The 72,089-nt window shown below is 44.8% G+C and overlaps 1 long non-coding RNA gene and 1 pseudogene across 1 annotated transcript; both read right to left on the bottom strand.

Moving 5' to 3' along the window:
• Positions 1 to 23,029: 23,029 nt before the first annotated feature.
• Positions 23,030 to 25,298, bottom strand: LOC123494710 (uncharacterized). The gene is made up of 3 exons (XR_006666250.1): positions 24,751 to 25,298; positions 24,462 to 24,664; positions 23,030 to 23,500 (listed from the first exon to the last, which is right to left on the bottom strand). It is a non-coding gene; the product is annotated as an uncharacterized lncRNA (long non-coding RNA).
• Positions 25,299 to 25,522: 224 nt separating this feature from the next.
• On the bottom strand, positions 25,523 to 64,674 carry LOC109779214 (uncharacterized; annotated as a pseudogene).
• Positions 64,675 to 72,089: the final 7,415 nt, after the last annotated feature.

Here is a 72,089-nt window from a genome sequence, read left to right as displayed (position 1 = left end):
AATCACTTAAATTGAATGAATCTATGGTGGAAATGAGGTGAAAAAGAGGAGGCACCCGAGACAAGGAGGAGGTGGAGAGAATGAAGTGGGGAGAAAGTGAGTGTGGGTAGGAGAGGCTGTCCAAAATATCTTGTTGCTGCCCACTTACTAATGGCGCACCAACTCTAAATGCGCCATTAGTAATCCAGGTTACTAATGGCGAACCTTCTGGTGGTGCGCCATTAGTAGTTTTGCAAAAAAAACATACTAATGGCGCACTGTTCCATAGTGCGCCATTACTAGTTTAAACTAGTAATGGCGCACGGTGGAAAAGTGCGCCATTAGTAGTTCTGCAAAAAAGGGAATAAAAAATATAATAGAAAAAACAACATTAGTGGCGCACTTTCCAACATTAGTGGAACTGTGTCTGGATGCGCCATTAGTATGTTTGGACAGGCGCACTAGTTAAAAAAAAATTGATACTAATGGCGCACCCTGGGCCTGGTGCGCCATTAGTAGTTTCAACTCTAATGGCGTATCAGAAGGTGGTGCGCCATTAGTATATACTAATGGCGCACCGCTTGTCTGGTGCGCCATTAGTGTCAATCCCATCTATAGCCCTTTTTCTAGTAGTGCTTGTGTCTAACAAACATGGTGGGCCTTTAGCTGGGCCAGCCTTTTTACCTAAAATGGGCCACTGTTGGGTTGTGCCACGTGTCGACGTATCATACGCGCCTCCTGTCCAATGAGTGGGTGTTCCAATGATTAGCTGACACGTGTTTCCTCTGGCCAATGAGAATTTTACACGTGAAAAATCCCCATTGGTCCGGGCTGTTAACGGGTTATCGGATCCAAAACCGGACCCGATAGCTTAACATCGACCCGTTACGGTGGATGCCACGTGTCGGTCACCCTTGACGAAAGCACTTCCATGACGCGCGATTTATCGTCATGGAAGTGGACACTTCCGCGATGGTAATTTTGGTAATGTCATGGAACACTTCTACGACAGCACATGTATGACTATCTTGATTCTGTCATAAAATCGTCATGGATGTACATGCATGACAGAAAACGTGACCTACTGTGACAAACACGTATCATCACCGAAGTGTATTTTTTTAGTGATACTACTATTTTGTGGGTCCCTTTGATGATGAGTTTGTACCGGTTATCGCCCGTTGGTCGAGCAACCCCAATACTGACTCTAAATTGTTTCTTTATTCAATTCAATCCAGGCTGCAGAAAGGGGAACATGAGTTTGTTGTAGTATAGAATATCTTATTTGGTTCCGAATTTGCAGTTTGCTGAATTCCGATACTTGCCACAATAGAATGAAGTATTGAGAATGAGAAGATTAGTATGGAATCAAAATTACATTTACTTGCAATTATTCCTGAGCAAGAGGGTAAATTGTCTGTAGAGAAAATGCTTCCACATGTGCTGCTGATGCTTTCTACAATAAAAAGCTATCATCCTTATTGTGTTACCAAAATAGGACTAATCATACATGATTTGGTACATCTATATGTGTTTTGTATTCCACCAACTAATACGTAATTATGGTTGACAGAACTTTTTAATTAAGAATAGTTTGTATATTATGGTTGATAATCTTGTAACTTTGCCGTTTGCATTCTTCTTGTTCTTAAGAACAATTATGGTTGCTTAAATAAAAGAATGATATTGCGTAATGACAATACCCGGAGAGCTACTTAACATTGGACAGTATGAGCTACTAGACCATGAGAATGAAACACACCAATGCTGCAGGCGTGAGAATTTAGACACATTTAGGATCCGCACCGGGAAGGAAACATGGAGGTTGGGTCATCGATGTATGGACAAGTACGCCTAAAGGCACTCTTTGGCTTTCAAAACTATTTGGGAACCACCCCTTTTACAACAAACTTTTCATCACTCAGGTTGTCAAGAGTTGGCCTTCTTCCACTAGCATGGATGTTTAGCCCTTGGCTGCTCGGCCGGATGACTTCAATTATGCCTCATTACCTCTGCTGCTCTTGCCGAACACTGGCGTCCTGAGACGAACACGTTTCACCTACCATGCGTGAAGATGACGATCACCTTGCAAGACGTCTCAATGCTCACTGGCTTACCCATACCAGGGGAAGCCCTCATGACTAGCACACAGACCTTGATGATCATTTCAGGAGGGTGATACTCGCTAACATACCAAAACTATGTGGATCCCAATAAAAACATCAATGGACCCATGCTGAAGTGGCTTCGTCAATTTAAGGGATAACGATATTTTCCAAATCCTGTTAGGTTTTTTCCTTGTCAGTTTTATCCATGTGGAATTTATTTTGTGTGAAATGTATGTTATGTTATTTTTGTTGCGGGTGGGCATCATCAACCGTAATGTGAATGAAGCAAGCGATGAACTTGTTAGTCGTTAGTTGGAGGTCTTCGTCCTATTTTTATTTGTCTAGGTGATGTTCCTCAGCTCCCATGGTGACACCATGGACAAGCGCATGATACACGTAGCCAGGATGATCATCGATGCCGAGCCGAAGATGCCTCAACTCAGTTTTGGCTCTGCGGTGCTTTGCTCAACGTACCATGAACTGAGCAAGGCATGCACCATGATAGGTAAATCCTCGTGATTTGTGAGTGCCCTCTTGTCGTATAGGTATGGTCGTACAAATACTTCACCATCGGCAGGCTATCAGTTGAGGGAGGCTCATATGGCGGTCAGTTGTATGGCACAGACGAGGTGGACGATTCCACTGTTGGCTTCATCTAGTGTTTCCTCCAGGTATGTTGTGACTGTCAAGGTATGCACCTATTGGTTTGCTACTTTCATATTTGTTCTCTGCATTTCCTTATGATATCCGGCCCTTCAACCACGCCGGAAGGGGTGTGCAACCCATGTAAATACTACCGAGTGTTGAAGAGTGAATTTGATTGCCTAGCTATTGGTGACGTGAGTTGCACACCTTACACGCAAGTAAGACTTGATGCTCACGCTCCAATGGACCTTCCTAGCCTCTACCTACGAGACAAATAATAGGTTATCAAGCAAATTGCCATTCCCCTTCATCCTCACCCATGTCTTGTTGAACACCATGGAAACTAAGATCACTTGAGTTTGAAGGCCAACAGGTGGAGAATAAAAGGCACTCATGCCATTGAATTTTCTCTGCAGGCTATGGTGAGGCATGTCGTTACAACGCTCATGCTCATCTTCACTCTTGCTCTAGCATGGAACTGCTTGTAGCGGCTGTAGACGATAGTGGCTTGCAACTTGTTGTTTTCTTGTTGATATCCTTAACAGGGTTCAACTCTTTGTTTACGACGCGTTCTAATTAATACCGAATGGAGGAGGACCCGTGCGCTTCATATGACAGGGCTACATAGGATTAGCAAGGCCTCTTGATGATTGTGGTGAGAGCACAAGATCCCCAGAATTTACCAAAGAACTGGACTTGGTATTATAAATTTTGGAAGTCTCTCTACTATAATAAGAAATTTAAATATGTCCCTCGATGATACTAAGAGCATCTTCAATAGATGGTCCAAATGTAAAAATACCTAACTTTTGGACCGTCTGGGGCAAAAAATGCTGCTCCAACAGACGGTTCATATGTAAAAAAAATTGGACCGCGGCCTCCTCGTGATGTAAAATGCAACACCTCGCGGTGCAAATTCACATCACGAGGCGCATCTAGTCCAAATTCGGCGACCGTCCGCCAACGCCCAACCGCCACTTCATTTCATTTCACAGTCGCGCCCGTCCGCCCAGCCGAACACCAGTCGGCCGGAATCTGCCGCCGCCACCGCCCAAATCCCCGCCGCCGTCGCCGCCACCGCCCCAAATCGCCGCGCCGCCCTCCGCCGCCCTCGCCCCCGTCGCCTCCCTCGCCGAAAGCCGTCTCGCAGCCGCCCGGGCGCCGCCGAATCGGGAGGCAGCCGCGGTGGGATTCGGCGCCTCCGGCGGTCTGGCTGCCCACGTAGGCCTCCGCCGGGTCCTTAGGCCTCCGCCGGGTCCTTAGGCCGCCGCCCGCCTCCGCCGCCCGCCGCTGCTCGCTGGCCCGCCCCGTTGCCACCGCCTCCCGGCCCCGCCGCCGCTCCGTACTTACCCTGTCCAGCCGAGCTGTCGTCCCTGCCGGCCCGTGCAGCGTGCCTGTGCCGCTGCTCGTGGTGTTCGCGTCGGCTGTTGCCCGCCTCTGTCGCTGCTGGCTGGCAAAGGAGCACGTACAGGGGAGCTCGGGCTCCGGCCATGGCGACCACGGACGAGCACGGGAGTGGTTGCAAACGACACCGATCGAAGGGGAAAATAGGGGGATTGGGAGAGGAGCTCATCACGGGGAGGATGGCGCGCTCGGGGAGGTCAGGGAGAGCTTGATGGCGACGGATTTGACGAAGGCGGCCGACGTCCCGAGGTTGAAGAAGACGATCAAGGCGATTTTACATCTTCATTTTGGACCATCTGTTGGAGTTGCTCTTCTGGACCATCAATTTGGACCATCTGTTGGAGTTGATCTTTTTTCGGAGCTCCAAAACGCACTTTTTGGCGGTCCAAGTTTTACATCTCCGGTTTTGGACCGCCAAATTTTGGACCATCTATTTGAGATGCTCTAAAGACAAGTTCTCTGTGTTAGACGAGTCAATATCCTAGGATCTACTACTAGAAAATACCGGGAAGAAAAAACATGTTCCAAACAACTATATAAAATAGGGTAAAAACTTGATGTTACCATGCCACAGTATTAAGCATGGATTATCTTTCAAACATTGAAGTTGCTATTCATTTGGAACAATCTCTTAATGTGCCATTCTTTATAAGTGCATATGGACCAATGTTTAGGATATCGGTAACTGGTAGCTGCTCGGCGGGGTGAGGAGTAGGGATTAATCGATGAATCGACCTATTAACACTGGTAGAAAAAAGCCCTTTAGTCCCGGTTCGCAACAGCCTTTAGTCCCGGCTGTGCAACCGGGACTAAATATCCGCGACTAAAGACCCCCCCCCCCTTTAGTCGCGCCTCTTACGGACCGCGACTAAAGGCTTTAGTCCCGGTTCTTGTGGCTGACCGGGACTAAAGGCCCGTCCACGTGGACGCCCGTGGTTCGTCGGGGCGGAGGACCTTTAGTCCCGGTTCTCTTGGCCACCCGGTACTAAAGGGCTCCTCCGCAGGTTTAGGGTTTTAGCCCCCCTAAACCTGGTTTCTTTTTAGTTTGGAGTGTTTTATTTCTTTTATATTATATTTTGTGTTTTATTTTAATTTTGATAAAGTTTCAGTACACATATTCTACGCTACTATATACATGCATATGAAATTTCAAACAAGAAGAATTCAAGAGGAATATATAATATATATTCAATCTTGGGTGACCATATACAACTTCGAACAAGTTTCCATACACAATTAGGATGGATGACCATATACAACTTCGTACAAGTTTCAATCTCGGGTATGCATATAAATTTCTTCGTCCTCGGTATAGTGTTCTCCTTTAGGATTGATGACTTCCCTCATGAAAAATCCTGCTAATTCTTCTTGAATTGGTCGGAAGCGAGCTTCTGGACTAAGCCTCCTCCGCAAGTTATCCGTCGCGTTCCGCACGCTATCCGATGCCTTCCGCTCAGAGGTGTGTCTCCGGATGTTCTCACAAACATAGTATCCACATAGATTGGTCCCCGGTGGCTGCTTATCCACATTAACTAACCTTCTGAAATCTAGCTCATGTTTGAATTCACCGACAATTTCTTCTGAGAACCGTCTCCAAACCCTACAGGGCAAAGAAAATTAAATGAACAAGGGAGTTATTAGTTACTTGATATTAGGAAATGAACGAAAGAGACCGATCGATATAGAGCTCAAATGATTGAAAATAATTACTTTTGCAGCATTTTTCTCATGTCGGCCCAACGCTTTGGATCCGAATCCATAGAGTCCATGATTAGAACTCTGGAGGTGTGAAGTTCAATATTTAGCAGAATCCAGTGGAACCTGCGGACACGTTACATGCACAGTCATGCATAACTCATCGATTAGACATACCATGCATGGAGTAAACAAAAGAGAATGGGCACAAGAGAGAAACACTCACCCAAAATGGTAAGGAAATAGAATATGACTTTTGAGTTGATGCTTTCTAAGAAACTTGTACAAGTCTTTCTCCACGTCTTCGGGGTGATGTTGTAACACATGTCCATTAACGATATGTGGGTCAATGAACCCAACATCATGGATGTTTCTTATTTTGCATTCCGAAATCTTCAATCTGCATAATAGCGTACGCAACAATATAGTTAGGACAATATATATATATAGTGCAGGCAATGAAGAATGAGATGAGGTAGAAATAAATCACTTACAGAACGTAGCAACTCAGCATAGATTTGTCGAGGTCGCGCAGATTGAACAGCTGGAACAATTCACTCATATGAACTTCTACAGAGTACCGTTTGGTGTGATGCTCATCTGTAACATCCGCATAAATATATTCTTTGTCGGCCCATGTTATGAATTGCTTGTACCAACGTAGCAGATTTCGCATTTGTGGTGGTAGACTCTTTTCCCGCGCAGGCTCGACGAGAGGCCCATTCCGCACATATTGTAATGCTATCTCACATACTGGCGCATCCTCAAGGCCTAAGAAGGCACGAAGAGTCAAACCCATCTCGGACGCTTGTTTCATGGCACTCGCTATAGTCAATCCAAGTGCTGCCGCAGCTGCTATGATCTCGGGGTCCTCTTCCGGACCTGCTTTCACTATGAGCGGGGGGATCGATTGTTTCTTCTGCATCCCGAGCTGGTCAACTTGTTTCCTGCTTTTTTTACTTTCTTCTTTCTCCTCCTTCAATATTTCTGCTTGCCTACGAAGTTCATGTCCATAGTCGTCAGGCATATTCAGCTCGGCTTGGGACGGTGTCGTCAAAAAATCCTTAGCCCACTTCTTTTGCTTCTCAGTGAATACTTGCTTGGGCTCAGGCTCTTTTTTCGCCTTCATATCCGCCTTCCATTTCTCATAATCAGCAGACGCGGCCAATTTGGTTTCAGCTTCACTAAGTTCCCCAGGCCTTGGGAGGAGAGGCTTCAGTGATGGCTCCGGTACCCTTGTGGTCTTAGGTACATAAGGGTCCGGGTTAATAGTCCAGGAGCGGGTTTCCTTGCTGTCCGCCTGCTTCTGCTTCTTCGCCGGAGGTGGATTGGGGGGCGTCGTACCCGCCGGAGGAGGATTGGGGGGCGTCGTACCCGCCGGAGGTTGTGGATCGGGGGAAGGCGTCGAATGGCGTGAAGGAGGTGTAGGTGAACCACCACGACCACCACCACCGCCACCACCGCCACCACCACCACCACCATCGGAGGGGGGTGGACTTGCTAGCCTTGGCGCCTCGCCTGGAAACACTATGTACTTCTTTTTCCATAGAATGAACTGGCGCTTGACATCTCCAAGTCTTCTCTCCCCTTCGGGTGTAGGTTTGTCAATCTCCAGGTCCTCAAACCCTTGGACTATGTCTTCCACCGTGACACGAGCATAGCCATATGCAATGGGGTTGTTGTGGTGGAGTGCTCCAGGTGTACAGGGTAAATCACTGCCGCTAGCTACCTTCGTGGAAACGTTCCCCACGGGATAATGCAGATCACATTCTTTCATCTCCTTTACATCATCCACGGGGTAGTGAGGCTCCGGTGCACGAATCTCGATCATCGGTGCACTAGTAGCAGGCGGGGCATCCGTGGAAGCCACGCTGCTTCTCCGCTGCTGGCTTCCGCGATCCGCTTCATGATCTTCATGCGGCCCTACAGCCGATTTTTCTTTCACTAGTTCATGCACGGTCTGCTTCAACTCATGGAGTTCCGATGCAAACTTCGTCATAAGATCTGCATCCCGGTCCGTCTTTCTCTTACGGCTTCTGTAACAGTACGGGTCATTGTCCTGGGAAAACCCTACTTTCCACGGAACTTTGCCTTTGCCTCGTACACGTCCTCCGTGTTCATCATTCCCGAGGGCTGTTGTCAGTGCGTCTTTCTCTCTGTTGAACTTGATCAAGCCCTCTTGAGCTTGGGTCATTGCGTCAATAAGGGCTTAGGTGGGAGCAAACTGTCTCTCCCGGTGAACACACACCCCTGTCTCCGGGTCTAGCGATCCCCCATGCCCGTATCACCAGCTTTTGGCCATTGGGTCCCATCCCTCTGTACCTAGAGGGATTCCTCGCACCCTCAGGTCCTCCTCCATCTTCTGCCACCTAGGCTCCGAAAGGCGGTATCCTCCTGGCCCCATAATATGATGGAACTTTTTCTTACTCGCATTATCCTTATTTTTTTCGATATTTCCTTGAAATGCTCCGATTGCTTTTGCCTCACAAATTTTGGCCAATCATCTTTCAGTTTCTCATGTTGTCCATTGAAATCCGGAGTCTTGCCCTTGTTGACATAGTCACGGGTTAAATTTTTCTTGAAGTTCCGGAATGCTTCGCCCATCTTCTGAAGAGCGAACTCTTTAACTAGCCTCCTCCTCTGACGTCCACCCGGAACCTCGTTACCGAATTCGTGGACTTTGTTGTATTCCGGAGGTAGAATGAAATGTTCCATAAGCTTTCTCCAGCAATCCTTTTTCGTTCTCTTGTCGACAAAACTGAAACCAAGACGTGCCTTCTTTGGCTCCTTCCATTCCTGGACGGTGATCGGGACGTTGTCTCTAACAACGACTCCGCATTGGTTGATAAACTTTGAGGTGTGCTGTAGGGGCTTGCCGGTTTCACTGACAAACTCAATGGCATATGTTTCTCCTGTTTTCATCACCTTGGATTTGCCACGCTTTGTCGTACTCGATCCGGAGGGCTAAAAAAAGAAAGAGAGTCGCGCGCGTTAATACATATGTATTCACATTTCAGTAAGTTTGTATCACGAGAGGCTCAATGTATATATATACCTCGCCGGAGGTGGTTGCTACTTGCAATTCGAGATCGTCGGTTGTTGACGGTTGACCTCCGTCGACAATGTCCGTTCCTTCACCTTCTTGATCATCGACAATCTCTGTTCCACCGTTAAGGTTCAGAAAAGAAGAGACTACATCCTCTTGTTGCTCATATTCTGAGCCCGGCACATAAGGAATCTCGTTGTTGATGATGTCCATTAAATAACGTTCAGCCTCCGGATCCCTAAGCGGCTCGGTTCTATCGTCCGCCATATGTCACTCCTGCATGTAGTAAAAATTCTTTAAGTATAAAGGAATTAAAAAATAAGATTAAGGGGACATAGAGGAGGAGGAATTAAAAAATAAGATTCTTTAAGTAAAAATTCTTTTTTTCTTCTTCTTCCTTTCTTCTTCCTCTTTCTTCTTTCTTTCTTCTTCTTCCTTTCTTCCTCTTTCTTCTTCTTCCTTTCTTCTTCTTCCTTTTTCCTTTCTTCTTCTTTCTTTCTTCTTCTTCCTTTCGTCTTCTTTCTTTCTTCTTCTTTCTTTCTTCTTCTTCCTTTTTCTTTTTTCTTTCTTCTTCTTCCTTTTTCTTTTTTTCTTTCTTTCTTCTTCTTCCTTTCTTCTTCCTTTCTTCTTCTTTTTTTCTTCTTCCATTTTCTTTCTTCTTTCTTTTGGTTTTCATTTGGTTTTCATTTTTTTCTTCTTCTTTCTTTCTTCTTCTTCCTTTCTTCTTCTTCCTTTCTTCTTTCTTTCTTCTTCTTCCTTTTTCTTTTTTCTTTCTTTCTTCTTCTTCCTTTCTTCTTCCTTTCTTCTTCTTTTTTTCTTCTTCCTTTTTCTTTCTTCTTTCTTTTGGTTTTCATTTTTTTCTTCTTCCTTTTTCTTCCTTGTTTTTTCTTCTTCCTTTTTCTTTCTTCTTTCTTTTTTTCTTCTTCCTTTTTCTTCTTTCTTTTTTTCTTCTTCCTTTGTTTTTCTTCTTCCTTTTTCTTTCTTCTTTCTTTCTTCTTTCTTTTTTTCTTCTTCCTTTTTCTTCTTTCTTTCTTCTTTCTTTTTTTCTTCTTCCTTTGTTTTTCTTCTTCCTTTTTTTTCTTCCTCCTTTGTTTTTCTTCTTTCTTTTTTTCTTCTTCCTTTTTCTTCTTTCTTTCTTCTTTCTTTTTTTCTTCTTCCTTTTTTTTTCTTCTTTCTTTTTTCTTCTTCCTTTGTTTTTTTCTTCTGTTTGTTTTTCTTGTGTTTTCTTTTGTTTTCTATTTTCTTTCTTTTTCCTTTTTCTTTTTTCTTGTGTTTTCCTTTTTTTGTTTTTTTTCTTCTGTTTGTTTTTTTGTTTTCTTTTGTTTTTTTCTTCTTCCTTTGTTTTTCTTCTGTTTTTTTGTTTTCTTTTGTTTTTTTCTTCTGTTTGTTTTTCTTGTGTTTTCCTTTTTTTTCTTCTTTCTTTTTTTCTTCTTCCTTTGTTTTTCTTCTGTTGTTTTCTTCCTTTTTCTTTTGTTTTATTTTTTTTCTTCCTTTTTCCTTTTTTCTTCATTTTCTTGTTTTTCTTCTGTTTTTCTTTTGTTTTCTTCTTCCTTCTTTCTTCTTCTTCCTTTTTCGTTTTTCTTTCTTCTTCTTCTTCCTTTTTCTTCTTCCTTCTTCTTCTTCTGCCGGCGCGTGGAGGACGGCAGGCAGGGCCAGCGGGCGGCGGGCGGCGGGCGGCGGCCGGCGGCCGGCGGCCGGCGGGCAAGGGCAGGGCACGGGCGGCGGGCAAGGGCAGGGCACGGGCGGAGGCGGCGCTCAACTGGGACGGAAGCGGCGGCGCGCAGGGCTTCGGCGTCGGCGTCGGCGTCGGGGCAGGGCTTCGGCGTCGGCGTCGGTGTCGGGGCAGGGCTTCGGCGTCGATCGGCGTCGGGGCAGCGCTTCGGCGTCGATCGTCGTCGGGGCAGCGCTTCGGCGTCGAGAGAGAGGAGAATGGGAAATGGCGAAACTGCTAAGTGCACTATTCATAGACGCACCTTTAGTCGCGGTTGGGGAGGAGGACCGCGACTAAAGGTACCCTTTAGTCGCGGCTGGCCACACCAACCGCGACTAAAGGGTACCCTTTAGTCGCGGTCCGCCTCCCCAACCGGGACTAAAGGGTTTTGGCGCCGCTTTCGTTCCCGCGCAGAAAGACCCTTTAGTCGCGGTTGGGGACAACAACCGCGACTAAAGGGTACCCTTTAGTCGCGGTCCGCCTCCCCAACCGAGACTAAAGGTCTGTGCTGGAACTGGCGCGGTGCGGTGGGATGTTTAGTCCCACCTCGCTAGCCGAGAGGCTTCGACAGTGGTTTATAAGCGCGGTGCGCTCACCACTTCGAACTCCTCTCAAATGCAGGCTTACGGGCCAATTCTGTCACTATGTGCCTGTGGGCCTACTGGGCCTTCTGCGGGCCTGAATCCTGGCCCATTAATGGGTTTCTAGTCGTATTCAGGCCGTGGTGGCCCAGTAGGTGGCATATTTTTTATTTTTTGCCTGTTTTTTGTTTTCTTTTTTGCTTTATTTATTTTGTTTCTAATTACTTATTTATTTACTTTATGATAATTATTTTTGCTATTAAAGTTTCTAATTACTTATTTATTTATGTTATTAAAATTTATTTTATTTTGTTTGTACTTATATATTTTATTAAAGTTTATATTATTTTGTTTTTCTTCTGTTTATTTTCTTTTTGTTTTTCTTCTGTTTTTTTCTTCCTTTTTTCTTCTGTTTGTTTCTTCCTTTTTCTTGTTTTTCTTCTTTTTTTTCCTTTTTCCTTTTTTCTTCTGTTTTTTTTCTTCTGTTTGTTTTTTTCTTCTGTTTTTTTCTTATGTTTTTCTTCTGTTTGTTTTTTTCTTCTGTTTTTCGTTTTTTCTTCTGTTTTTTTCTTCTGTTTTTTTCTTCCTTTTTCCTTCTTTCTTCTTCTTCCTTTTTCCTTTTAAAATCAGAAAAATAAAACTAATTCATTTTAAAATCTTAAAAATACAATTATATATCAAAAAAATAAAACTAATTCATTTTAAAATCCCTTGAAGGTTTGACAAAAGGTTTGATACATCATTCAGTTCATCGACCAAATACAAAGTTTGGTACAATAAATTATTACACATCAATTCTTCCCTTGTGTCCCTGCTTGCTTACGATTGTGCCGTATCCATGGAGCATCCTCATCATTTAACTTAATGCTTGGGTCAGTGTTCACTTTGAAGGGCGGAATTTCACCAAACATATTATAATCTTCTGACATGTCTGTCTTGTCCTCCACTCCCACGATGTTTCTTTTCCCTGAAAGAACAATGTGGCGCTTTGGATCATCGCATGATGTACTGATCATTTTCTTATCTTTCCGTTTCCTCGGTTTGCTACTCATGTCCTTCAAATAAAAAACCTGAGCGACATCTTTGGCAAGGACGAATGGTTCGTCAAGGTAACCAAGATTGTTGAAATCCACCATTGTCATTCCGTATTGCTCGTCCACCTTTTGCCCCACCTCCTGTTAGCTTGAACCATTTGCACCGGAACAAAGGGACCTTAAAGGAGGGTCCATAGTCAAGTTCCCATATCTCCTCTATGTAACCATAATATGTGACCTTTTGCCCATTCTCGGTTGCTGCATCAAAGCGGACACCACTGTTTTGGTTGGTGCTCTTTTTATCTTGGGCGATGGTGTAAAATGTATTCCCATTTATCTCGTACCCTTGGAAAGTCGTTATAGTCGAAGATGGTTTCTTGGCCAACATGTACAGCTGATCTCCAACATCATTGTCATTCATTAAATGTTTTCGCAACCAACTGCCGAAAGTCTCCATTTGGGCCTTTCTAATCCAGGATTCAGGCTTCCCCGGGTTGTCCGAGCGTAAAATATTCTTGTGTTGCTCGAAGTACGGAGCCACCAAGCTGGAATTTTGCAGAACTGTGTGGTGTGCTTCAGTCATAGAATGACCGTCCATACATATCGTGGATTCCCTTCCGATCTTGCCTTTTCCACTTAGTCTCCCCTCGTGCCGCGATTGAGGAATACCAATCGGCTTAAGGTCAGGAACATAGTCAATACAGAACTCAATTACCTCCTCATTTCCATAGCCCTTGATGATGCTTCCTTCTGGCCTAGCACAGTTACGAACATATTTCTTTAATACTACCATGAACCTCTCAAAGGGGAACATATTGTGTAGAAATACAGGACCGAGAATGGAAATCTCTTCGACTAGGTGGACCAGGAGGTGCGTCATAATATCGAAGGATGGTGGGAACACCAACTCGAAACTGGCAAGGCATTGGACCACATCGTTCTGTAACCGTGGTAGATCTTCTGGATTGATTACCTTCTGAGAGATTGCATTGAGGAATGCACATAGCTTCACAATGGCTACTCGAACATTTTCCGGTAGGAGCCCCCTCAAAGCAATCGGAAGAAATTGCGTCATAATCACGTGGCAGTCGTGAGACTTCAGGTTTTGGAACTTTTTCTCCGCCATGTTTATTATTCCCTTTATATTCGACGAGAAGCCAGACGGCACCTTGATACTGCTCAGGCATTCAAAAAAAATGACCTTCTCTTCTTTGGTAAGAGCGTAGCTGGCACGACCTTGAAACCATTCCGGATGCCGGTCATCTGGGTCTTTCAAAAGTTGCTGGTCCTGCCGTGCTTCCTTTGTATCATTTGTCTTCCCATACACGCCCAAGAAGCTTAGCAGGTTCACGCAAATATTCTTCGTAACATGCATCACGTCGATTGCAGAGCGGACATCTAGGACTTTCCAATATTCTAGCTCCCAAAATATAGATTTCTTCTTCCACATGGGTGCGTGCCCGTCAACTCCCCGCGGAACTGATTGTCCGCCAGGACCCTTTCCAAAGATGACTTTCAAATCCTTGACCATATCAAATATCTCAGCACCAGTACGTTCCGCAGGCTTCGGCCGGTGATCTGCCTTGCCGTTGAAATGCTTGCCTTTCTTTCTTACGTTATGATTTCGGGGAAGAAATCGACGATGACCCAGGTACACGTTCTTCTTACAATTAACCAAACGTACACTTTCAGTCTGATGTAAGCAGTGCGTGCATGCATTGTATCCCTTATTTGGCTGTCCCGAAAGGTTACTGAGAGCAGGCCAATCGTTGATGGTTACAAAAAGCAACGCTCGTAGGTCAAATTCCTCTCCTTTGTGCTCATCCCAGACACGTACACCAGGTCTGGCCCACAACTGTAAAAGTTCTTCAACTAATGGCCTTAGGTACACATCGATGTCGTTGCCGGGTTGCTTAGGGCCTTGGATGAGAATTGGCATCATAATGAACTTCCGCTTCATGCACAACCAAGGAGGAAGGTTGTAGATGCATAGAGTCACGGACCAGGTGCTATGGCTGGAGCTCTGCTCGCCAAAAGGATTCATGCCATCAGTACTTAGACCAAATCTTATGTTCCTTGCGTCAGCTGCAAAATCTTTGAACACTCTGTCGATCTTTCTCCATTGTGTTCCATCAGCGGGGTGTCTCAACTCCCCGTCGGACTTACGGTCCTCTTTGTGCCATCGCAACGACTTGGCATGCTTTTTGTTCATGAACAGACGTTTCAACCGTGGTATTATAGGAGCATACCACATCACCTTGGCGGGAACCCTCTTCCTGGGTTTCTCGCCCTCAACATCGTCACCAGGGTCATCGCCTCTGATCTTATAACGCAATGCAGTGCATACAGGGCATTCATTCAAATTCTCGTATTCACCGCGGTAGAGGATGCAGTCGTTAATGCATGCATGTATCTTCAGAACCTCTAAACCTAAAGGGCAGACAACCTTCTTTGCTTCGTACGTACTGGCGGGCAACTCGTTATTCTTCGGAAACATATTCTTCAACATTTTCAGCAAATTTTCAAATGATGAGTCACCTACACCTTCCTGTGCCTTCCATTTTAGCAAATCCAGTGTGCAGCCCAGCTTTTTCAGACTATTATCGCATCCTGGATACAACGACTTTTTGTGATCCTCTAACATGCGATCCAAATTCTCCCTCTCCTTGTCAGTTTCGCAGCGTCTCCGTGCATCAGCAATGGTCCGACCAAGATCATCAGCAGGCTCATCATGTGCCTCTTCTTCACCTTCACCTAACCCTTCCCCACCTTCAGCATCATCCTCCATGAAAGTATCACCGAAATGATCATGATAGTTGTCATCGATATCATCCCCTTCTTCATCTTCTTCCATTCTAACCCCTCTTTCTCCATGCTTGGTCCAACAATTATAGCTTGGCATGAAACCGTGCCGAAGCAGGTGCATGTGAACGTCTCTTGAGGAGGAGTAACCCTTCTGATTCTTACAGACAGCACATGGACAAATAATAAAACCTTGCTGCTTGTTCGCATTTGCCACTACGAGGAAATCTTTCAAACCCGTAGTGAACTCGCCGGAGACTCGGGGACCGTACATCCATTGCCGATTCATCTGCATTATTATTATATAAAGTATATAATTAACCATCATGCATTTGTTAAACTAACTAGCTAGAAATAATACAAATTAAACAATGAACTACACACATGCATATTTTATCAATGACACATGAAAGGTTCAAGTTGCTAACCGCGATCGCGGAGGAAAAATAAATGAGAAAGCTCAAGTGTGGCTCGGACACTTCATATCATGTTTGTTTCAAGCTCTTGGGCATTTCATCAAACACCTTGTGTGCATGGGAGGAACCAAAAGCAAACCCACCACCCCCTTCTGAAAATTGTGAAGTGAGCTGAGTGAAGTGAAGTGAGCTGAGTCCTATATATAGGGATGGGCCTTTAGTCCCGGTTGGCCTGGCCAACCGCAACTAAAGGCCTTCGGGGACCTTTAGTCGCGGTTGGCCAGGCCAACCGGGACTAAAGCCCCTCCCTTCCGCCAGCTGGATGGGCCTTTAGTCCCGGTTGGCCTGGCCAACCGCGACTAAAGGCCTTCGGGTACCTTTAGTCCCGGTTGGCCAGGCCAACCGGGACTAAAGCCCCTCCCGTCCGCCAGCTGTCGACCGAGCGCGCTGGGCCCAGATAGTTGGTCGCGGGTCTCCTCCCGAACCGCGACTAAAGACCCCTTTGGTCGCGGTTCGATTGTTTTGGGGACTAATGGGGGCGTATGGAAGCCTCTTTTTCTACCAGTGTAACTGAATCTATTGGTAACCCATTTATCAATAGGTTAACTAGGGCCATATTAATATATCTTAGGATACATATCAACATGTAATGTACTAAATTCCTAAATATGTTATTGTACACGTGAATGTAACCAGGAAAAGTGTGGCTGTTAGTTGACGCCATGGACAGGGGATGGTGCCTTGCTGGAGTGCTCAAGGAGGGGCGGCGAGCTCGGGGGATCGACTGGATCCTGGACGAGTTGGCGGAGGGGGCGAGTAGCTCATTTGCCACGCTTCTATATTGGTCGACTGGATCGATCCAGTGGCGAAGCCACATGTATCTGACTACACAAAATAAATAGGAATTCATATATCTGACTACACAATTTCAAATTGACTACACAACATTGAACTTCTGGCACCGCCACTGGATTGATCCTAGAGGAGTGGGGAGGGGCGGCGAGCTCAAGCAGGAGGAAGACGCTAGGTAACTGGATCCTGGAGGAGTGGAGGCGCCTATGCCGGACGATGTCGGCTACAGCTCGAGGCTGCAGTGGCTGCTCGAAGAGGCGGGTGGCTGCTCCTCGCCTCCTCCAACGAGGGTAACTAGGGGAGGGTAAGAAGGGAGTGAACGGCCCTAACCTAAAATGCCCAATTTTGGGGTAAAGGAGGGAACAAGCCAAAATTTCTCCCTCTATTTAGTTAATCGGCTTGACAACCGATTAATTAACTGGACTAGACAATGCAATGGACATGGTTATCACATCTATGACCTACGGATTCAGGATTAACTGGCCGATTAACTTAAATATTGGCCAACATTTAGAATAGTGATATGGACTACAAGAGAAGAAAATCATCCGTGATGATGTTAATACATCATTGGCTGGAACGAGAAACTCAAGCATAAAATTTCCATGCTTTATCCACCGGGTAAAGGTAAATATATTCTTCTTATCGAGTTGATTGGTTACACCATGTTGTATAATCTATCATTCCCTTTTCTTGTACATAATTTTTTAATTTTGATATATGTAGTCGTAGAAGTTTGGATGAAGATGACGACTTGCATTTGTAAGGTGGCCCGGAGAAGTTTGGAGTGTCCACTGAAGGATAAGTGACTCTAAGGATACCTGATAGTGGAATGATGATGTCGAGAAGGCGATTAAGGAGAAGAAACATTGTTTCAAACAACATAGAGAAGTACAAGCTGGCGAAGAAGGCCGCAAAGCATGCTGTCAGTGAAGCAAGGGGTCGGGCGTATGAGGACCTCTACCAACGGTTAGGCACGAAGTTAGGAGAAAGGGACATCTATAAGATAGCCAAGATCTGGGAGAGGAGACGAGGGATGTTGGCCAAGTCAAATGCATCAAGGATGGAGCAGAATAACTGCTGGTGAAGGAAGATGACATTAAGCATACATGGCGAGAGTACTTCAACAAGTTGTTCAATGGGAGAATGAGAATTCTACCATTGAACTAGACGACTCCTTTGATGATACCAGCAGGCGTTTTGTGCGGCGAATCCAGGAGTCTGAGGTCAAGGAGGCTTTAAAAATGATGAAAGGAGGCAAGGCGATGGGCCTTGATTGTATATCCATTAAGGTGTGGAAAGGCCTTAGAGACATTGCGATAGTATGGCTAACCAAGCTTTTCAACCACATTTTTTGGGCATACAAGATGCTAGAAGAATGGAGACAAAGTATATTAGTGCCAATGTTCAAGAACAAGGGGGATGTTCAGAGTTGTACTAATTACCGTGGAATTAAGTTGATGAGCTAATGAAGCTATGGTTTCAAGTCACTGAGCCACCCCTTCAGGAGAATGACAAGCGTGACCAAAAACTAGTTTGGTTTCACGCCTAGGAGGTCAACCATGGAAGCCATTTTCTTGGTACAACAACTTATGGAGAGATACATGGAGCAAAAGAAGGACCTGCATATGATGTTCATTGACTTGGAGAAGGTCCATCATAAGATATTGCGGAATGTCATGTGGTGGGCCTTGAAGAAACACAAATTCCTAGCAAAGTACATTACCCTCATCAAGGATATTTATGATAATGTTGTGACAAGTGTTTGAACAAGTGATGTTGACATTGATGACTTCCCGATTAAGATAGGACTACATCAAGAGTCAACCTTGAGCCCTTATCATTTTTGCTTTGGTGATGGATATACAAGGGATATATCCCATGCTGCAGATGATGTGGTGCTAGTTGACGATAGTCAGACGAGGGTTTATAGGACGTTCGAGTTATGGAGACAAACCTTGGAACCGAAAGATTTCAGTCTTAGTAGAACTAAAACCGAGTACATGAGGTGCGGTTTCGATACTACTAGGCACGAAGAGGAGGAGGTTAGCCTTGATGGGCAGGTGGTGCCTCATAAGGACACTTTCGATATTTGGGGTCAATGCTGCAAAAGGATGGGGGTATTGATGAAGATGTGAACCATCGAATCAAAGCCGGATGAATGAAGTGGCGCCAAGCTTCTGGCATTCTCTATGACAAGAGAGTGCCACAAAATCTAAAAGGCAAGTTCTATAGGATGACAGTTCAACATTGCGATGTTGTACGGTGTTGAGTGTTGGCCGACTAAAAAGAGACATGTTCAAAAGTTAGGTGTGGCAAAGATGCACATGTTGAGATGGATGTGCGGCCACACGAGGAAGGATCGAGTTTGGAATGATGATATATGAAATAGAGTTGGGGTAGCACCAATTGAAGAGAAGCTTGTCCAACATCATCTGAGATGGTTTGGGCATATTCAACGCAGGCCTACAGAAGCTCCAGTGCATAGAGAATGGCTAAAGCATGTGGATAACGTTAAGAGAGGTCGGGGTAGACAGAATTTGACATGGGAGGATTCCGTAAGGAGAAATCTAAAGGATTGGAGTATCACCAAAGAACTAGCCATGGATAGGGGTGCGTGCAATCTTGCTATCCATCTGCCACAAATATGAGTTGGTCGCGAGATCTTATGGCTTTCACCTCTAGCCTACCCCAACTTGTTCGTGCCTCTCTCTTAGACGATAACATGCATGTGAGAGTAACAATAGACAGTTTGGGTGGTAACATATCATGAAGAGTAACATAAGTACTTTGGACAGTAACGCACTATGGGGAGTGACAGACATATGTTGGATTGTAACAGTAACGCACTATGGGGAGTGACACACATATGTTGGGTTGTAACAGGCCTTGAGGAGTAACATAAATTATATTGTGTGGTAACATATCATGAGGAGTAACGGGATGTCTTTAGACAGTAACATACTATGGGTAGTAACATTCATACACTGTGTGGTAACAGACCATGAGGAGCAACATAATTAGTTTGGACGGTAACATATCATGGGGAGTAACAAATTTACTATGAGTGGTAACAGGCCTGTAGGAGTAACAGCATACGGTTTGGGTGGTAACAGAAGTACTTTGGACAGTAACGTACAATGGGGAGTGACAGATATATGTTGGGTTGTTACATGACACGATGCTACCCAAGGTTTGATTTTTTAGGTGTTGCAAGGTATTGGTGCTGTTCCACTTCCATATCATTTCTCCACAAGAGAGGATGAGCTCTTTGTGTAAAGCCACGTGAAGATTTCATTAGTGCACCTTGTATATAATCTACAATTATAGTTTATATTTTCTATTACATGTTTATTTTTGCTGCTATTGAAGAGGCATCATGCTAATGTACAATTTACCGGCTTTAGCACCCTACTGAGTGGCTATTTACCATAACCTGCTAGCCAATGTGTATGTGTGAGCCTTGTTATTACCGAGTACATATGAGATTACTATTTAGTATGGACTAACACATGGTTTTGTTCATGTAAATTTACTAAGTTTCATGCGGCCAAATATTTACAAAAATTCCTATAATTTTATTTTACAAATGGACAGGCGCGGCATCACGCGCCATCAATGATCTAGTATATTACACAACAGGAAGGGCCACCAATTTAGATAGGCAAGAAAACAATTGCATTTGTATGAGAGTATGATCATGATATATGTTTGATAATGATTTGTTCTAACTTCTGAATATATTTGAATGATTATACGATACAAGAACTAATAAAGGGCAAATTATGGAATGCTCTCCCCGAAATTGAAAAGGGGTGGGGATACTTACCAACAATTTACTATAGCAACTGTCCTCCCACCTAATGAACTGAAAAGGACAAATATAAAGTGGCAATAGCAACATAATTATAGAATGATGACAGATGATTTGTACTTACTTTAATATTTTCTAGTTGCTTCTGTTTCCTTTGACCACCCTTGGTCGTACACTTCAGCTGAAAGGGACATAAACATAAAATAAGTTGCATCAACAGAAGTACATAGTTTCTTACAAAAGTATATACTCTATATAGTTTCTTACATGTTCCTTTTCATACCTTACTCTTTCTCTTATGCTCAGGAGGTTCAAACAAAAAGCTTGCTGACCATGGCATCAATATATACATTAATTCTACAAGATTTTCCATGTCCAAATCATTACCCTCAATGCAGTCCATAAGAAACAATCTGTAAACCAATGATTCTATAGTTAGTACTTACCGATGTCAAAGAAAAACTATTAGTTGCAGCAGCTCCTACTGAGCTTCTAGTACTTACCAATGGCACAACCACACAACCTGTCATATTAGCCTGTTTCTTATCCCGTTTCTTCTGAAACTCATAACAAGCTTTCTTAAAGCGATCGATGACTAGATATGCCCCGTCAATGTCTTGCAATTGTTCGAACTCATTCACTGCTTCAAGTGTAGCTGGGGTTATATAAAAAAGAGAGTCCTGGCAGTAGAAATTTGTCAAGCACCCCACCAAGGATAAACTTGACGAGCATATCCTTGTTAGTAAGTTTGGAGACTTCCCTGTCTTGACATTTATCGACCAACAAACGAATGGTTTTTCTCGCTGAACACCTTTCTTTTTTTGTCGAATTTCACCTGATTGGCCTCGGCGTTTGCCTCACTGTTGTCCTCGGATGTCGCCTCATCAGTATTGCCCTCGGCATCCGCCTGATTGGCCTTGGCGTTTGCCTCATCGTTGCCCTTGGCGCCGCCTCATCATTATTGTTTCCAGCCTTTCTTTTTGCATCTTTTTTGAAGTTTCTAGCTACGTAGTTCAGCGCTGTGTACATCTTGTCATATTCTTCCATTGCTGATGCTGAACTTGGGAGCTCCTTCTTAGAGCCCACTGGCAGCTGAAGAACATGCTGCACCACCTCTTTGGTTATCCACAATAGGATAGTTCAGCATCAGCAACTGGTGCAGCATGTTCTTCAGCTGGCAGTTGGCTCTAAGAAGGAGCTCCCAAGTTCAGCATCAGCAATGGAAGAATATGACAAGATGTAGACAACGCTGAACTACGTAGCTAGAAAGTTCAAAAAAGGTGCAAAAAGAAAGGCTGGAAACAATAATGATGAGGCAGGTGCCAAGGGCAATAATGATGAGGCGGACGCCGAGGGCAACGAAGAGGCAAACGCCGAGGCCAATCAAGCAAACGCCAAGGGCAATACTGATGAGGCGACGTCCGAGGACAACAATGAGGCAAACGCCGAGGACAATCAGGTGAAAGTCGACGAAAAAAAGGTGTTCGCCGAGAAAAACATTCGTTTGTTGGTCAATAAATGTCAAGACAGGGAAGTCTCCAAACTTACAGACAAGGATATGCTCATCAAGGTTATCCTTGGGGTGGTGCTAGACGAATTTCTACTGCAAGGACTCTCTTTTTATATAACCCCAGCTACACTTGAAGTATTGAATGAGTTCAAACAATTGCAATACATTGACTGGGCATATGTAGTCTTCAATCGCTTTAAGAAAGTTTGCTATGAGTTTCAGAAGAAACAGGATAAGAAACAGGCTAATATGACTGGTTGTGTGGTTGTGCCATTGGTAAGTACTAGAAGCTCAGTAGGAGCTGCTGTAACTAATCGTTTTTCTTTGACATTGGTAAGTACTAACTGTAAAATCATTGGTTTACAGATTGTTCTTATGGACTGCATTAAGGTTAAAGATTTGGACATGGGAAAATCTTGTAGAATTAATTTGGATACCGATGCCATGGTCAGCAAGTTTTTGTTTGAACCTCCTTATCGCAAGAGAATGAGTAAGGTATGAAAAGGAACCTGTAAGAAAATATGTACTTCTGTACGAAACTATGTACTTTTGTTGATGCAACTTATTTTTTGTTTATGTACCAAAGTAAATTGTTGGTAAGCATCCCTGCCCCTTTTCAAGTTCAGGTAAAGCATTCCACAATTTGCCCTTTATCAGTTCTTATGTCATATAATCATTCAAATTAATGTAGATCACATAGCCGCACTCCTTTGGGTCCTCGTATTAGTCATAGTCAACGCCCTCGCCTTCATAAAACTCTCAGGTACCACGAAAGTATTGGCATGAGTATATTACATACTCATCATGCCTCCTAGAGAGGAGACTTATCAGTTACATGTAGCTTCAAAGAAAGTTTACATGGTTCATTTCCAAAACATCATTTTTTTGCAATATCACAATAGTTTTGATAAAAAGCCTTTTTGGATGAGAAAATGGTTTTATCTCCGACATATATTTCATCCTAGGGAGGGTCCTCGACCAACTCACGCTCTTTGTTTGATGCAACAACATACTGAGATTCTTTTTGGCAGAATGGATTCATGTGTCGTCCCTAATTGCAAATGGCCATTCATGAAAATTTTACACTCTACAAAGGTTATACACTTAACCACATAATACAATTTCTTGTTATTGCCACTAGTCGTTGCTACCATAGCACACAAAATTTGGTGTGTCGGTGGAGAGGCCACGGCAAGGGCTTTTAGCTAGATCCCCAAAGATGTGAGATACCGGGGCAAACACCTAAGTGTATGTCACCATATCAGACAAACGGACACCCCATAAGCAATATGGTGACATCAGCAACTGAGGCTAACGTACTTGACTAAGCCAGAACTCATATAGCGTGTGATTTTACTGTTTTCACGATCTTAAAATCCAAGACTTATCAGACATCATGTGGTACCTGGGGGGGGGGGGACATATTTCTCTCTTCAGCTTTTGAAGGGTAGCCAATTGCTACTTGAATCCTTGATTCATCTGCCACATGGATAAGTGTTTGGTTGGTAAGTTTCGCCCAGAGTAGATGAACCAACAACTGGCCCAATGTCCTAGCTCGACGAGCTCAATTGTAAGTTTCAAAGTGTCATTGATCCTGGAAACTCATCTGAAGTGGCAACTACATATAGATTATTGAGCATGGCTAAGCATTTCTACTTTATGCATGATTAGTACATAATTACACTCCGACGTCAAGTGAAACAAGCGACAAGCAAATCACTTTAAAGTGTCAATTGACACTACCTACAAGATTAAATATCATGCATGCTTATAAACCATAAAATACTATGCAATATTTAAAGCAAGTTATATATAAGCATGATCAAAGAGAGAGGCATGCCTACGTTGACGAGTCCTTCATCTCCCTATTCCAGGTGGTGCTCCTTCCCAGTCATGTCATCTCCTACTCATTGTAATAACAAATAAAATAATATAAATAAACTAGCAAATATAATTCCAAATAACATCAGTATACAAATTGAGTGTCATGAGGTAGCATGATGAAGAGGTAAGTAGAGAGGTTTTTCAGCGAATGGTAGGGTCTAGGTTCATCGCGGCCAAGCAACAATTCACCAACAAGTCAACCATTCTACTATGAATTATGCTACTGACCAGTGTACTATTACCCATTATATACTATTGACACTACTATTACCCATTATATACTATTGACACTACTATTGCCCATTATATACATAGGCTAGAAACATATCAAGATTGAACATAAGTACATAACACTAAACATAGCATGGCAATACATTAAATAATATAAGACCATGGACATTTCAAGCAACAAGGTGCCATGCTTAAAAGTACTAATTAACAAAAAAATACTTAGATGAATCTCAATAACAGTTAAACACCAACTATGAATTTAGCATAGCATAAAATAATTCTATCGGTTTTTTCAGATGGAAATTAAACACCAAATTTAGTATAGTTATATATAATGAGACTACGTACAGCACCAAAATGATCAACTCAAAACAATATACGCAAAAATAGTTTTAATAAATAAAATAGATCATAAAATAATTTTAGAAAATTAATAAATTCTCCAACAGTAGAAATAACAATCGAGTGATTTCCAAACCTTTTTTTTTTGCCGGTGGATTCCCGAACATTCTATTGCCATATCAAAAATAAACTAACACCAAACCAACTTTATGGAACTCAAACTACATGGAATTAATCAGATCTGCCCATTTTGACTGGATTTAACATATACTAGAACCCAAAATGTACTCAAAGGATTTGAAAACTATCACCACCATCACGTCCTGACATCGCTTCCCTCAAGAGAAAAAAACACCTCCTGCCATCGCTCAGGTTCATACTACGGGTTTAGGTTTTGGTTTGATTACCCAGCCATGTCGCCGATGGTGATGTCGAGGTCCGCGTCGGTGTGCTGCGTCGTGGCCGCTGAACTCCGTTGCTGTCCAAGTGGTTGGCATGCCTCCTGGCAACGAAGCGAATCCTGTCACGCGGATGGAATGGCCGGACCGGTCCTCAGGCGACTCGACGGTGGTGTCAGTCCCGAGCGGAAGCGGCGGCCTGGCCACGCGAACTTCCAGGAACAGATGTCAGGGAGGTGAGCAATGTCGAGAGGCGAGAGGGTGCCTGATGTGCGCCAAGACGGGTAGGAGTGCTTACCTCCGGCGGCGGCGGGCGTAAGACGGCGCGGTTTTGGCTCTGGCGTGGGAAGGTTGCGAAGCGAAGGAAATAAATTGGGGAAACGAGACATTGGTGTTTTATATGGGGAGGTCCGGGCGTACGCGTGACCCGGGTGACGTTTGGAGTGATGGCCGGGCTGGCGACGAATCCAATGCGTTATTCGGTTCGGTCCGTCAGTTTCTGGAGGTGGATTTAAACGGATGAGTAGCAGAATCGGTTCGTGGACCGATGGAGCGGCGGGGATCACGCGTGCTGCCGTTTCTGCTGCTTCGTCTTGTGCATGCGTGTGCGCGCACGCTGAAGGAGGAAGACAACGAAGCGTTGGGGATGGACCTCCGGCCCGGTAGCTTTGTTGGTTGAACTTTGAAACAAAAAGAAAAGAATAAAAAAGAAAGGAAGAGAGAGAGAGAGAGTCTGAAAAAAAGGAAGAGAGAGACAGGATTCAGTGCACAGATGATCGAAATTGCTCTCCATGCGGCATTTGGTATATGATTCCCGTCCGACATTAGAGATACAGAAAGATGGACGTCAGGGAGGCGGCGGCCAAGGAGATACGCGAAGATGATCTTCCCAGAAACCTGCGGGGAGAACAGACCACTTTTACGGGATTATCTAAAGTTAAGGCCAGTTTACGAAACTATTGGTCTCAACTTCAAAGACGGTTAATTTGAAGATAGGGGAGCTGTTGGAGTTACTCTCACTGATTCCGCAGTCTAAAATGGACACCAGTTGTTGAAGATGAAAATACAGATACACCCATTTTCTAATTCTTCCTGCGCTTTTCCCTGGGAGAAATCACATTAGTTGACGCCCCCACGTCTTGGTGACCAACCATTGAAACTAAGATGAATTGAGTTTGAGGGCCAGTAGGTGGAGAAGAAAAGGCACTCATGTCACTGGATTTTCTCTGCAGGCTATGGCAAGGCATGTCGTTACAGCACCCATGCTCATCTTTGCTCCTACTCTTGCATGGTGAACTGCTTGTAGCAGCCGGCGACGATGGCGCCCTGCACTTCATTGGGCCGTTGTTGATATCTCCAATAGGGCTCAGCTCTTTGCTCCGCGACTCATCCTGGTTGATACTAAATGGAAGAGGACCCTTGCGCTTCTTAGGGGAGGGTTTTCCAGGAGTAGCAAGCCCTTTTGATGATTGAGGTGAGAGCACAACATCCCCAGCACTTGCCGAAGAACTGGGCTTGGCATTGTAGATTTTGGACGACTCTCTCCTATAATACATAGAATTTAAAATATGTCACTCTTAATATGTAAGATAGCACGATGGCGATAATGCATTATTGGCTGGAACGAAAAATTCAAGCATGAAGGTGCCATGGTTATCCACCAGCTAAAGAAAAAGATATTCTTCTCATCTAGCTGATTGGTTAAACCATCTTGTATAATCTTCTCTTTTCTTTTCTTGAAATCTACGAATAAGCTCATTATGATGTGAATAAGTACTAAGTTAGATTAATCTGGATAATACCAATGATATTGAACAATGCCCAGTGAATAGAAATTTACACCATGAGCATTTCAGTTGTGGCCGTGGATACAAAAGTTCCTAGCAAACTAGGGTCTTCATGTTCTGTTAAGGTTGATTGAACTAGAAAAAGCTACATATCTCCTTAAACTTGTGTACAGCATATGTAATGAAAGAACACTACTTAAAAAGAACAGCTAGAACTGCCGATTTACACATTATAAAGATAAAAACTCAAGTAAGGTTCATGAACAAATAGCTTCAGGGGAAACAAACATAGCACAACAACGAATTGCTCTAGCTAGTACGATCATGTGCAGCTGCAGCGATAAACATTTGCATTCCGTCTGGAAATAGATTTGACTTTTACACCTCTAGATTAAGACATGCTGAATTTCTGATAGATAGTTTGGAAAGTTTTCATGTTTATGTATAAACAACGCATTTATATTTTTTTTCCACATGATTACCTCGTAAACTGATGCTTAAAAGAGCACTGCAGTGCTTTAATGATTGCTTAATGCTGGTTACTATTTTAATTACGGAAGTACTTTACGGATGACTTTCGGCTGAACGACACTCACACGATAGTCTAACCGTCTGCTGCTGTGTAAACTTGCCCTGGATGGTTGGATATAGTATGTCCTCTGAATTTCGTCTGGCAACTGTCGTCCACGTAGCAGTGCTCTTTAATTAACCCAGAACAAAGTAGTGTTGAATGTTGGAACTAACGGTTATACAAACCTGTGTCAGATTTAGGAAACCACGAGCAACAGAAATTTTGGACTCTTGGGCGGCGTATATAGCAATATAGCATGCTTAGTTATTACTAGCATTGCCCGCGCGGCGGCACGCCGCGCCCCATTGATACGTTCCGTTCATAAAAAGTGTTTTTATTGTTTACAGTAAGACTCAATTTAAAGCAAGAGTATTATATATGTGAGATTGTGGCCACAAAAAGACAAGTTAGAAAGAAGACATTTATTATCACAATACATGGTGCATGCATGTGTGATGCCGCGTAGGTGTTGGCATTACTAAGAATTGTAGTTAATGGTTTTGCATTAGCCTGCACTCAACCAATGATAAAAAGGACTGAAATTGTAAAGAGTTACTTACTGAAAGCCACCATAATAATCAATACCAGATTTTGCTGAATCAAAATAGAAGTGTTACATCAGTGAATTTATCAGTGCTAAGAAAGCCATCTATAATGTAATCATAATGAAGAAAAGAAATATATAACAGCATGGCAGCGACTTGAATCAGGAGAGAAGTTTGAATATATTTTATGGCATGACTTCCGATGTAATGAAACAAATCTAACTATATTACAAATATAGTTAACAACTGACTACTTGAAGAACGTGAGAAGATATATATATATATATATATCCTAAAACTAATAGTATTACTTTACTGGATCAGTTTATGATCTTCTGTACTCACATTCTTCTCATATATTAGCAACAGCTATATTAAAACTCAGATTATCGCTACTTAGAGCTTCTCTGTTAGCTATGGTCATATTAGGTTTAATCTTGAGAGAAATGGTAAAGTTTGCAGAGTGACCAAGGATATAGACTATTAACTACCACTGAATGTTTGTGATGCTGATTGCATGAAAATTTTGCTTGCCACGGTTGAGGGTACAACATTCAGTTACACTAGTAGAAAAGAGGGCTTTGGTTCAGGCCGGGTCAGCCCATTAGTCCCGGTTCAGTCCAGAACCGGGACCCATGGGGGCACTGGTCCCGGTTCGTGAGGCCAGGGGCCTGCCGGGCCTCGTGGGGGCATTGGTCCCGGTTCGTCTGGCTCCTTTGGTCCCGGTTGATGGGACGAACCGGGACCAATGGGCCTTGCTCCTGGCCCACCACCATTGGTCCCGGAAGGTGGCTTGAACCGGGACCACAGGCTGCCCTTTAGTCCTGGTTCATGCCACGAACCGGGACCAATGAGGTGCCTATATATACCCCTCGCCCGCGAGCAGAGCACTCCAGTGCTCTGTTTTTCTCTGGCCGGCGAGGGGAGGGCTTTGTGGTGCTGTACCTCACCTCCTATGCACATGAAGTGTTCGATGAAATGCCCGAGCCACACTAGTTAAGATTTCTCGTCTCGAAGCTCGACCTCAAAGCTCCATTTTCCTCGAGATTTGTCTAGGTTTAGCGGCCCGTCACGTCCCATTCCCGTCTTCACCGCCGTCGATCGCCCGCGCCGATCTCGTCACCGGCACCACCGTGGTGAGCCTCTTGTTCTTATCTTCTTTCTGAAAGAAAAAAATTCTTACTTTAGATAGATACTTGTCTAATTTTTTTTTTTACTATTTTATTGCTTGTTATTATATAGTGCGATGGTTTTGGTATCCGCCCCCGTCGGCCCTCGTCCTGTCTATGATTCAGATGTGGTATATAATATCTTTATAACTATTGGTTCATTTATTGTTTATGAAAATTATGCCGACCAACGTGACATAGATTTTATTTATCTAGGAGGTATGTGAACCAGAAATTCCAACCGGCCCTATTGTCGAGAGGTTAAATTTAGTTGAAGAAGAAAATAATTTCTTGAAGGAAAAAATAAAAAAAATTGAGGAGGAGAAGATGATATTGGAGTTGCATGTTGCGAATGTCATCGATGATCACAAGATCAAGATGGATGCAATGCGCTTGAAGATTAGAAAGATTAGAAAATATGTCATTCATACCGAGGCTTGGTATCATTATGCCGTTGGATCAATGGTTACCTTGGTTGCGATTATGATCGCATTTGTTTTCGCATTGAAATGTTTTACATAGTTTCAATGTATGGTTTAATTAATTAGATGCTCTGGAGAGCTATATGTTGTTAGATGAGAACTATGTATGTACTTTGGTTTTAATGTCATGATGTCTATTAATTTGGTCACTTAATTATCTATTCATGATGTTCTGTAATGGTTTTTGACACACTTAATTATATATAATGCACGCAGATGAACCGGCAATGGATGTACGGTGACAGACACACCTCCGAGTACATTAAGGGCGTGCATGATTTTCTCGAAGTGGCTGAGGCAAACAGGAAGAATGGTTTTATGTGTTGTCCATGCCCTAAATGTGGGAATACGAAGTCTTACTCTGACCGGAAAATCCTTCACACCCACCTGCTTTACAAGGGTTTCATGCCACACTATAATGTTTGGACGAGGCACGGAGAAATAGGGGTTATGATGGAAGACGGCAAAGAAGAAGAGGACGATGACAACTATGTGCCCCCTGAATACGGTGATGCTGCAACGGGGGAAGCTGCTGAAGATCAAGAGGAACCAGTGCCCGATGATGATGATCTCCGCCGGGTCATTGTCGATGCAAGGACGCAATGCGAAAGTCAAAAGGAGAAGCTGAAGTTCGATCGCATGTTAGAGGATCACAAAAAAGGGTTGTACCCCAGTTGCGACGATGGCAACACAAAGCTCGGTACCGTACTAGAATTGCTGCAGTGGAAGGCAGAGAATGCTGTGCCTGACAAAGGATTTGAGAAGCTATTGAAAATATTGAAGAAGAAGCTTCCAAAGGATAACGAATTGCCCGACAGTACATACGCAGCAAAGAAGGTCGTATGCCCTCTAGGATTGGAGGTGCAGAAGATATATGCATGCCCTAATGACGACATCCTCTATCGCGGTGCGTACAAGGATCTGAACGCATGCCCGGTATGCGGTGCATTGCGGTATAAGATCAGACGAGATGACCCTGGTGATGTTGACGGCGAGCCCCCCTAGGAAGAGGGTTCCTGCGAAGGTGATGTGGTATGCTCCTATAATACCACGGTTGAAACGTCTGTTCAGAAACGAAGAGCATGCAAAGTTGATGCGATGGCACAGTGAGGACCGTAAGAAAGACGGGAAGTTGAGAGCACCCGCTGACGGATCGCAGTGGAGAAAAATCGAGAGAAAGTACTGGGCTGAGTTTGCAGGTGACCCAAGGAACGTATGGTTTGGTTTAAGCGCGGATGGCATTAATCCTTTCGGGGAGCAGAGCAGCAATCACAACACCTGGCCCGTGACTCTATGTATGTATAACCTTCCTCCTTGGATGTGCATGAAGCGGAAGTTCATTATGATGCCAGTTCTCATCCAAGGCCCTAAGCAACCCGGCAACGACATTGATGTGTACCTAAGGCCATTAGTTGAAGAACTTTTACAGCTGTGGAATGGAAACGGTGTATGTACGTGCGATGAGCACAAACAGGAGGAATTTAACCTGCACGTGTTGCTATTTGTAACCATCAACGATTGGCCCGCTCTCAGTAACCTTTCAGGACAGACAAACAAGGGATACCACGCATGCACGCACTGTTTAGATGACACTGAAAGTATATAGCTGGAAAAATGCAGGAAGAATGTGTACCTGGGCCATCGTCGATTTCTTCCGACCAACCATCAATGTCGAAAGAAAGGCAAGCATTTCAAAGGCGAGGCAGATCACCGGAAGAAGCCCGCCATGCGTACCGGTGATCACGTACTTGCTATGGTCAATGATTTACACGTAATCTTTGGAAAGGGTCCCGGCGGACTAGCTGTTCCGAATGACGCTGAGGGACACGCACCCATGTGGAAGAAGAAATCTATATTTTGGGACCTACCCTACTGGAAAGACCTAGAGGTCCGCTCTTCAATCGACGTGATGCACGTGACGAAGAACCTTTGCGTGAACCTGCTAGGCTTCTTGGGCGTGTATGGGAAGACAAAAGATACACCTGAGGCACGGGAGGACCTGCAACGTTTGCATGAAAAAGACGGCATGCCTCCGAAGCAGTATGAAGGTCCTGCCAGCTACGCTCTTACGAAAGAAGAGAAAGAAATCTTCTTTGAATGCCTGCTCAGTATGAAGGTCCCGACTGGCTTCGCGTCGAATATAAAGGGAATAATAAATATGCCAAGAAAAAGTTCCAGAACCTAAAGTCTCATGACTACCACGTGATTATGACGCAACTGCTTCCGGTTGCATTCAGGGGGCTTCTACCAGAAAAGGTCCGATTAGCCATTGTGAAGCTATGTGCATTCCTCAATGCAATCTCTCAGAAGGTGATCGATCCAAAAATCATATCAAGGCTAAGGAGTGATGTGGCGCAATGTCTTTCAGTTTCGAGCTGGTGTTCCCACCATCCTTCTTCAATATCATGACACACGTCCTAGTTCATCTAGTCAACGAGATTGTCATTCTGGGGCCCGTATTTCTACACAATATGTTCCCCTTTAAGAGGTTCATGGGATTCCTAAAAAATATGTCCGTAACCGCGCTAGGCCAGAAGGAAGCATCTCCATGGGCCATCAAACAGAGGATGTCATTGGGTTTTGTGTTGACTTCATTCCTGGCCTTAAGAAGATAGGTCTCCCTAAATCGCGGTATGAGGGGAGACTGACTGGAAAAGGCACGCTAGGAGCGGACTCAATAATATGCAGGGACGGGCATTCTTGGTCTCAAGCACACTACACAGTTCTACAGAACTCTACCTTGGTGACCCCGTATGTCGATGAACACAAGAACAGTCTGCGCCCCAAACACCCGGAGCAATGCGACGACTGGATTACATGTGAACACATGAGGACTTTCAGCAGTTGGTTGGAAACACGTCTCAGAGGTGACAACACTGTTTGTGATGAGCTGTACCCGTTGTCCAGGGGACCATCTTTGACTGTATTGACTTACAAAGGATACGAGATAAATGGGAATATATTTTACACGATCGACCAAGATCAAAAGAGCACCAACCAAAACAGCGGTGTCCGCTTTGATGCAGCAACCGAGAGGGGAAAGGACACATATTATGGTTAGATAGTGGACATATGGGAACTTGACTACGGACATGATTTTAAGGTCCCTTTGTTTAAGTGCAAATGGGTCAATCTGTCAGGAGGCGGGGTACAGGTAGACCCACAGTACGGAATGACAACAGTGGATCTGAAAAATCTTGGGTACACTGACGAACCGTCATCCAAGCCAATGATGTGGCCCAAGTTATCTATGTGTAGGACATGTCTACCAAACCGAGAAAAAGAAAAGATAAGGAAGCGAATACATCATACGATGAGCCAAAGCGCCACATAGTTCTTTCAGGAAAAAGGGACATCGTGGGAGTGGAGGGCAAGACAGACATGTCTGAAGATTATGAAAAGTTTCATGAAATTACTCCTTTCAAAGTCAAGGCTGACCCAAGCATCCTGATAAATGATGAAGATTATCCATGGTTACGGCGCAATAAGCAAATGACACAAGCGAAGAAAAAGTGAAGACTTTCTCCCGCAACTATTATGATGATACCATGCCAACTTTGTAACAGACGAGTATGATACCATTGTCCGATTTGTACACGAAGTGCATCCAGTTTTTGCCATAACCCTCTCAACTTTCTTGCACATGCTATGTGGATGAAATGATGATACCATGCCAACTTTCAACCTTTTCAGAGTTCATTTGAAATGCTTTTCAATTTCAGGGTCTTATAGCTCAAAATAATCAATTAATGCATGAAAAATAACAAATGAAGTCAGATAGGGTTGAAAATTGATGATGTGGCTTTGAATGGTGCATTTTGAACACACAAAAAGTCAGGAGTTCAAATAAGTCTTAAAAAATAAAATCCCTTTGTAACAGACGAGTTTCCGTATGAAATCCTGATACTTCAAAAGAGATTGTCCGTTTTGTACACGAAGTGCATCCAGTTTTTCCGTAACCCTCTCAACTTTGTTGCACATGCTATGTGGATGAAATGATGATACCATGCCAATTTTCAACCTTTTCAGAGTTCATTTGAAATGCTTTTCAACTTTAGGGTCTTATAGCTCAAAATAATCAGTAAATGCATGAAAAATGGTGCATGAAAAATAACAAATAAAATAAATAAGTAATTAGAAACAAAATAATATAAAATTTAATAAAATATATAAGTAGAAACAAAATAAAATAAACTTTAATAACATAAATAAAATTAAGTATTCTCTGTTCAAAACATTATAAGCAACCTCTAGTATTATTGAAACTAAAATTGATGCAAATAAAATTATCGAAGTATTTTCTGTTCAAAATCATTGAAAGCAAAAAGAATTTTCATAAAGAACTTTTTTGTTAGAAACTTTAATAGCAAAAAGAATTATCATAAAGTAAAATAAATAAGTAATTAAAAACAAAATAAAATAAAATAAATAAGTTTTTTGTTGTAAGTAGAAACAAAAAAAATAAAGCAAAAAAGAAAACAAAAAAGCAGGCAAAAAATAAAAAAATATGCCAACTACTGGGCCACCACGGCCTGAATCGACTAGAAACCCATCGATGGGCCAGGATTCAGGCCCGCAGAAGGCCCAGTAGGCCCATCAGGCATAGCAGTGACAATTAGGCCCGTAAGCCTGCAATGGAGAGGAGCTCGAGGGGGAGCGGCAGTGGGGCTTATAAACCACTGCACGCCCCTCTCAACTAGCGAGGTGGGACTAAACTTTCGACGCGGACGCAGCAACACAAGGCCTACTAAAGGGGTGCATTGGTACCGGTTCGTGGCACCAACCGGTACCAATGCCCCCCCTTTAGTCCCGGTTGGTGCCACCAACCGGGACCAAAGGCCGCCGCTTCCCGCCTTTGGGCTGCTGAAAAGAGGCCTTTCGTCCCGGTTGGTGGCACCAACCGGGACTAAAGGTGGCATTGGTACCGGTTTGTGCCACCAACCGGGACTAAAGGTGGCATTGGTACCGGTTTGTGCCACCAACCGGTACCAATGGGTTTGCTATATAAGCCAGCACTTGTGAAAATTTCGTCAGTTTTTCGATCCCTCCGACGATGCCGCCAGGCTGCCCGAGCTCGGCCGCGCCCTCGCCGTCGCCGCGCCCTCGCCCGACGTCGTCGCTGCGCGCCGTCCCTGCCCCGCCCCCGACCCGCCCCGCCGTCGCAGTCGCCCGCGCCCGTCGTCGCCGTCGCCCGCGCCCTCGCCCGACGTCGTCGTCGCATGCCGCCCCTGCCCCGACGCCGTCTCCGCGCCACTCCCCGCGGCCCTGCTTGCCCCGACGCCGCCCGCCGCGCGCTCCTCCCTCTGTGAGCACCGCGCCTCTGCCGGCCCCGCCGCCGTGCTATTTTTTACATGTTTTTAGATTTTCATATATGTATGTATGTATTTTTTAGATATATGTATTTTTTTATGTATGTTCATATATGTATGTATGTATTTTTTACATGTTTTTTGTATGTATGTATGTATTTTTTCAATTCTAATGATGTTTTAAAAATACATATATGCAAAAGTTAGATTTTTAGAAAAGTTTTATCTATATATGTTCTCTGATTTAGTACATTTTAGGTTAGTTTCATTTTTAGAAAAGTTTTATATATTTAGGAAGAAGGAATAGAAGGAAGAAGAAGGAAGAAGAAAAAGTTTTATATATGCAAAAGTTACATTTTTAGAAAAGTTTTATATATCTAGCTACGAAAGGAAGAAGAAGAAAAAGAATGAGAGGAAAAAGGAAAATAAGAAGAAGAAGAAAGGAGAAGAAGAGGAGAGGAAGAAGATGAGAAATAAATAAGAAGAAGAAAAAAGAAGAAAAAAAGAGGAGAAGAAGAAAGGAATAGAGGAGAAGAAGAGAAAATAGAACTTCTTCTCCTCTTTTTTTCTTCTTTTTTTTCTTCAATCTTCTCCTCTATTAATATCTTCTTCTCCTCTTTTTAATTCTTCTTCGTCTTCTTATTTTTTATCGGATATGTCATTGTCGATATACCCCGTGTCCCGATAACTTCAACACGAGGGGGGGGGTTCGACCTACCCCCTCCCCGATAACATTATTTTTCCATGTATGTATGTCGTCGCTGTCGATATAACCCCCTCCCGGATAACTTCGACCGTGATAACTTATACCACGGGAGCACCCCCCGGCCCTCTCGCTCGACCAGAACTCTCGACGGCACCCAAACCCTAGAAAAAAACGATGTCGGTCTCCTACCCCCTCCCGCCGCGCCCCTACCCTTGAAGCATTGCCGAGGCCACCCCAAACCCAGAATAAGCTAGGTCTACGTTTGCACTAATATATCCACATGCTGTCATGTTTGTGTAATAATTTCCATGTTGTAATATTTGCAGAAACAATGGAGCACGGACGAGACGAGGAAGCAGAAGAGGTGTTGGGGGACATAATCTTAGCCGGAGGTGATGTCTTGTCGTATCTTAACGACAATGATGGTTTGGAAGAACAGGGTGAAGAAGCAGGCTACGGTGATCGAAGAGTGGAGGAGGAAAGACATGATTATGATGGCTCCGGTGACCCAATGCTGGTGCAAGAAGGAGCCCGTGGTGACGGCTCCGGTGACCGAACAGAGTCCGTCCAGGTAAATATATTAGTTAAGCCTATGCTGACTAGCTAATGGATGCATTCATTGTTTTGGTATGTACACATATTAATTAACTCTCGTCTTTCTTCTTTTTTCTAGCCCTCCGGATCGAGCACAACTTCGGTAAAGAGACGAGGCCCAAAGAGAAAGTTGCGCTTAGATGAAAGGTTTGAGATCACAACAATCGCGCGTGACGGCCAACCGATTGAACCCATCCGAACAAACGAAGCATTTGCTGCTCAGTGTGGGGTTCTTGTTAGGGACAAGATCCGATCAGCATCCACCAATGGTATAAGCCTAAGAAGGAAGACCCTGAGGTGTCTTATGTCAATGATATGCAGAAAGATGATCTTTGGACTGAGCTGAAGGCAAATTTCACCCTACCGCGAGAGGAGGATCCAGAGAAGCCAGCTAAAGAGCAATTAATCAAGTATCATGCTTTTAAGAAGATGGCAGACCTATTCAGGAGGTGGAAGAATGAGCTGAAAACATTTTTTGATAAAGAAGAGACACCAAAATTCATCGGCAAATATGAGAAGATCAGAGATCACTGGCCCGCATTTGTGGCCACAAGACATCGGAAAAGAGTAAGAAGTTGTCAGCGACAAACAAGAAAAATGCTGTGAAGAAGAAGCTTCACCATCGCACGGGTTCAGGTGGCTACCTCAAAGCCCAGCCTATGTGGGCCAAGGCTGAGAATGATCTGCTTGATAAAGGGATCGAACCAGAGACAATGAACTGGCCAGACCGTTGCCGGACTTGGTTCTTCGGGGCTGGCGGAACCTTGGACCCTGTATCAGGGAAGTGCATTTGGACGGACGAGCAAATGAGAATACCAGTCAAGAGTCTTCAGCACTATATCGATGCAGCGCAGCAAGGGACATTCGTTCTAGACAGAGAGAACGACGAGCTCACAATGGCCCTCGGGAATCCTGAGCACCTGGACGGACACGAGGCACGCCAGGCTCCGTTCCGTGGAAGGCTGGTTTTCCGGACGCAGGCGGTTACAAATGCCAGGAGAGGAGGAAAAAAGTGGAGCAGACCCAAATTCAGAAGCTGCACGAAAGGGTTCAAGCGCTAGAGGAACGAGACGTAGCTCGCAGCAATCAACCTGCTGAAACTACCCCCGAAGCTACGCCGCCATCTCAGCGGAGAAGCAGCGTGGCTTCCACCGAGCTGCTTCAGCCGGAGCATGTCTTGATGGCTCCTGCTAGCTACCCCGTGGATGCTATCACGGAGTCTCAACATTGCCACCTTATGACGCAATGGGAGAACTTCAAAGTCAAAGTGGCTGTCGGCTCTGTTCGACCTCCTGAACCCGGCGCAACTTTTCACTGTCGTCCGATTCCAGAAGGATATGCTAGGGTGACGGTGGACGAAATAACGGAGGGATTTGAGGACCTCCATCATGACCACCCTACCGGTGAAGGGGAGACTCGGCTGGGTTCTGCCCTGAAGACTCCATGCCTATGGCGGAAGGAGCTCATCAACCTTCCGAACTGGACGCCTCCGGCGAGTAAGGGCACTCCGCCTCCTCCTCCGGCGAGTGATCAGGGCACTTAGCCTCCTTCTCCGGCGCGTGGAGGCACTCCGCCTCCTCCTTCGGCGAGTGATCAGGGCACTCAGCCTCCTTCTCCGGCGCGTGGCGGCACTCCGCCTCCTTCTCCGCCTGCGAAGGCGCGCCCGAGAAGCCAGCCTCCTCCTTCTCCGCCTCGTCAGCAAGGGCGGAAGAGACCCGTCGCCGCTCCGGCTGCTCCGGCGCATCGTAGTCCTTCTCCTCCGCCTCGTAAGCAAGGAAAGAAGACAGCCGCAGCCGCTCCGTCAGCTCTGCCGGCGTCTAGCAGTACAGCCAGAGGCGGCAGGCAATACAGATTCGGTCCTTCTCTGAAGACTCCAGAGAAGTTACCATACGAGAGGACCGAGGAGGAAACCACGAAGATCATGCGAGCCGAAGTGACGAACTTCTTTGAAGGGGTGAAAGCAAAGAAACATCCACCTCCGGAGGAGAAGGTAGATCCGGTGAAAGCGAAGCGCACTCTGGCTACCCTGACAAAACCATCAAAGTCTTCGCCGAAAGGCAACTATGAGCGCATTATTGCAAAGACATTTGTCGAAGCGGAGCGGTCGGGAAGTACTGTCAGTGATCAAAGGTTAAAAGAACGACGAGCTGGGAAAAAAATTGCCCAGCTCGGCGAACAAGCGAACCAATCGTGCCCCCCGCTCAAGGTGTCTAGCGACATCGTCGCTAATGATCCGAGGATGGTGCCCGGTTATAGCAATCTTGGAGATTACCTGCCCGACGATGTACATTATGATTTCTTGGAGGTGGACGAACACAAATACCATTACGGGAAGCCTCTCATCAAAGATGAAAGATCTCTAACAACGATGATGCGAAGATTACAGATTGGTACATGAAAACCCGCAGAGAGTCTGGGGGAAGGGATACTTTGACGCTGAGAGTTAAAGAGGAGCATGACCTCGTTGGAACTGAACTGTGGAATGTTTCATTTGAGGAGTTCTTCCAGTTTTCCTCGATAAATCAACGGTCACTTGCTACTGTCTGTAAGTAGTACTACTTCTGTCATTAAGTCTCTCTATATAGGTCAGCTCTTCCATTGCATGTATTTATAATTATCCTCACTATATTATGCAGATTGAAGATCGCAGAATTGAAGAAAAGACAAATCGGTGATATTGGATTCATTAACACAAATCTCATATATGCAACTGAGGTTAAATATCATGCCGAAAATACCGAGGCCAACTTGCTACGATCGTTGGTAATAAATGAAAACAAAGATATAATACTCTTTCCTTACAACTTCAAGTGAGTGTTACTGTCTTGTGCATATTCGGTTTCCCTTATTAGTCTAGGTTGTAGTAATGTAATTGATGACTTATGAATGCGTGCGCAGCTTCCACTATATTCTCCTAGATATTAAGCTTGAGCAGGGAGTAGTAACCGTCTTAGACTCAAGACGAAAAGATCCCCAGGACTATGCGGACATGACTCAAATGCTCGAGAAGTAAGTTAAATCGATCATTATCCACCATATCAGCAACTTTGTTCATTTCCTGATATCAAGTAATTGTTTTCTTTGTCTAGCAGGGTTTGGAGAAAATTCACCAAAAAAGCTCCGGGACTGCCGAAGAAGCTGCAATTTAGACACCCGAAAGTAAGTACTATAGTAGCATGTTCCGCGCATCTCCTACTGATTCAAGCGCTAGTTTCATCAATACCATTTAGCATGCTTGCTTATCAGTTTGATTGACCTCTATTTCTTGTAAAGTGGTTGTGGCAGGAACAAGGGAATGATTTCTATGGATACTACGTTTGCGAGTCCATCCGCCACACGACCTGTGAGCGGGGCTACTCTGATGTGACGCCCAGATAATCAAGCTACAGTAAACCTCTGCTAATGGTGCCACGTCACCTCGGTTACTGATGATAACTGGAGTTAGTTCAAAAACGATTCAAATTAAAATCTAAAATATAGGCAAACAGTAAAATTTTCAAATAAAAAAAAACCCTAAAATGTTCGGGTTGTGTCAAATAAATCGTAAGTAATTATGGTGGAGAAACCAAGCTTTGATAAAATATTTAAAGGCTCTAAAACAATTAAAACAATAGTGAAAATAATTAAACAAATGCCTATTGAATTTATAAAATGCCAAAACTATTTTATTATGGGTTAAGGATTAATCTCACAGTAGTTTGTTGATAAATACAAATTTAGGCACTAGTGGTAATTTTTGTAAAACTAAAAAAATAAATAAAAGAAACTACAAAAAGAAAAAGAAAATAAGAAAAGGTAAAGACAGAAAAAAAGGGGCAAAGCCCCCCCCCCTCTCCTTGGGCCGAGTGGCCCAACTGGCCACCCAGGCCACCAGGAGGCCCACCCCGCACTCCCCATATCCCCACCCCCCGAAACCCTAGCCCAATCACCCACTCTCTCCCAGATCCCCTTCTCCTCCCCGTCTGGATCGGGCGCACGCCCCGCCCCCGACGCGGTCGCCCCCTCCCTCGCCCGGAACCTCCGCCGGCGCACACCGTCGCCACCCCGATGCCACGCCCCATGCTCGCCGTCGCCCACTCCCCCCTCGATCTGGATCGAGATCGGGGGCTCGACCCGCCTCGTCGCCGCGCCGACGCCGTCCGGAGCCCGCGCCGCCGCCTGGACCTCGCCGGACGCCATCGCCGGCCTGCCTCCTCTCCATCACGCCGTCTCCGTCTCCTCCTCGCGCCCCACTGCCACGTTCCCTACACCCGCGGTGAGGCTCGGCCTCCACCTCCCCTCTCTCCCGCGCCTCACGCCCGCTCCGGCCATCGCCTTGCCTCCACCGTGCATGCTATTGCGGATCGACCTCCGCCGAGTTCGGACCCCGCCGCTGGCCACCTTTCCCCGCGTCTCCCCACTCGCATGCCTCACCGTGGTCGCCCCTGCCCACCCGCGACCTATGCCTCGCCCCCGTGCGCATCGCCGCCCCGGGCGCGTCCTACTCCGCGCCACCGCACCGCCCGCAACCCCCCTGCGCCCGCGCGGCCCGTGCGCACGCCGCCGCGCCTCCCTTCGCTCCGGCTGGCCTTGCCGCGCCGCCTCGCTCCGGCCACGGTCGCCGCGCTGGGCCTCGCGCCGGTTCCCTTCACCACTGGCCGCAGCGCCCTATCGGGTGGGCTGGTGCCCACGCCCGCTAGCGATCAAACCCGCCAAGGCCCCTAGGGCCAATGACATGTGGGGCCCAGCTCACAGAACGTTTATAAAAAAAGAATTAAAATAATAATAATATAAATATAATAAATAAATTAATAAATATTAATAAATATATAAATAAAACACATAATAAGAATAAATTTAATTAATTAATTAATTAATTAAATAGTAATTAATTAGTTAAACCCTAATTAAGCTAAGAAGTGTATGACATGCGGGACCCACCCGTAGTTGACCCAGTCAAATGCACAGTTGACTGCTGATGTCAGCATGATGTCACGCTGATGTCATATTTTACTATTCTAGATAATGTTGAATAAAATAATTAAATAAATCCTAAAATGATTTAAATCTTTAAAAATTAATATAAAATAATCCGTAGCTCGAATGGAAAAACTTTGTATATGAAAGTTGCTCAGAACGACGCGACGAATCCGAATACGCAGTCCGTTCGTCCGCCACGCGTCCCTAGCATAGTGAACCCGCAACATTTCACCTCTGGTTCATCTGTCCGAAAACGTGAAACACCGGGGATACTTTCCCGGATGTTTCCCCCTTTCACCGGTATCACCTCATACCGCGTTAGAACACGTCTAACTCTGCCTGTTGTCCTGTTATGCACTTGCTTGCTATGTATTTACTGTTTCTCCCCCCCCTCTTCTCTTCGGTAGACCCCGTGACAATGCTGATGCCCCTGTGGTCGACTACGTCACCGACGACCCCTCCTTGTCTGAGCAACCAGGCAAGCCCTCCCCCTTGATCACCAGATATCGCCTATTCTTCTCTATACTGCTTGCATTAGAGTAGTGTAGCATGTTACTGCTTTTCGTTAATCCTATCCTGATGCATAGCCTGTCATTGTTGCTACAGTTGTTACCCTTACCTGCTATCCTACTGCTTAGTATAGGATGCTAGTGTTCCATCAGTGGCCCTACACTCTTGTCCGTCTGCCATGCTATACTACTGGGCCGTGATCACTTCGGGAGGTGATCACGGGTATATACTATATACATTCTATACATGACACATGTGGTGACTAAAGTCGGGTCGGCTCGGTGAGTACCCGCAAGTGATTCTGATGAGGGGGCTGAAAGGACAGGTGGCTCCATCCCGGTAGAGGTGGGCCTGGGTTCCTGACGGCCCCCGACTGTTACTTTGTGGCGGAGCGACAGGGCAGGTTGAGACCACCTAGGAGAGAGGTGGGCCTGGCCCTGGTCGGCGTTTGCGGATACTTAACACGCTTAACGAGATCTTGGTATTTGATCTGAGTCTGGCCATTTGGTTTATACGCACTAACCAGCTACGCCGGAACAGTTATGGGCACTCGACGTCGTGGTATCAGCCGAAGCTCTTCTTGACGTCAGCAACGGAGCGGCGCGCCCCGGATTGGACTGGAACTCCTACTAGGCTAGGTCTGCTTCCGGCCGCCCTCACAACGTGCAGGTGTGCATAGGGCGATGGGCCCAGACCCCTGCGCGCATAGGGTTAGACCGGCGTGCTGACCTCTCTGTTGTGCTTAGGTGGGGCTACGACGTGTTGATCTTCCGAGGCCGGGCATGACCCAGAAAAGTGTGTCCGGCCAAATGGGATCGAGCGTGTTGGGTTATGTGGTGCACCCCTGCAGGGAAGTTTATCTATTCGAATAGCCGTGTCCCTCGGTATAAGGACGACCCGGAGTTGTACCTTGACCTTATGACAACTAGAACCGGATACTGAATAAAACACACCCTTCCAAGTGCCAGATACAACCCGGTGATCGCTCTCTAACAGGGCGACGAGGAGGGGATCGCCGGGTAGGATTATGCTATACGATGATACTTGGAGGACTTCAATCTACTCTCTTCTACATGCTGCAAGATGGAGGCTGCCAGAAGCGTAGTCTTCGACGGGATTAGCTATCCCCCTCTTATTCTGGCATTCTGCAGTTCAGTCCACTGATATGGCCCTTTACACATATACCCATGCATATGTAGTGTAGCTCCTTGCTTGCGAGTACTTTGGATGAGTACTCACGGTTGCTTTTCTCCCTCTTTTCCCCCTTCTATACCTGATTGTCGCAACCAGATGCTGGAGTCCAGGAGCTAGAGATCCCGAGGATGATTCTACATGGAGTTCGGCTTCGAGGAGTAGTTAGGAGGTCCCAGGCAGGAGGCCTTGCCTCTTCGATCGCTGCTACTTTTGTGCTAGCCTTCGTAAGGCAAACTTGTTTAACTTATGTCTGTACTCAGATATTGTTGCTTCCGCTGACTCGTCTGTGATCGAGCACTTGTATTCGAGCCCTCGAGGCCCCTGGCTTGTATTATGATGCTTGTATGACTTATTTATGTTTTAGAGTTGTGTTGTGATATCTTCCCGTGAGTCCCTGATCTTGATCGTACACATTTGCGTGCATGATTAGTGTACGGTCAAATCGGGGCGTCACAAGTTGGTATCAGAGCCGACTGTCTGTAGTAATCCCCCTTTCCAACTCCTTGGCTAAAGTCGAGTCTAGTCATTGGAAAAGTTTTTACTAACATGACTGCGTGCCTTACGGGCCCACGTCGCCATTGGGTGGTATTAGGATCTTTTACTCCTTGTCTATACTTTGGGACTCTGATCTCTCTTCTATTCGGGTAAATGAATTTTGCTAAATCTAACATTAGGATCTCGTTATCACTTTCACCCGGAGAGCCCCTTATTATTGATGATCGTCTGCTGCACGTGAAGACCCTGAAGACACTCTCCGCTGTTAACCCGAGAACTTGTGTTCATCGCTTTTGCAATTCCCTTCCATCGATAAACTCCTATGTATAACCACGTATACTCGCCATTCATACAATGTTTCCCAGTTGATCTTGTTACTACAAGATACCCCGTAATGCTCTCTGTTGTTCCAAGAATCCTTTGAGCTTACTGCTATACAGTTCTTTGTCACCTGAATACCCCTACGGATAATTCTCGCACTTACCGAGTATCCGCTCATCCCCAGTTGATTCAAGTATTCCACAATAGTCTTCAAAATACTATTCGATCTTCCGAAAATCCTCAGGAGCCTATTGCTCTTGAAATTCTTGTTTGCTTGCATTATGGTTAATCCCATAAGTCTCGTAATCTTATTGGCATCTCTTGTCATTATCTTTTTGAGTCCGTTGATTCAATTTCTTGCGAATGCTCGCAATCCTCAATCATATCCTAGAATTCATTCTTCCGGCTCAGACGTCATTTTAAACGTGAGCTAGATCCCGACCTATCAAATTGCCATCGATTGTACCCCTAAGCCTACTCAACTTATCCATCCTTGATCAGAGCGTTGCTTCTGACCCCCTGATTTGGAAATCATAATTCTTTTGCATTTGAAACTTGAGTTAGTCAGTTGTTTCTTTAATCAGATCTCCTTGCATTCTTCTTCCTCTGGTTGAGTACCGATGCTCACATCAGATCCCTTGTGGACCATCGGTTCCTTTGTTGGCTTTTATCCGACAGTGTCCTTCATATTGAATAACCTTGTGAGCCTTTCCATGGGTATATAATGCCTTTGGTAAATTGTATCATCTGATTTTGAACAATGCTCTTCTTTCGAGCTTGTAATATTTACTCCGAAGTTTGTGGTATGTGTTCCTAAGATGCCTGGATGGGTTGAACCTATGCCTTTCATAATACGTGTGAACTCGAAAGTTTTCATGAGTCATACTCTTCTGGTATTTTGCCAGATAAAAATTTTCCACACTGCAACTTCATCAAACGCGAGAAGTGAATGAAAGGTTATGCATTGAAGAAGTGGGAGTCGACCTTGAACTTTGTGTTCATGCCCATGTACACGATGTATACCTTATCATGGAAGCTTCTCTTAAAATAATTGTCCCCTTGTAATAAGTTCATCTGGTATCCGTGGACGTGGTTCCGACCATGTTCTCCTTTAAATACCATTTCTCGTACAAGTTTAAGCACTTGTCTTCTGTAAGAGAAATACCCCAGTCCAACCTCTACTTTGGTTTGTCGTCGAGTATTACCCCCTGGTATCTCGAGATTATCACGGAACTGCATAACTTCTTATGAGTTCTCCATCAAGTATTACATTCTCATGGATTCCAATTTTTCACGGGCTCCGAGTTATTAAACACTCAAGGACATCGATAACTGAATCGAGTCCGCATCACGATTAAACAACTCTTAATAATCTCCTTTGTTTACGAGTTCGTACTCGATCACGTCATCCCTAGCCTGCTCGGCTATGTTATTATCGTGCCGATTTTAACTGTGCTACCTGGTCTTTATTCCCGGAGCACCACTTTCGACGCTGAGCTAAGCTTACGTCGATTTTCCTCGTCATATCATTTCGCCTTGAACAGCAAGCTTGATTTCGAGTTTGTGTCGTACCCCTGGTTCCAATAACTTTTCGCTTCATCATTCCTTTGACTTGATGTCATCGCCGATCGATTACCTCTTCATAAATTCTCGCTACAAATGTGTCGTGAACATCATCAACATTCTGAGCTCTTCCAAGATATCTATCGAATTCTAGATGAGAAATACCATCCTTGCCCTCGATGATTTGTTTTATCATCGACCATTTTATTGCCTTCCATTCAACACAAACTTGTTCGTGTTTTGTGTTGTACCTTGATTTCCTTGCTATCTAGCTTATGATATGTTCTACCTTGGAGTATTACCATCTTTTATGTCAAGTATGTCGTAAGAATTTCACCACCTCGTATGAAATCTTGGTACAGTGATACTTCTCCCCATCACCATTCTTTCTTGGTCCCCGTGTTGTTTCTAAAAGGAATACCGACCAATGGTCTGTGATGTGTAAATTCTAAACTTCTAGCAACCTTATTGCTTTGAAGTTATTGGTCTATAGTTTCATTCTACGTCTATGGCTTAATGAATCATCATTCGGACATTGATTGTGCTACCTAGCCCATATTTCGGGTGCACATTACAACCAATGTTTAACTGTGTATGTTTTCCTCGAGCATACATCATTAAGTCATTCGATCTAGCTAATGTTATCACCTTGTTCACATAGTGGTGGAAATCCATCTTTTGGAAATCTCAATGGATTGTCGCTGAGTCAATCAGTCACCTCCTCACCTCTCCTTGATGTAATGATGAACCCTTGTCCGGAACTCGCTTCCATAGTTCATCTCCCGAGAATCTCCGATGTCGTTTCGACAATTTGTGTTGCAGCTTTCTTCTCAGGCGTCCTGAGTCTGAGTTATCCTGACACCAATCAGATCTGAATCTCGGTCAGATATGATGGTTGGAACATATTTCCAAGAGTTATAACACTGGCCTATTTATGACCCGGTAAGGTGATGATACCCAGCACACCTGGTGGGAGGAACTATTGTTATAAGTTTTCCCTTTTAGCAAGGTTAGCTATTCTTCCATGAGGAAATTATAAGACTTATTCTATAAGTTGTTCCTGATGGATCCTTTTTGTTTCCAAAGTCTGATCTTCACCTGTTGACCATGTCAATGCTATCTCGAAGCATGTCTATGGTACTCCGATTTTCAACAGGAACATTTGAAGCCCACTGCTAAATGTTTCCTGCTCAATTATCCAAACACCGTTGTATGGGTAATGTCATGAAATTTCTATCCCCTACCTAAAGAGTTTTCTACATTATATCCTGTCATGAGTATCATGCTCAGCTTGTCCTTGGGAAGGATATACCCTTGAAATATGTGTTTAAACACATTTTCCTTTCCATTCTTCTGTTTAATCTGATAATCATATTTTCCTTTCCATTGTTTGGTTTAACCTTTCTGGTGATCTATATGATCTAAGCAGGAATATTCTCTTGCTTATGTAAACACCTCGGTGTACAACTCTGTCAGTAAGACCCTGTTATTATTGTTGGTGACATTTCGTAACCACCGATGGATGAGAACTTTGCCTAATGGTACGCCTCGTTTCAACGAGCATGAAAATGGTTCTCTTCGTCCCTCGCCCTTGGTACCGACGATGTGGCTGACATATAACTGACAGGCTACCCTCTGACATGCCTTGCTATCATGATCGTGCAAGATGTCACCGCCCTTCCTACTTTTAACCCACATGGTGGGCCCATAACCCACAGTTCCACAGGATCGAAACCTGACTCTCCTGTGCACCCCCAGTTCCCAAAATTATTCATCGCACGTGGCCTCGTATGTAATTCACGGACCACCGTCCTACTGATCTATACTGGCATTAGACATAATACTTATTCCGATTGCTTTGAACCCCTTTCACACTTTGTTTCAGGCTTCGAACGATTGCCTACCCGTTTGAAACTTCTCATGGTACTTTCCTACTTGCTCTTGGCTTTTCTTAAGGTGTAGTTCGAGAGATACTTTCCGCCACCTTCCCCGATGATATTGACCAGATAGTAAACCCTGCAGAAGTCCGTTCTTCCAGAATACCCCCCTTACTCTGTCGTAAGTACGATGGAGTTCCCGAAGAAAGGACGACAACTTTATCATGATGACCTGAAACAGCAGAATGAAGACATCAATGTAATGGATCAACCTCTTCGAGGAGAACAACCAAGACCAAGAACACTCCGTAGAATTTCGTAACCCGAACCTTCCCCCTTTACTTCCCTCTTAAATCTCGGGACGAGATTTCTTGTAGTGGAGGAGAATTGTGACGCCCGGATAATCAAGCTACAGTAAACCTCTGCTAATGGTGCCACGTCACCTCGGTTACTGATGATAACTGGAGTTAGTTCAAAAACGATTCAAATTAAAATCTAAAATATAGGCAAACAGTAAAATTTTCAAATAAAAAAAAAACCTAAAATGTTCGGGTTGTGTCAAATAAATCGTAAGTAATTATGGTGGAGAAACCAAGCTTTGATAAAATATTTAAAGGCTCTAAAACAATTAAAACAATAGTGAAAACAATTAAACAAATGCCTATTGAATTTATAAAATGCCAAAACTATTTTATTATGGGTTAAGGATTAATCTCACAGTAGTTTGTTGATAAATACAAATTTAGGCACTAGTGGTAATTTTTGTAAAACTAAAAAAATAAATAAAAGAAACTACAAAAAGAAAAATAAAATAAGAAAAGGTAAAGACAGAAAAAAGGGGCAAAGCCCCCCTCTCCTTGGGCCGAGTGGCCCAACTGGCCACCCAGGCCACCAGGAGGCCCACCCCGCACTCCCCATATCCCCACCCCCCGAAACCCTAGCCCAATCACCCACTCTCTCCCAGATCCCCTTCTCCTCCCCGTCTGGATCGGGCGCACACCCCGCCCTCGACGCGGTCGCCCCCTCCCTCGCACGGAGCCTCCGCCGGCGCACACCGTCGCCACCCCGATGCCACGCCCCATGCTCGCCGTCGCCCACTCCCCCCTCGATCTGGATCGAGATCGAGGGCTCGACCCGCCTCGTCGCCGCGCCGACGCCGTCCGGAGCCCGCGCCGCCGCTTGGACCTCGCCGGACGCCATCGCCGGCCTGCCTCCTCTCCATCACGCCGTCTCCGTCTCCTCCCCGCGCCCCACTGCCATGTTCCCTACACCCGCGGTGAGGCTCGGCCTCCACCTCCCCTCTCTCCCGCGCCTCACGCCCGCTCCGGCCATCGCCTTGCCTCCACCGTGCGTGCTATTGCGGATCGACCTCCGCCGAGTTCGGACCCCGCCGCTGGCCACCTTTCCCCGCGTCTCCCCGCTCGCATGCCTCACCGTGGTCGCCCTGCCCACCCGCGACCTGTGCCTCGCCCCCGTGCGCATCGCCGCCCCAGGCGCATCCTACTCCGCGCCACCGCACCGCCCGCAACCCCCCTGCGCCCGCGCGGCCCGCGCGCACGCCGCCGCGCCTCCCTTCGCTCCGGCTGGCCTTGCCGCGCCGCCTCGCTCCGGCCACGGTCACCGCGCTGGGCCTCGTGCCGGCCCCCTTCACCACTGGCCGCAGCGCCCTATCGGGTGGGCTGGTGCCCACGCCCGCTAGCGATCAAACCCGCCAAGGCCCCTAGGGCCAATGACATGTGGGGCCCAGCCCACAGAACGTTTATATAAAAAAGAATTAAAAAAATTATAATAATATAATAATAATAAAAATAATAAATTAATTAATAAAAATTAATAAATATATAAATAAAACAAATAATAAGAATAAATTTAATTAATTTAATTAATTAAGTTAATTAATCCTAATTAAATTAATCTAATTAATTAGTTAATTTAATTAAACAGTAATTAATTAGTTAAACCCTAATTAAGCTAAGAAGTGTATGACATGCGGGACCCACCCGTAGTTGACCCAGTCAAATGCACAGTTGACTGCTGACGTCAGCATGATGTCACGCTGATGTCATATTTTACTATTCTGGATAATGTTGAATAAATTAATTAAATAAATCCTAAAATGATTTAAATCTATAAAAATTAATATAAAATAATCCATAGCTCGAATGGAAAAACTTTCTATATGAAAGTTGCTCAGAACGACGAGACGAATCCGAATACGCAGTCCGTTCATCCGCCACGCGTCCCTAGCATAGTGAACCTGCAACATTTCACCTCCGGTTCATCTGTCCGAAAACGTGAAACACCGGGGATACTTTCCCGGATGTTTCCCCCCTTTCACCGGTATCACCTCATACCGCGTTAGAACACGTCTAGCTCTACCTGTTGTCCTGTTATGCACTTGCTTGCTATGTATTTACTGTTTCTTCCCCCCCCTCTTCTCTTCGGTAGACCCCGTGACGATGCTGATGCCCCTGTGGTCGACTACGTCACCGACGACCCCTCCTTCTTGTCTGAGCAACCAGGCAAGCCCCCCCCCCCCGTTGATCACCAGATATCGCCTATTCTTCTCTATACTGCTTGCATTAGAGTAGTGTAGCATGTTACTGCTTTCCGTTAATCCTATCCTGATGCATAGCCTGTCATTGTTGCTACAGTTGTTACCCTTACCTGCTATCCTACTGCTTAGTATAGTATGCTAGTGTTTCATCAGTGGCCCTACACTCTTGTCCGTCTACCGTGCTATACTACTGGGCCGTGATCACTTCGGGAGGTGATCACGGGTATATACTATATACATTATATACATGACACATGTGGTGACTAAAGTCGGGTCGGCTCGGTGAGTACCCGCAAGTGATTCTGATGAGGGGGCTGAAAGGACAGGTGGCTCCATCCCGGTAGAGGTGGGCCTGGGTTCCTGACGGTCCCCGACTGTTACTTTGTGGCGGAGCGACAGGGCAGGTTGAGACCACCTAGGAGAGAGGTGGGCCTGGCCCTGGTCGGCGTTCGCGGATATTTAACACGCTTAACGAGATCTTGGTATTTGATCTGAGTCTGGCCATTTGGTCTATACGCACTAACCAGCTACGCGGGAACAGTTATGGGCACTCGACGTCGTGGTATCAGCCGAAGCTCTTCTTGACGTCAGCGACGGAGGGGCGCACGCCGGATTGGACTGGAACGCCTGCTAGGCTAGGTCTGCTTCCGGCCGCCCTCGCAACGTGCAGGTGTGCATAGGGCGATGGGCCCAGACCCCTGCGCGCATAGGGTTAGACCGGCGTGCTGACCTGTCTGTTGTGCTTAGGTGGGGCTGCGACGTGTTGATCTTCCGAGGCCGGGCATGACCCAGAAAAGTGTGTCCGGCCAAATGGGATCGAGCGTGTTGGGTTATGTGGTGCACCCCTGCAGGGAAGTTTATCTATTCGAATAGCCGTGTCCCTCGGTAAAAGGACGACCCGGAGTTGTACCTTGACCTTATGACAACTAGAACCGGATACTGAATAAAACACACCCTTCCAAGTTCCAGATACAATCCGGTGATCGCTCTCTAATAGGGCGACGAGGAGGGGATCGCCGGGTAGGATTATGCTATACGATGCTACTTGGAGGACTCCAATCTACTCTCTTCTACATGCTGCAAGACGGAGGCTGCCAGAAGCGTAGTCTTCGACGGGATTAGCTATCCCCCTCTTATTCTGGCATTCTGCAGTTCAGTCCACCGATATGGCCCTTTACACATATACCCATGCATATGTAGTGTAGCTCCTTGCTTGCGAGTACTTTGGATGAGTGCTCACGGTTGCTTTTCTCCCTCTTTTCCCCCTTCTATACCTGATTGTCGCAACCAGATGCTGGAGTCCAGGAGCTAGAGATCCCGAGGATGATTCTACATGGAGTTCGGCTTCGAGGAGTAGTTAGGAGGTCCCAGGCAGGAGGCCTTGCCTCTTCGATCGTTGCTACTTTTGTGCTAGCCTTCGTAAGGCAAACTTGTTTAACTTATGTCTGTACTCAGATATTGTTGCTTCCGCTGACTCGTCTGTGATCGAGCACTTGTATTCGAGCCCTCGAGGCCCCTGGCTTGTATTATGATGCTTGTATGACTTATTTATGTTTTAGAGTTGTGTTGTGATATCTTCCCGTGAGTCCCTGATCTTGATTACACATTTCCGTGCATGATTAGTGTACGGTCAAATCAGGGCGTCACATCTGACGAACAATATGAAGTGCGTAAGCAATAATATTCACAATTTTATTTGATTACCATCATTTGTGTTGAGTTTCATTTATTCATATATATATATATATATGTATGTATTGACCCCCTTCTTCAAATTAGATCTTTCGGATGCGGGATGAACTCCTAGCACCAGATCGTATGCGAGCAATTCAAGAGGAATTGGCGGCATTCTTCCTTGACTACGTGATCGCTGAAAACGGAGAATACTATGTGGACCCTGTGTTCATATATAATTAGGAGATTATATTGTAAGAGATAATTATTGTATATATATATGTAGCCGGTAGTGTCGGATAGATATACGAGAACTTGTTGTTCGAGCAATCTCTCAGAGAAGGGGAGGTGGTCGATATCACTTCTCTCTGTATGCATATGTTCATGACGATCTTCTGTTTCCTTCATTTGCTTACCAGCTAGCGTGTCTAGTCCTCTTTATACGTATATAGTACGTAGCGTCGACCAAGCACGGAGATAAGAGAGGACACTTCTCTCTATTAATTAGCTAGCTAACACAATATATGAAACACCTAAATTAACCCCCCAAAACCCCCTACCCCCCTTAAAAAAAACAAAAACCCCAGCCCCTGAAATGCTGACGCGTGGATGCCTATGGGTCCCGGTTAGTGCCACCAACCAGGACCAAGGGCCCTCCTGCCTGGGCTCGCCGCACCGGCCACGTGGAGGCTTATTTGTCCCGGTTCATGTATGAACCGGGACTAAAGGGTTAGGGCATTAGTAACGACCCTTTAATCCCGGTTCAAAAACCGGGACAAAAGGCCCTTACCAACCGGGACAGATGACCCTTTTTCTACTAGTGTTAGGAATCCTTCTAAAGAAATCATCATCTATAAATGAAAATAATTGCGGGTTAAAAAACCTTTTGGAAATTGCACCATATATATATCAAGTAAACAAAAAGAACTGTTGCTGAACTAATCAAGTTTGGGGTAGGGGAAAACATTACCAATGCAATTCCTTGCTTAATTAGTTCGTCCTCCTAAAGAGCATTTGCAAACAGGGAGCAAAATTCAATATTGCGCACCACGGCCATATAGTACGTAGAAAACAAAATCAAGGAACGACTCTGAAGTATATGAATAGGGATTGATTCTCCTTTCACTTTGAAGTGCATATTTCTGCTTCACAAAGTCATTATGATTCTTTCGCACATCTAGAGTAACCTAATTAACTTGCTTTGATTCACCGCTCCTACACTCAATAGATGAAGGGCTAGCTAAAGTCTAGTCTAAATATAGTCGCCACCAATTTTAGCTAGTGAATCGCAAATAATAGAGCCGGTCATCTTCTATGTGTTTATGTGTTTAGTTGAGGAACCAAATGGAACGGAATAGAATGGTTTCATTCCACGGGAACGGGTCCGTTCCATTCCTGTGTTTGGTACCAACAAAAATGCGAAACGGGTTGGTTCCGTTCTTGTGTTTGGTTGGATATATGGAATGAAAAATGGAACCCCATAAAATATGAAATTTTGGCAGAATTTCATTTGTATTTCGAAGACAAACAACATCACAATATATCCATACATGTATACATGCCAAGTTCACTGCCATACACGCCCCTGCCAGTCCCCCGCCCCGCTACCAGTCCCCACCCTCTGCTAGGTCGCCGCCAAGATCCTGATGCGCGCCATGACGGAGGAGAGACGACGGGGACGAGAGGGATTGCGGCGCCGGAGAGGGTAGAGGGGGCAGATCGAGATGTGGGGGCTACGTGGGAGGGTTGGCGGCGCTGAGAGAGGGAGTCGCGAGAGGATAGGGCTGGGTGCGTGCGAGGGGCTCGTTCCTTGTCGTCCGCCCGAGTCGGAGGTATCCCTCGGTTCCGCATATAGTGCGAATATTCCGTTTTCTGGGATTGGTGGGTTCCATTCCGTCCGACTAACTAAACATGGAAATGGGCTATAGGAACCGGACGGACCCATGACGTTCCACTTGATGACAGCAACCGAACACACCCTAACAGGAAGCACGCACAGTGTACAACCTGGAGTGCACCTAACGATTACACGGCCACGTGCATGACCCATGCACGCAAGCTCGCGCGTATAACCTGGAGTGCACCTAACAATTGCACAGGCACGTGCATGGCCATGCCGGCAAGCACGCGTGTACAACCTGAAGTACCCCCAAGAATTACACAGCCACTGCATGGCCATGCAAGCAACCACACGCGCACGGCTGGCAACACCCGCACAAATCCAAGCAGTGCACAGGCAACAAAAATTGCTAAACCAACCAACACAACCATCACACACGTTCAAAAAATTTGAAACGAAACCCTCGATACACAACGCATTTGTACCCTGCCATTTACCAAAAAAATACACGTGCCATGTCCAAACTTACCCATAGGTCATTTTCATCCAAGTGGGTGAACCTTAGAGCAAAAACGTTGCCGGATATAGTGGTTTGGTTATGCATGGCATGAGGTAATCTCTGGGTCAATGCAAAGAAAACCATAGCGTGCTTACAAAAGAGCAGGCTACAAAACTAACAACCGGAGCACTAGTCTTGACTAAAAACATGCGTCCTGATGCTACAAGCACGTGAAACAGCTGGCAACTAAAGCATGATGGATTAAGTGCCTGTTCGGCAACTCTCTAGCTCAGCAGCTCCGCTCCTAAAGCGGACGGAACGGAGCGGCCTGCAGTGTATTTTTTGGGAGTTGCGAAAATGATGCTCCGTCGGCTCCCGTATTTTACGGAGTTGGACGATTCTCGAACAGGGCCTAAAGCTACTAACAAACTGCTATTACAACTGGGCCAAATTTCAAGCTTCCCAGCCGCATTCTCTGTTTGGCACCATTATGCAAGTACCAAGTAGTAAGTACTAACTACGAATAATAGAACTTTTCTTAAAGATCCCCAATGCCAAAGAGGGTCGGTAGGCCACGGATGATCACATTGCACAACCCTTGCGCCGACGAAATCGATGAAACTCTGAACCTCCTAAAACAAACTAGTATTAAGCTCAGTTCCTCTGTAACGTGAATCCACGTGCACATTTGAGTATTTTACCTATACCCCACTTTTGAGTATATGTGTTATGTGCATATTGTGTATTGGGCCTGTCTTCTAGTTTCTTGTATAGTTAAGGTCCGTGGCCCATCTTTATACATCATATATACGTGACTATGCACGAGAGCAATACATCATATATACGTTCCTCGACGCCTCTCCCAGGGCGCTCGCGCGTCTCCCTTGGCCCGCCCCTGGCTTTGAGGCGCGCCCCCCGCATGCGGCGCCTCCTACAGGCGCGGCGCTGGCGCCCCCAGCGCCCCCAACGTTGGCGCCCGCGGCCCCCGCGGCGCCCCCGATGCCCGCGGTGCCTGTGGCGCCCCCCCCCCCCCCCCCCCCCCGCGCGACCCCGACGTTGGCGCCCGCGGCCCCCGCAACCCCCTCGGCGCCCGCGGCCTCCGCGGCCGCCTCTGCACCTGTGGCCGGTCCGGTCACCCGCGCCCGTACGTGCATTTTTAGCCCGAGCTCGCGCTACGCCTCGGCTGACTACGTCCATGCGGCGTCCACCTCTAAGCCATCGCCGTTGCCGTCCTCCATTCGAGCCGCTCTTTGTGACCCGCTCTGGATGGCTGCGATGCAAGAGGAGTTTGATGCTCTGTTGCGCAACTGGACGTGGCAGCTTGTTCCCCGTCCCCGACACGCCCACGTGATTACCGGGAAGTGGGTCTTTAAACACAAGCTCCGTCCTAATGGTACCCTTGATCTCTACAAAGCGCGCTGGGTCGTTTGTGGCTTCCGACAGCGTGCTGGCATCGACTTCACCGACACCTTCGCTCCGGTCGTCAAGCCCGGCACGATACGCACGGTTCTCCACCTTGCGGTCTCCCGTGCTTGGCCGGTGCACCAGATGGACGTCTCCAACGCCTTCCTCCATGGTCACCTCGAGGAGCAGGTCTTCTGCCAGCAGCCCACCGGGTTTGTTGACCCGGCGCTTCCCGACCACGCGTGACTGCCTTCGCGGTCCTTGTACGGACTCAAGCAGGCTCCGCGCACTTGGTACCAGCGCATCGCGGCGTTTCTCCACCAGCTTGGGTTCCGCTCTACCCGCTCGGACGCCTCGCTCTTCGTCTATTATCAGGGCTCTGACACGGCCTACTTGCTGCTTTATGTCGACGACATCATCCTGACGGCATGTACGACTGGTCTCCTCAGTCAGCTCACGGCTCGTCTTCGCGCTGAGTTCGCCATCAAGGACTTGGGTCCTTTGCACTACTTCCTCGGTGTCGAGGTGGTGCGCCGTCCGGATGGCTTCTTCCTTCATTAGCGGAAGTACGCTCATGAGCTCCTCGAGCGCGCCGGCATGCTTAACTGCAAGCCCGCCGCTACGCCTGTTGATACGAAGGCCAAGGTTTCTGCCATGATTGGTTCTCCTGCTTCGGATGCTGCCTTCTATCGGTCTATCGTTGGTGCTCTCCAGTACCTCACTCTGACTCGACCGGAGATCCAGTATGCCGTGCAGCAGGTGTGTCTTCATATGCATGCTCCTTGTGACGTTCATTGGGCTGCCGTCAAGTGGATTCTCCGCTATATCTGTGGCACTATGGATCTTGGCATCACGCTTCACGCCTCCGCCGACACCGCCCTCACTGCCTACTCCGATGCAGACTGGACGGGCTGCCCTGACACTCGTCGCTCCACTTCGGGCTATTGCGTCTACCTTGGACCCTCACTCATCTCGTGGTCGTCCAAGCGGCAGCCTACGGTCTCTCGTTCCAGTGCTGAGGCTTAGTATCGTGCGGTGGCCAACGCCGTCGCCGAGTGTTCGTGGCTTTGCCAGCTTCTTCAGGAGCTCTCTTGCCCTGTTGACCATGCCACGGTCGTCTACTGCGACAACGTCTCGGCGGTCTACCTCTCCGCTAACCCGATGCATCATCAACTGACCAAGCCTATTGAGTTGGATATTCATTTTGTTCAGGACCAGGTGGCCCTTGGCCGTATTCGATTACACGTCCCTACTTCCCAACAATTTGCAGATATCATGACCAAGGGCTTCCCTACGGCGTCATTTGAGGAGTTCCGGTCCAGTCTTTGCGTCAGCCACGGTGCCGCTTCGACCGCTAGGGGGGTGTTGAGTATATGTGTTATGTGCATATTGTGTATTAGGCCCGCCTCCTAGTTCCTTGTATAGTTGAGGTCGGTGGCCCACCTTTGTACATCATATATATGTGCCTATGCACGAGAGCAATACATCGTGCAATCATACACCCACCCCCACGGCCTCAGAAGGGTCTGATCACCCAAGGAATCAGTACTTCGTAACAGAACCACCACCCCGACACAACTACTTTTTCCAAAAAAGAAACCACTTGCATTACTGAATCATCCGAAATTCCACCTGAATGACCGAACTCTGCACTGCTCCATAGCATCAAACGAATCGTAAAAACCCCAACGCAATAATTTCCAAAGGATCCACGCATGAACTAATCCCCAAAATAAGCCTGTAGAACCAAGATACAACGCAACTTCCTGATGGAGGCGGATGAAGGCGCGACCTTTGCGGGTGGATTGGGGGGCTGACCTGCGGGGTGATGTCTACTACGCAACCTTCTTCTTGTAGACGTTGTTGGGCCTCCAAGTGCAGAGGTTTGTAGGACAGTAGCAAATTTCCCTCAAGTGGATGACCTAAGGTTTATCAATCCGTGGGAGGCGTAGGATGAAGATGGTCTCTCTCAAACAACCCTGCAACCAAATAGCAAAGAGCCTCTTGTGTCCCCAACACACCCAATACAATGGTAAATTGTATAGGTGCACTATTTCGGCGAAGAGATGGTGATACAAGTGCAATATGGATGGTAGATATAGGTTTTTGTAATCTGAAAATATAAAAACAGCAAGGTAACTAATGATAAAAGTGAGCGTAAACGGTATTGCAATGCTAGGAAACAAGGCCTAGGGTTCATACTTTCACTAGTGCAAGTTCTCTCAACAATAATAACATAATTGGATCATATAACTATCCCTCAACATGCAACAAAGAGTCACTCCAAAGTAACTAATAGCAGAGAACAAACGAAGAGATTATTGTAGGGTACGAAACCACCACAAAGTTATTCTTTCTGATCGATCTATTCAAGAGTCTGTAGTAAAATAGCACGAAGCTATTCTTTCCGTTCGATCTATCCTAGAGTTCGTACTTGAATAACACCTTAAGACACAAATCAACCAAAACCCTAATGTCACCTAGATACTCCAATGTCACCTCAAGTATCAGTGGGTATGATTATACGATATGCATCACACAATCTCAGATTCATCTATTCAAACAAACACAAAGTACTTCAAAGAGTTCCCCAAAGTTTCTACCGGAGAGTCAAGATGAAAACGTGTGCCAACCCCTATGCATAAGTTCACGTGGTCACGGAACCCGCAAGTTGATCACCAAAACATACATCAAGTAGATCACGTGAATATCCCATTGTCACCACAGTTAAGCACATGCAAGACATACATCAAGTGTTCTCAAATCCTTAAAGACTCAATCCGGTAAGATAACTTCAAAGGGAAAACTCAATCCATTACAAGAGAGAAGAGGGGGATAAACATCATAAGATCCAACTATAATAGCAAAGCTCGCGATACATCAAGATCGTACCACCTCAAGAACACGAGAGAGAGAGATCAAACACATAGCTACTGGTACATACCCTCAGCCCCGAGGGTGAACTACTCCCTCCTCGTCATGGAGAGCGCCGGGATGATGAAGATAGCCACCGGTGAGGGATTCCCCCCTCCGGCAGGGTGCCGGAACGGGTCTAGATTGGTTTTCGGTGGCTACAGAGGCTTGCGGCGGCGGAACTCCCCGTCTAGGTTTCTTTCTGGAAGTTTGGGGTTATATAAGAGGTGTTGGAGTCGGGAACAAGTCAGGGGGGTCTCCGGGCTATCCACGAGGTAGGGAGGCGCGCCAAGGGGGGTGGGCGTGCCCCCACCCTCGTGGGCAGCCCGGGACTCTTCTGGCCCATCTCTTTTGCTCCATGGCCTTCTTCTGGTCCAAAAATAAGTTTTGTGAAGTTTCAGGTCAATTGGACTCCGTTTGGTTTTCCTTTTCCGCGATACTCAAAAACAAGGAAAAAAACAGAAACTGGCACTGGGCTCTAGGTTAATAGGTTAGTCCCAAAAATCATATAAAATAGCATATAAATGCATATAAAACATCCTAGAAGGATAATATAATAGCATGGAACAATAAAAAATTATAGATACGTTGGAGACGTATCAAGCATCCCCGAGCTTAATTCTTGCTCGTCCTCGAGTAGGTAAATGATAAAAACAGAATTTTTGATGTGGAATGCTACCTAACATATTTATCAATGTAATCTTCTTTATTGTGACATGAATGTTCAGATCCGAAAGATTCAAGACAAAAGTTTAATATTGACATAACAATAGTAATACTTCAAGCATACTAACCAAGCAATTATGTCTTATCAAAATAACATAGCCAAAGAAAGCTAATCCCTACAAAATCATATAGTTTGTCCATGTTTCATTTTCGTCACACAAAAATGCTCTCATCATGCACAACCCCGATGACAAGCCAAGCAATTGTTTCATACTTTAGTAATCTCAAACTTTTTTCAACTTTCACGCAATACATGAGCGTGAGCCGTGGACATAGTACTATGGGTGGAATGGAGTATAATGATGGGGGTTATGTGGAGAAGACAAAAAAAGGAGAAAGTCTCACATTGACGTGGCTAATCAACGGGCTATGGAGATGCCCATCAATTGATGTCAATGCAAGGAGTAGGGATTGCCATGCAACGGATGCACTAGAGCTATAAATGTATGAAAGCTCAACAAAAGAAACTAAGTGGGTGTGCATCCAACTTGCTTGCTCACGAAGACCTAGGGCATTTGAGGGAGCCCATTGTTGGAATATACAAGCCAAGTTCTATAATGAAAAATTCCCACTAGTATATGCAGGTGACAAAACAAGAGACTCTCTATCATAAAGATCATGGTGCTACTTTGAAGCACAAGTGTGGAAAAAGGATAGTAGCATTGTCCCTTTTTATTTCTCTTTTTTTTTCTTTTTTTGGGCCTTCTTTTTTGGCTCTTCTCCTTTTTTTTATTTGGGACAATGCTCTATTAATGATGATCATCACACTTCTATTTATTTACAACTCGATGATTACAACTCGATACTAGAACAAAATATGACTCTATATGAATGCCTCCGGCGGTGTACCGGGATGAGCAATGAATCAAGAGTGACATGTATGAAAAATTATGCATGGTGGCTTTGCCACATATACGATGTCAACTACATGATCATGCAAGGAAATATGACAATGATGAAGCGTGTCATAATAAATGAAACGGTGGGAAGTTGCATGGCAATATATCTCGGAATGGCTATGGAAATTCCATAATAGGTAGGTATGGTGGCTGTTTTGAGGAAGATATAAGGAGGTTTATGTGTGATAGAGCGTATCGTATCACGTGGTTTGGATGTACCGGCGAAGTTTGCACCAACTCTCAAGGTGAGAAAGAGCAATGCACGGTACCGAAGAGGCTAGCAAAGATGGATAGGTGAGAGTGCGTATAATCCATGGACTCAACATTAGTCATAAAGTACTCACATACTTATTGCAAAAATCTACAAGTCATCAAAAACCAAGCACTACGTGCATGCTCCTAGGGGAATAGATTGGTAGGAAAAGACCATCGCTCGTCCCCGACCGCCACTCATAAGGAAAGCAATCAAAGAACACCTCGTGCTTCAAATTTGTCACACAACGTTTACCATACGTGCATGCTACGGGACTTGCAAACTCCAACACAAGTATTTCTCAATTTCACAATTACTCAACTAGCACAACTCTAATATCACCATCTTCATATCTCAACACAATCATAAGGAATCAAACTTCTCTTAATATTCAATGCACTCTATATGAAAGTTTTTATTATATCCCTCTTGGATGCCTATCATATTAGGACTAATTTCATAACCAAAGCAAATTACCATGCTGTTTAAGACTCTCAAAATAATATAAGTGAAGCATGAGAGTTCATCTATTTCTTCAAAATAAAACCACCGTCGTGCTCTAGAAGGATATAAGTGAAGCACTAGAGCAAATGACAAACTACTCCAAAAGATATAAGTGAAGATCAATGAGTAGTTCAATAATTATGTAGCTATGTGAAGACTCTCTCTCATTTAAGAATTTCAGATCTTGGTATTTTATTCAAACAACAAGCAAAACAAAAGAAAATAAAATGACGCTCCAAGCAAAACACATATCATGTGGTGAATACAAATATAGCTCCAAGTAAAGTTACTGATGAACGAAGACGAAAGAGGGGATGCCTTCCGGGGCATCCCCAAGCTTAGGCTTTTGGTTGTCCTTGAATTTTACCTTGGGGTGCCTTGGGCATCCCCAAGCTTGGGCTCTTTTCGCTCCTTATTCCATAGTCCATCAAATATTTACCCAAAACTTGAAAACTTCACAACACAAAACTTAACAGAAAACTCGTAAGCTCCGTTAGTATAAGAAAATAAATCACCACTTAGGTACTGTTGTTAAACCATTCTAAATTCATATTGGTGTAATATCTACTGTATTCCAACTTATCTATGGTTCATAACCTCCGATACTACTCATAGATTCATCAAAATAAGTAAACAACACATAGAAAACAGAATCTGTCAAAAACAGAACAGTCTGTAGCAATATGTATCAAACGTATACTTCTGGAACTCCAAAAATTCTGAAATAAATTGGTGGACCTGAGGAATTTGTCTATTATTCTTCTGAAAAAAGAATCAACCTAAAATCACTCTCCAGTAAAAAATGGCAGCTAATCTCGTGAGCGCTAAAGTTTCTGTTTTTTACAGCAAGATCGCAAAGACTTCACCCAAGTCTTCCCATAAAATCACATCTAAAAAGAAGCTAGATGAGTTATTTATTACTAAACAGTAGCAAAAAGCAAATAACAAAAATAAAATTGGGTTGCCTCCCAACAAGCTCTATCGTTTAACGCCCCTAGCTAGGCGTGATGATTTCCATGATGCTCATATAAAAGATAAGAATTGAAACATAAAGAGAGCATCATGAAGAATATGACTAGCACATTTAAGGCTAACCCACTTCCTATGCATAGGGATTTTGTGAGCAAACAACTTATGGGAACAATAATCAACTAGCATAGGAAGGCAAAACAAGCATAACTTTAAGATTTTCAACATATAGAGAGGAAACTTGATATTATTGCAATTCCTACAAGCATATGTTCCTCCCTCATAATAATTTTCAGTAGCATCATGAATGAATTCAACCATATAACCAGCACATAAAGCATTCTTTTCATGATCTACAAGCATAGAAAATTTACTACTCTCCACATAAGCAAATTTATCCTCATTCGGAATAGTGGGAGTATCATAAGAAACTCGAATACTATAATTTTTTTCCATATTAAAAGAGTAATGTTCAGAAAAAGGGTAATCCTAATCATGACAAGTTTTATAAATATAATCATAACTACTTTTTATAGCATACGTATCATCACAATAATTATCATAAGTAGCAACTTTGTTCTCATCATAATCTATTGAAACCTCTTCCAAGATAGTGGAATCATCACTAAATAAAGTCATGACCTCTCCAAATCCACTTTCATATTTATCACAATAAGATTCAACACCCTCCAAAATAGTGGGATCATTACTTCCTAAAGTTGACACTCTTCCAAACCCACTTTCATCAATATAATCATCATAAATAGGAGGCATGCTATCATCATAATAAATTTGCATATCAAAGCTTGGGAGGTTAAACATATCATCTTCATTAAACTTAGAATCCCCAAGCTTGGGACAAACATTAATTGCAGCAAATATATTCTCAAACATGTCATTCTCATCAAACATAGCATCCCCAAGCTTGGGCCTTTTCATATCATAAGCATAATCACTCTCATCATTAATAGCATGGATAGCACCAATAGTATAGCAATTATCATCATCACAATGAGTAATAGGAGCAACATCATTTGGGAAGGATACCTTTCTACCTTTGCTTCTCCGTCTTTTCCTTTTCTTCTTCACATCATGTGTGGGTTTAACCCTCTCTTTTGAGCTCCTTATTAATGAGATTGGTTGAATAGAAAGCTCCTCCTCGTTACCTGATTCATCATAAGAAATAATAGGAGGATATTGGGAAGTCTCTTCCCTTTCATTAGTATTCTCTTCATCTTCTATTTGTTTTCTTTTCTTTATGTAATTGTCAATATAAGGATTTTCAATGCAATTCACCGCACAATACATAAAAATTTATTCTAGATCAAAATCAAGAACTTTATCAAGGACAAATTCTGGTATATCCTTAGTTATACGTTTCATTTCTTCATAACCCAAAAGCAAACTAAGTTCATTATGATGTGCAAGGGAAATCAAGTCATCACAATTTTTGGACACGATATGATCATGAAACAATTTGCATTGGGGATTTAAATGATCACGTTCATTGCAAAGTTCACAAGGATGGCAAAGAAATTTTAAATTTTCAGCACAAGCATCTAGCCTCTCTTGCAACCATTTAGTTTCTGAATACTTATGCCTCTTGCAAAATCTATCTTCCCTATTTGGTGTGTACTTGCAAACTCTATGCACTCCACAAAAATTGACATGCTTATAAGAGACATTTTCATCATGACTAGTGCAATCATCATTAGTACTATGGATATTCAAAGAGTTCATACTAACAACATTGCAATCATGCTCATCATTCAAAGATTTAGTGCCAAACATTCTAATGCATTCTTCCTCTAGCAATTGAGCACAACTATTGGAATCCTTATTTTCATGAAAGATATTAAAAAGATGAAGCATATGAGGCACCCTCAATTCCATTTTTTGTAGTTTTCTTTTATAAACTAAACTAGTGATAAAACAAGAAACTAAAAGATTCGGTTGCAAGATATGAAGATATACCTTCAAGCACTCACCTCCCCGGCAACGGCGCCAGAAAAGAGCTTGATGTCTACTACGCAACCTTCTTCTTGTAGACGTTGTTGGGCCTCTAAGTGCAGAGGTTTGTAGGACAGTAGCAAATTTCCCTCAAGGGGATGACCTAAGGTTTATCAATCCGTGGGAGGCATAGGATGAAGATGGTCTCTCTCAAACAACCCTACAACCAAATAGCAAAGAGTCTCTTGTGTCCCCAACACACCCAATACAATGGTAAATTGTATAGGTGCACTAGCTCGGCGAAGAGATGGTGATACAAGTGCAATATGGATGGTAGATATAGGTTTTTTGTAATCTAAAAATATAAAAAAGCAAGGTAACTAATGATAAAAGTGAGCGTAAACGGTGTTGCAATGCTAGGAAACAAGGCCTAGGGTTCATACTTTCACTAGTGCAAGTTCTCTCAACAATAGTAACGTAATTGGATCATATAACTATCCCTCAACATGCAACAAAGAGTCACTCCAAAGTCACTAATAGCGGGGAACAAACGAAGAGATTATTGTAGGGTACGAAACCACCTCAAAGTTATTCTTTCTGATCGATCTATTCAAGAGCCTGTAGTAAAATAGCACGAAGCTATTCTTTTCGTTCGATCTATCCTAGAGTTCGTACTAGAATAACACCTTAAGACACAAATCAACCAAAACCCTAATGTCACCTCAAGTATCAGTGGGTATGATTATACGATATGCATCACACAATCTCAGATTCATCTATTCAAACCAACACAAAGTACTTCAAAGAGTGCCCCAAAGTTTCTACCGGAGAGTCAAGACGAAAACGTGTGCCAACCCCTATGCATAAGTTCACGAGGTCACGGAACCTGCAAGCTGATCACCAAAATATACATCAAGTAGATCACGTGAATATCCCATTGTCACCACAGATAAGCACATGCAAGACATACATCAAGTGTTCTCAAATCCTTAAAGACTCAATCCGATAAGATAACTTCAAAGAGAAAACTCAATCCATTACAAGAGAGTAGAGGGGTAGAAACATCATAAGATCCAACTATAATAGCAAAGCTCGCGATACATCAAGATCATACCACCTCAAGAACACGAGAGAGAGAGAGAGAGAGAGAGATCAAACACATAGCTACTGGTACATACCCTCAGCCCCGAGGGTGAACTACTCCCTCCTCGTCATGGAGAGCACCGGGATGATGAAGATGGTCACGGGTGAGGGATTCCCCCCTCCGGCAGGGTGCCGGAACGGGTCTAGATTGGTTTTCGGTGGCTACAGAGGCTTGCGGCGGCGGAACTCGCCATCTAGGTTTCTTTCTGGAAGTTTGGGATTATATAAGAGGTGTTGGAGTCGGGAACAAGTCAGGGGGGTCTCCGGGCTGTCCACGAGGTAGGGAGGCGCGCCCAGGGGGGTGGGCGCACCCCCCACCCTCGTGGGCAGCCCGGGACTCTTCTGGCCCATCTCTTTTGCTCCATGGCCTTCTTCTGGTCCAAAAATAAGTTCCGTGAAGTTTCAGGTCAATTGGACTCCGTTTGGTTTTCCTTTTTTGCGATACTCAAAAACAAGGAAAAACAGAAACTGGCACTGGGCTCTAGGTTAATAGGTTAGTCCCAAAAAATCATATAAAATAGCGTATAAATGCATATAAAACATCCTAGAAGGATAATATAATAGCATGGAACAATAAAAAAATTTAGATACGTTGGAGACGTATCATGGGGCAGTGCTTCCTGGAGCGCGTCCATGGTGTCGAAGGGGCCTGTGAGCGAGATCTACACCTCGCCCTCGCTCTCCTCCGACTCCTCAAGGTGCACCGCCTCCGCCTGGCTGCTGCTGCCCCACCCAGCTGAAGAGGAGCCGGTGCACGCCGCCGGCACCCCGCGGCCGAACAGGGCGCCGCTCTCCAGCGCGATAGGCATTGCTCTCCCCGCTCGCGCCCACGGCGAGCAGTGCCCCGCGGTATGGAGAGGAGACGATGGAGGCGGACGGAAGCCGGGGCCCCGTGTGCCGGCCGGTGTTGTGTGTTTCTTGTGCTGGCCTTTGTAGCAGGCGTCGGGGGAGAGTGGGGGTTTGGTCGCTCGGCTTTTGTGCGGATGACGCATGGGTCGGGTTTGTAAGTTGGAAGGCAGGTTTGGCTTGCACGCTGGACGCTGCTTTCCACGCCTGGTTGATCACGATCTGGTTGATCACGATCACGACCGTCTATATTTGATGAACATATTACTTCCTTCTCGTCACTGCAAATCTCTCCTCTTTATTTGCATAGTTTGCCAAAGAGGAGAGACTACGAAGAGAGAGGCGTTTTGGAGGCCGAACTCCATGAAGGCCTTTATTTTTGAAAAATAATCAAATTCAAACTTTTATGGTTCAAAAAATTCTGAAAAATATATGCGTGTATGGATGTAACCCACATGTGTGTAAAAATTCATGATGAAATACCTTGAGTTGTGACCTGTACATAAAAGACAAATTCATGGCCTGGTAGGATGAATAGTATCATGTGTTAAACAACCCCAGATTTGTTTTTTTTGCACAACCCTCATTTCAACGTATTTTGCCCCCTGAAATTTTTTACACACATGTGTGTTATGCCTTCATGTATATCTGTGTTTTTTTCAGAATTTTTAGAAAGGTGAAAATATGAAATTTGATGAAATTTGAATTTGGAGGCCAAGCTCCAAAAGGGATTTTTGGACAAAGAATCACTATTCATTAGAGTGTTGGTTCCTCCTCATACCGGTTCTTGCTATCTCATTCTCCATAAAAGCAAGTTATGTTGAATTGAAAGTCGGGTATTGCTTACTCCCTCTGTATCAGGATATAAGATGATTTTTGACACTAACAGAGGGAGTAGATGTTTAATGAAGGTGGTCAAACATGTACCCCACTAAAAGCCAAACATAGTAGACGTCGTGTCAGGTATGTGTCGTTATGCGCGTGTAAATCTACATGATGTGTGATGTTATCGAAAACAAACATTAACATGTTGTGATGCCATGAAGTTATGGTTGTAACACGAAGAACATGTTTGAGAGTCAATTGTGGCTTGGATATTAAGCAAGATGGTTGAACCTGCACTCCACTAAAAACCAAACCATGTAGACATCGTGTGAGTGTGTCTGCATCGTGTTGCACATGTCAATTGTCAATCTATGTGGTGTATATGATGTTTATGAAAACAAAAACTAATGTGTCGTGATGCCATGAAGTTATGATGGTAATATGTTTGAGAGTCAAGTATCGCTTATATATGGTTACGGGAGGTGGTTGAATTTGTACTCCTCTCCGCTAAAAACTGAACCGAGTAGAACTTTGTGAATGTGTTTATGTCTTGATGTGCATGTAAATTTACGTGTTGTATTTGATGTTTTCAAACAAACATCAACATATCATAATGACATGAAGTTATAACTACAATATGCAATAACATGTGTGAGAGAAAACTATTTCCTTAAACACTTAATGGAGGTGGTTAAACATGCAATCCGCTAGAACCCAAGCCAAGTTCATGTGAGTGCATCTGCGACATGATGGGTGTGTAAATCTACGTGTTTATGCGATGTTTCTAAAAACAAACATCGTATCATGATGCTAGGAACTTATTATGATTGTAACATGCAAGAACATGTTTGAGAGTCAAGTATCGCTTAGATAGTTGATTCTTTTGGTGTTTTTTTGGCTTCTAGAATAAGCTCTAGAAGACCAACCAAAATTATTTTTTAGAAGCCTACTGTCTTAACTAGTAGGCTTCTAAAAATAATTTTGGTTGGGCTTCCAGAATAAGAAGGGTAGGGGGCAACTTATTCCAGCTTATTCTTGAAGCCAACAAAAAACTGCCCTAAATACCAAACCAAGTAGAAGTTGTGTGATGCAAGTGTCGCGTTGCGCCATAAATCTACGTGTTGTGTTTGATGTTTCTAGAAAACTGAATATTAACAAGTTTATCGAAAAGGCTAAACTATCGTTGGTGACAGATGATGAGAGCAATGAATAACATGTGCTATGTGCTAACAAAATTTATCGTTTCTCTAGCACGTTGATGGCATGCTGATGTAGCTTGCAATAAAATGCTAGATGGGCTAGCATTGCTCTAACTTCTTCCTTTGAAAAGGAGGGTATACCCGAAGCCTATGTAGTTATATGCTCCTAATGTACCTAAATTAATTAAGTATAAATGTATCCGGATAATGAGTTGAAGTGCTTTACGGTACAATGCACCAACTATCTTGGTGCAAGCTAACCGGGATGCATAATATTCTTATGTCACATGGACAAAAACATATCAGTTTGGGAGTAACATGAAAGAACATATTTGAGAGTCAAGTATAACTTAGATAGTTAATGGAGGCTGTTGCCTAAGTACTACGCTAAAAACCAAACCGAGTAGACGTTGCATGATACACCATAAATCTATGCGTTGTATTTGATTTTATAGGAAATAAATATTAACATATTTATCAAAAAGGACAAACTGACATGGGAATTAAAGTGGTTCCCTCCAAGAAAAATGGTAATTTGTTGCTGACAAATGATGAGAGCAATGAATATCAGGTTGTGACGCCCCCGATTCAATCATACACTAATCATACACGCAAACGTGTACGATCAAGATCAGGGACTCGCGTGAAGATATCACAACACAACTCTAAAATAAAATAAGTCATACAAGCATCATAATACAAGCCAGGGGTCTCGAGGGCTCGAATACAAGTGCTCGATCATAGACGAGTCAGCGGAAGCAACAATATCTGAGTACAGACATAAGTTAAACAAGTTGCCATAAGATGGCTAGCACAAACTGGGATACAGATCGAAAGAGGCGCAGGCCTCCTGCCTGGGATCCTCCTAAACTACTCCTGGTCGTCGTCAGCGGCCTGCACGTACTAGTAGGCACCACCGGTGTAGTAGGAGTCGTCGTCGGCGGTGGCGTCTGGCTCCTGGGCTCCAGCATCTGATTTGCGACAACTGAGAGGAAAGGAAAGCAACCGTGAGTACTCATCCAAAGTACTCGCAAGCAAAGATCTACACTACATATGCATGGGTATCTGTGTAAAGGGGAAATATCGATGGACTGAACTGCAGAATGCCAGAATAAGAGGGGGGTAACTAGTCATGTCGAAGACTACGCTTCTGGCAGCCTCCATCTTGCAGCATGTAGAAGAAAGTAGATGGTAAGTTCACCAAGTAGCATCGCATAGCATAATCCTACCCGGCGATCCTCTCCTTGTCGCCCTGTGTGAGACTGATCACCGGGTTATATCTGCCACTTGGAAGGGTGTGTTTTATTAAGTATCCGGTTCTAGTTGTCATAAGGTCAAGGTACAACTCCGGGTCGTACTGTTACCGAGGATCACGGCTATTCGAATAGATAAACTTCCATGCAGGGTTGCACCACATTACCAAACACACTCGATCCCCTTTGGCCGGACACACTTTCTTGGGTCATGCCCGGCCTCGGAAGATCAACATGTCACGGCCCCACCTAGGCACAACAGAGAGGTCAGCACGCCGGTCTAAATCCTATGGGCGCAGGGGTCTGGGCCCATCACCCATTGCACACCTGCATGTTGCAAGGGCGGCCGGTGAGCAGACCTAGCAACCTCCATTACAAAGGAAGTTGCGTTACGCGGTCCAACCCAGCGCGCGCCGCTCAGTCGCTGACGTCAAGAAGGCTTCGGTTGATCACGACGTTGAGTGCCCATAACTGTTCCCGCGTGGTTGGTTAGTGCGTATAGACCAGTGGCCAGACTCAGATCAAATACCAAGATCTCGTTAAGCGTGTTAATTGAAGTATCCGCGGACGCTGACCAGGGCCAAGCCCACCTCTCTCCTAGGTGGTCTCAGCCTGCCCTGCCACTCCGCCACAAAGTAACAGTCGGGGGCCGTCCGGAACTCAGGCCCACCACTACCCGGATGGAGCCACCTGTCCTTTTAGCACCTGTTGGGGAACGTAGTAATTTCAAAAAAATTCCTACGCACACGCAAGATCATGGTGATGCATAGCAACGAGAGGGGAGAGTGTTGTCCACGTACCCTCGTAGACCGACAGCGGAAGCGTTATCACAACGCGGTTGATGTAGTCGTACGTCTTCACGATCCGACCGATCAAGTACCGAACGTACGACACCTCCGAGTTCTACACACGTTCAGCTCGATGATGTCCCTCGAACTCCGATCCAGCCGAGTGTTGAGGGAGAGTTTCGTCAGCACGACGGCGTGGTGACGATGATGATGTTCCAATTGTTATGGTGGAGGGGGGCACCGCACACGGCTAAGAGATCTCAAGGATCAATTGTTATGTCTCTGGGGTGCCCCCCTGCCCCCGTATATAAAGGAGCAAGGGGGAGGCAGCCGGCCTAGGGGAGAGGCGCGCCATAGGGGGGAGTCCTACTCCCACCGGGAGTAGGACTCCTCCTTTCCTTGTGGGAGTAGGAGAAGGGAAGGGGGAAGGAGAAAGAAGGAAGGGTGCGCCCCCCTTCCCTAGTCCAATTCGGACCAGACCATGGGGAGGGGTGCGGCCACCTTTTGAGGCCTTTCTCTCCTTTCCCGTATGGCCCATTAAGGCCCAATACGAATTCCCGTAACTCTCCGGTACTCCGAAAAATACCCGAATCACTCGGAACCTTTCCAAAGTCCGAATATAGTCGTCCAATATATCGATCGTTACGTCTCGACCATTTCGAGACTTCTCGTCATATCCCCGATCTCATCCGGGACCCCGAACTCCTTCGGTACATCAAAACTCAATAAAACTGTCATCGTAACGTTAAGCGTGCGGACCCTACGGGTTCAAGAACTATGTAGACATGACCGAGACCCGTCTCCGGTCAATAACCAATAGCGGGACCTGGATGCCCATATTGGCTCCCACATATTCTACGAAGATCTTTATCGGTCAGACCGCATAACAACATACGTTGTTCCCTTTGTCACCGGTATGTTACTTGCCCGAGATTTGATCGTCGGTATCTCGATACCTAGTTCAATCTCGTTACCGGCAAGTCTCTTCACTCGTTCCGTAACACATCATCCCGCAACTAATTCATTAGTCACAATGCTTGGAAGGCTTATAGTGATGTGCATTACCGAGTGGGCCCAGAGATACCTCTCCGACAATTGGAGTGACAAATCCTAATCTCGGAATACGCCAACCCAACAAGTACCTTTGGAGACACCTGTAGAGCACCTTTATAATCACCCATTTACGTTGTGACATTTGGTAGCACACAAAGTGTTCCTCCGGTAAACGGGAGTTGCATAATCTCATAGTCATAGGAACATGTATAAGTCATGAAGAAAGCAATAGCAACATACTAAACGATCGAGTGCTAAGCTAACGGAATGGGTCAAGTCAATCACGTCATTCTCCTAATGAGGTGATCCCGTTAATCAAATGACAACTCATGTCTATGGCTAGGAAACATAACCATCTTTGATTAACGAGCTAGTCAAGTAGAGGCATACCAGTGACACTCTGTTTGTCTATGTATTCACACATGTATCATGTTTCCAGTTAATACAATTCTAGCATGAATAATAAACATTTATCATGATATAAGGAAATAAATAATAACTTTATTATTGCCTCTAGGGCATATTTCCTTCAGTCTCCCACTTGCACTAGAGTCAATAATCTAGTTCACATCGCCATGTGATTTAACATCAATAGTTCACATCACCATGTGATTAACAGCCATAGTTCACATCGTCATGTGACCAACACCCAAAGGGTTTACTAGAGTCAATAATCTAGTTCACATCGCTATGTGATTAACACCCAAAGAGTACTAAGGTGTTATCATGTTTTGCTTGTGAGATAATTTTAGTCAACGGGCCTGTCACATTCAGATCCGTAAGTATTTTGCAAATTTCTATGTCTACAATGCTCTGCACGGAGCTACTCTAGCTAATTGCTTCCACTTTCAATATGTATCCAGATTGAGAGTTAGAGTCATCTGGATTAGTGTCAAAATTTGCATCGACGTAACCCTTTACGACGAACCTTTTTTCACTTCCATAATCGAGAAACATATCCTTATTCCACTAAGGATAATTTTGACCGCTGTCTAGTGATCTACTCCTAGATCACTATTGTACTCCCTTGCTAAAATCAGTGTAGGGTATACAATAGATCTGGTACACAGTATGGCATACTTTATAGAACCTATGGCCGAGGCATAGGGAATGATTTTCATTCTTTTTCTATATTCTGCCGTGGTCGGGCTTTGAGTCTTACTCAATTTCACACCTTGTAACACAGGCAAGAAACTCTTTCTTTGACTGTTCCATTTTGAACCACTTCAAAATCTTGTTAAGGTATGTACTCATTGAAAAAACTTATCAAGCGTCTTGATCTATCTCTATAGATCTTGATGCTTAATATGTAAGCAGCTTCACCGAGGTCTTTCTTTGAAAAACTCCTTTCAAACACTCATTTATGCTTTGCAGAATAATTCTACATTATTTCCGATCAACAATATGTCATTCACATATACTTATCAGAAATGTTGTAGTGCTCCCACTCACTTTCTTGTAAATATAGGCTTCACCGCAAGTCTGTATAACACTATATCCTTTGATCAACTTATCAAAGTGTATATTCCAACTCCGAGATGCTTGCACCAGTCCATAGATGGATCGCTGGAGCTAGCATATTTTGTTAGCACCTTTAGGATTGACAAAACCTTCTGGTTGCATCATATACAACTCTTCTTTAATAAATCCATTAAGGAATGCAGTTTTGTTTATCCATTTGCCAGATTTCATAAAATGCGGCAATTGCTAACATGATTCAGACAGACTTAAGCATAGATACGAGTGAGAAACTCTCATCTTAGTCAACACCTTAAACTTGTAGAAAACCTTTTGCGACAATTCTAGCTTTGTAGATAGTAACACTACTATCAGCGTCCGTCTTCCTCTTGAAGATCCATTTAATCTCAATGGCTCGCCGATCATTGGGCAAGTCAATCAAAGTCCATCCTTTGTTCTCATACATGGATCTCATCTCAGATTTCATGGCCTCAAGCCATTTTGCGGAATCTGGGCTCACCATCGCTTCTTCATAGTTCGTAGGTTCGTCATGGTCTAGTAACATAACCTCCAGAACAGGATTACCGTACCACTCTGGTGTGGATCTTACTCTGGTTTACCTACGAGGTTTGGTAGTAACTTGATCTGAAGTTTACATGATCATCATCATTAACTTCCTCACTAATTGGTGTAGGAGTCACCGGAACAAATTTCTGTGATGAACTACTTTCCAATAAGGGAGCAGGTACAGTTACCTTATCAAGTTCTACTTTCCTCCCACTCACTTCTTTCGAGAGAAACT

This window comes from Aegilops tauschii, chromosome 7 (genome assembly GCF_002575655.3).
Source record: "Aegilops tauschii subsp. strangulata cultivar AL8/78 chromosome 7, Aet v6.0, whole genome shotgun sequence".
Lineage (NCBI taxonomy): Eukaryota > Viridiplantae > Streptophyta > Magnoliopsida > Poales > Poaceae > Aegilops > Aegilops tauschii.
Note: the sequence above shows the minus strand (reverse complement) of the source record. Positions and strands in the feature narration are given on the sequence as shown.